The sequence below is a fragment of the Carica papaya genome, chromosome 5, assembly GCF_054855325.1.
Source record: "Carica papaya isolate Zhongbai chromosome 5, ASM5485532v1, whole genome shotgun sequence".
Classification (NCBI taxonomy): domain Eukaryota; kingdom Viridiplantae; phylum Streptophyta; class Magnoliopsida; order Brassicales; family Caricaceae; genus Carica; species Carica papaya.
This window is the reverse complement of record NC_142313.1, coordinates 18,705,662-18,774,252: the sequence shown is the minus strand read 5'-3', so window position 1 is coordinate 18,774,252 and position 68,591 is coordinate 18,705,662. Positions and strand designations below refer to the sequence as shown.

Genomic DNA, 68,591 nt, shown 5'->3' with positions numbered 1-68,591 from the left:
TATGAATTTTAGGTGATTTTGGAAAAGTTTTAAAAGTTTTGGATGAATGCACAAAAGGGCATAAACCTATATTGGCATATACATGTTCATACAGGTGGTGATGCACATCAGTCATAGAGTCTCTCTTTACACAATTTTGAAGACAAAAATCTGCATGGGCAAGTGCATGGTCATGTAGATGGTCATGGGGGAAAGGTAGAATTTTTAGCTTTCCTAAATTGCTTAGGATGTCATATTCTCTTTCCTATTTCACTTAGTATTTGCATTTAAGAACTTCTGTTATTTATCCTATATATAGGATATATTATTAATATTCTAGAGCAGCACTCCTTTAATTCAAATATTGTTTTAAGTTAGGGTTTTTCTTCTTCTTCCTGGAAGACTCAAAACTCTATTGGAGAGGAGATCAAGCTCAAGACAAAGACACAATTCTGAGTTTAATTTTATTTTACTATGTTTTCTTTTAATTTCGATTTTTGTTTTCTCGATTTAATTGTGGAATAGATTTCTTTTGTTAGTGAGAACATAAACCCTAAACTATATTGGGTATTGATTTTGATTAATGATATCTGAGTTAGTTTTATGTAAAATTATTGAGTTTAATGCTTGTATTGATATTTGTTGATTGAATTCCTTAATGATATGTCGAATAACGAAGTTAGGATTTTCAATTGATGGGATTTCAATAAATAATTATTAGAATTTTGCATAACACGTTTAATAACATATTTGTTCTAATATATAATTTGAAATTGACAGGTGGTATACATTCGTGTTCTTAGATAAGGTCAGATAATTGAGTTGATTATATGTAGATTTTTATAAAAGTGCGTGAGTAAGAGTTTTATTTAAATCTAAAAGATTATATCTCTAAATAAGGTTAACTAGACGTTAGAATTAACCCGCTAATTTTATAACTCAGATTTCATTATTAATATTGATATCTAGACAAGTTTAGAAAAATTGTAGACCCTAACGTTGTTTTACTGATTGATTTTTCTTTGATTTACTGTGGTTATTAAATTTTCTACAATTTTAATTAGTTTTATATTTTATTTTAATTCACTTTCATTTAATCATTATTTCTCAAATAATAGTTTTTATCATAATAATTGATTTATAAAATGTGGTATTTGTGAGACGATATTCGAATTTTCATATATATATATATATATATATATATTATTGATAGGACTAGTACACTTACTAGTGTTTTCTAAGATGCATCAGTGCTGGTTTGAGCTTCGAGCTCAAATCTGACTAGTACACTTACTAGTGTTTTCTAAGATGCATCAGTGCTGGTTTGAGCTTCGAGCTCAAATCTGAGGCTGAAGAAAAAAGAAAAAAAAAAGAATGAGGGGAATGAGAGGCTCGCATCCGAGTGGGCTTAAGGACAGACTTATTCGGGTTAGGCCCGACCCGATCAACCCGACCTGATCAACTCAACCCAGTCAACCCGATCCGATCAACTATCAAAAGTCAATAATCAATAGTCAATGTTAACTTTGACCGATTAATGGACAATCATTGACCAAGCAACACAAAAAAAATTAAGGGGTCAATTTTTTATTTTTGAGGATAATTTTGGATATATTTTAAGGATATTTTAGACTTTTTTTTTTCTTTCTTGTAAGGATCATTTTGGTATAACTTTGAATTTTAATATTAGTGTATGTGTATATATTTTGAAGTAAACTGATTTACACAACATATCACTAAAGTGACAACTTTTATGTTAAATTGATTTATTTTAAAATGTAAACAACTGTATGGGAATAATTTATGTGAATATTAATTAGTTCTAAGGAATGTTAATATTTAACATGATTACCTTCCTACTTGTCATAATAAATACATAACAGTTATTCAGTTTCGCATGTGAACTATAAATCGGCTTAAAGTAAGATTTATTATTTAACATGTTCTTACTATTAGTATTTGATTACTACGCCACGATATCACTTACAATTTAATATTTTATCTAAAGATAGAGTATTAATGGAGTACTCAGTATCTTGATAAGAGATTTATCTTTATTTGAATTTATCATTACTGTTTCTTATTTAAAGACTTATGTGAGTTTTGTTTTTTGATTTGTTGTTTATTCTCTAGTCAATTTCCAGTTCTGCTGTAAATATCTCTACGAATGTGAATTTAATTCTTATGCTAAATGGCATAAATTTCAAGGCGTGGCAAGATAATATTTTAATTATTCTAATGGTCATGGATCTAGATCTTATTTTACAGGTCGATGAACTCACTAGACTTACTGATGAGAGTACCTCTGAGGCCAAGATAGAGTTTGACAGGTGGAAATGATCAAACTGTATAAGTCTGATGATTATGAACGTGTCATTCTAGAAACTTTTAAGAGCATTATATCTGAGAAGATCACTATGGCTAAGCATTTCCTTGAGGACATAGAAAAATGATTTGCTAAGAATGAGAAGGCTAAAACTAGTACACTCTTACTAAACCTTATCTCGATGAGGTACAAAGGGAAAGAAAAAATCAAGGAGTATATTATGAAAATATCTCACATTGTTTTAAAATTGAATGCACTCAAGTTAGAATTATTTAAATACTTATTAGTGTATTTGGTTCTGATCCACAGTTCAGTCAATACAATATGAGTTATAACTATTAAAAGAACTATTGGTCCCTTAATGAGCTCATCTCACATTATGTCCAAGAAAATGAAAGGTTGAAACATGAGAAGGCAGAAAGTGCTCACTTAGCCATTATCTCTAAGGACATCAGGAATAAGAAGAGAAAGAAAGATAAGAATGTTACAGTTCTAGCACTATAGAAGAAACAACAGAAGTACAAAATCAAGATGTATGTTTCTTCTACAAAGCTGCAGGTCATTAAAAGAAGCAATGTACCAACTATCACGCGTGATATGTAAAGAAAGTTATGTTTCTAAACTTTATTTGTTCTTAGGTTAATTTAACTTCAGTACCTAAACACACTTAGTAGATAGATTCTAGTGCAATAACTCACATCAGTGTGTCTATACAGAGTTGCCTGAGTTGCCGAAAACCAAGTGATAATGTCATATACAACTATGTTGGTGACGATAAGTCAGTAGAAGTTGAAGCTATTAGAAATTTTAGAATACGAGTAGAACTTTTATATTTGGATTTGAATGAGACTTTTATTGTACTGTTATTTAAATGGAATTTAATTTTTGTTTCTACTTTGGACAAATTTGGATATTGTTGTTCATTTAGAAATGAAAAGTTTAGTCTTTTCATGATTTAAAATTAGTTAGTACTGGTTCTTTATTAGGTTATTATAATCTATATTTGTTTGATATAGTTGCTTCTTTTAATGAATCCTTGTATGTGAGTATAAAGGTGTAAAGTGTAAACTAACTTGTGAGAATTCTGCCTCATTGTGGCACAAAAGGTTAGGTCATATCTCCAAAAGGAGAATTGAGAGATTTGAATTGGATAGAATTCTCAATCTCCTCGATTTTACAAATTTTGATATGTGTGTTAATTGCATAAAAGAAAAACAGACAAATATCAAGAGATTAGGTGTTAACAGAATTATTGACATACTAAAACTTATACATACAGATATTTATCTACTATTCTCTACAGATTCTTAACATGGTCAATATTTTATAATGTCCATCTCAACAAAAATTATAGATAGTTTTTTTTTATATGGCTACCTTTATCTCATTCATAAGAAATAATAGTCACTGGATGTGTTCAAAAATTATAAAGCTAAAATTGAGAACTAACTCAATAAAAGAATTAAAACCGTTAGATCTGACCATAATGGTGAATACTATGACAGATATGATGGGTTAGGTGAATAATGTTCAGAACTGTTTATTAAATTCTTAGAAAAATGTGATATCGTCCCATAGTACATCATACCCAGTTTGTCTTGCATGAATGGTGTTGCTGCAAGGCAAAAAAAATGCTTAAAGATATAGTGAAGAGCATGATTAATCATTCTATATTTCTTGAATCTATCTGGGGAGAAGCATTAAAGACCATAGCATATATACTCAATAGAGTTCCAACTAAAGTGACTGCAAAGACTCTTTATGAGCTTTAGACGACTAAGAAGTCTAGTTTAAGACATTTACACATTTAGGTATGTCCAATTGAGGTAAGGCATTATAGGACGAATAAAAAAAATAGATTCAAGAACTGTCAATTGATATTTTGTTGGATATTTTGAAGATCTAAGGGTTATAAGTTTTATGATTCCACAACTAAATTAATTTTTAAGACGAGAAATGTTTAGTTCTTTGAGGATCCTGAGTTTTTGAGGGGGAAAGAGTTTGGGGCCTTATCGTTAAAAAGGAATACATTAATATTCCTCCAATTTCTATTGACAATGATTAGGATCAAACTCTTATATCTGACATTTTTCGAGAAGTAATTCTAAATTTAGACAATGTGATGTGATCCTAAACAGTCCAAAACTAGTTCCAAAGATGTAATCTTGCACCAATGAGGAACTCCTTGAACAGGAAAGTAATTTTATCTCTAAATGTTTTTCTAAATGGGATTATTCTCAGGAATGGGTCAACTTTGTCCAAATGAAGCTTAAGGCCCAAATAACCTTTCTTGAGTGTTGAGAGTTGAGTATATCTTCACTTTCCCGAGAATGGCAAGTGAAGCTTAAGTGTTGAGAGTTAAGAATTGAAAACAAGTGATTGCGAGGAAGTGTTATTTTTCATTAACCCTTCTTGCTTATTTTATTCACAACGATTGTTCGCGAAGAACTCATCGAATTACAGTGCGATATGCAAAAACTTCAATATTTATTTGATGAATTGAAGGACTTTGTGTGAAAAGCATTAAGGAAATAGATGGCCCAACAATATCATGTTGTGACGGAGAACCTTCGTATTCAGATGAGATTTCAGCTCCCGCAGAGGTCAAGCATCCCATCAAAGAAGATACAAAAAAGAAGAGGAAGTTGGCCACCAAGATGAGCCATGTGTAGTTGCAAAATCTTTTATTCAGTGACAATATTTTGCATGATCCAGGAGGAAGTGTCGTTCCGGTCAAGAGTTACATTAATGATAAAGGCAGCGAGCCAGAAAAATATGGTATAATACCTCGAAAACCTTTGCACTTAATTTGTAATTACGAACTCCTACTTATTCGGGCCTTAAGGCTGCTTAAACCCTTTAAATATTTCATAATTTTAATTTTTGGATAAATATCGTATTTTGTATTTTAAATTTTGTATTTTTATTTAATTTAAATAATTCTTAAAATTTATCATTTTATTTCGTTCTAGAAAATTATATTTTGCTGTTATTTAAAAAAAATAATTTTAGGACAAAGCAGAGAAAATACAGAAATCCTGCGGGAAGGGTCTTGCCTGCGTGTGCGTGTGCACGGCTAGCACGGGACGTGCATACTGTGCACACGTCCCGTCCACGCATGTGCAAAAGAGCGCAATCCACACATGTCTCATCGCGCGAAGACTGGCACGGCCGACTTGGGCAGCGTGCAGCTGCCTCGAGTAGTGTGCATTGCCCCTTAGTCGACGTGTGCTGCTGGCTTTTGCGACATGCTGCTGGCTTTGGCGACGTACTACCGTCACTTGGCCGACGTGTCGCTGTTGATTGGGTGGCGTGCCTCCATGTTTTGCACCGCTGTCACGTCATGTCGTCTGTCCATCAATCACATCTGTCAATCATCACATCACTTCTTTTTCTATTGACTTTCTCTCTCCTCACAAGTTTTTGCCACTTGGTGCAAATCCGACGATCTCTACTTTGTATAAATAGGGAACCCCCCTTCACCATTTCCTCATTACTTCCATTCCAATCTTCTATCCTACATGAGCTTAGAGAGAGAGAGAGGAGAAAAAGAAGAAAATGTGTAGGAAATTTTGAGGTTTCAGTACGGAATTTATTATTTACTTTTAAACATCTTAAGGAGCATTTCTAGAAAAAATTTATGAAATTTCAATTTATGATTTGCATGATTAAATTTTAATTTCTAAATAAGTAAATTTTATGTGATAATGCATATTTTATGATCATATATGAATTTATTAATTTACATGTGATTTAAAATAATTTAATGCTTGAAATTAATACTAATATGTGATGCAATTGATGGTGAAAAAGTGATTATGTGTAAAATGGCGTATAGACATGAGAAACATGTACCAATATTGACATACATAATTCATAAAGTATTTCGTTAGGCTTTTTATCTCTGAGAGATTTTTATTTCTTTCCCATCTGATCTGAAAATATGTGAGAGGACAACTCCCTATAGATGACGACATACCCTCTAACAAGAGTGGTGACGCAAAATTACTTTATGGACCACCTTTGGTGAAGTATGACCATGGTTATAATCTTACTGTAGGACCACGATGGCTCGCATGGTCATGGTCATAGATCATGTCACAGTTTGGCAAGGTGCAAATGTGTTGTTGGTTTGACAAGCCGCAAATTTACTGTCATAACTGAAGTAGTCATTCCATATAGGTAGTTGAAAATCCATACTGCCCTCAGTAGATGAAAATCGGAACGACTTCGTGAAAAATGATACGAAAAACTATGCATGTCCTGATTTATTTGATTTTCTCTATTATCAATATGACCGATTTGATTGATATGACCATATATGATGGATTTGATGTTTTTTTTAATAAATAAATTATTTTTATAATTTGATAAAGGACCTTGACGTGACTCTTGATGGTTTAATGATATAATTAATCACTTTTAAAATCTTATTATATTATTTAAATATTATTTTCGTTACTGAGTATATAGAACTCACCTATTTTCATACCCTCTCCAGATGAGGAGGATAGTGAAGAACCGATCGTTGACCTACCCCTTGAAGTCTTTGAGGATCCCGTGGATCCATAAATCTTTTTGAGTGCATGACTTGTCCCACACTCTAATGAGTTTTTTAACATAATGATAGAAGTGACTTTTTTGTATTTTAATATTTTTTACTTTGTTTCCATTTCTAGCATCAGTTATATATGTAATTGGAACTTATATGTTTTGTAAGGGATTTGTAATAAATTATTCTGCTGCATACAATTAACTATTATACACTCGTAATTTATTTTGTATTTGGCACCCTTATGCGTTAATTAGCCTTTGGGATGTCACATATAGTGAGCTTTCTATTGTTATCACTAATCCGTCTCCTTTTGGTGAAGGTCAAGATTCGAGGACGGATCTCACTTTTTGCATTGATTTCTCACTTGATGTACTTCTAATAGTTGTGATGAGTTTTATTAAATAAGGAAAACCTATTTGTAGATTGTCCCTCATTAAGATTGATTGTCACTTTGATTTTTTTTCTAAATATTTAAATAAAAAAATTATAAGACATGCTTTAGTACTAATTATTGACCCAAAAGTTAAAAGACATGCTTTAGAGGAACATGAATTAGATTTCTTTAAAATTTTAACTATTTGTCATCTCCAACCTAAAAGCTAAGAAAATAGTCTAATGATCAAAGCAACATGACAAGAAGTAAATGCTCAACAAAATCAATGAGGAGATAGTTTAACATTTTCATATTAATTGTACAAAAAATTGATGATGGAAGAAATGAGTATTGAATGCACTTTAATAAATATGGATTCAAGAGTTGTAAATTAAAGAAAAAGGGAAAAGAGAGAACAAATAAGGATTTTAAAGAGGTTCAACCTCAATCTTGTGCCTGTATCTTTTATTCAAGTTAATTATTTGAATATTTCGACTTTTTTTCAATTTTCTCTTACAAGTGCATTTTTTTTATACCAAGCTCTATTATTTAAATTTTTTTTCTTAAATACCATAGTTAAATATAATTTATCACACTTTTTTTGCAAACCAAAGTAATTATATTACAAAACTTTTAAGTAAGCTCTCAATGAAAGTTGATTTATAAGATGAAGCTCAAGGGGATTTGAAATTTTCTCAAGAAAAGATAAAAGGATATCGAAGCAATTTATTTTTTGATTTTGCTCGCAAATCATATCTAAATTTGTTGGGTATGTGAAATATATAATACCACTCGTAAATAGATGTTGAAAAGAGAAAGATTTCAAATCTATATATTAAATGCATTCTCATAAATGCTTTCTACACTTTGCAGTTTTCGTATAATATGAAGAATTCTTCACGTTGTATGAGATGTCTTGATACCAAACAGTCCACTAACTTCCAATAGAGCAAACATAAAGAGAATATATACATAGCAGCGAAATTATATATTTCAATACAAAATACAAAAGTTGTATTGTGAGGCCAGCAGGCTATCTATATTTACTTACAAATACAGAGAAAACCTATATACAAAAATATACTAGCCTCTAAAAGTTCAACAAATTACATAATCTGCTCCCATAACAAATCTTCGTGGAAGGAATCTAGGTAAGACTAATCAACATACTCATCAGAATCTGCATTTTTGGGTGGGTTGGATTTAGGTGAGTTCCATTATTCAGTAAAATAAGCAATATTAAAGTCGCACAAATATGATTTGAAAATATTTCCTTAATGTAAAGTTAAATAAAAATAGTGTTATATCCAATGTCAATAAACCACAATTCCCACACTATATAATTTTCATTATAACTATACAATTGCCAATAGGTGTTCAAAATTATATTTGATGGGTTTACATAACTCACACACATACACTGATTACAATCCTACGCATGCAGCTACTTACACTATTTACAAGGAGAGCACTAGGTCACCATCTAGTTAAGGGTGGGAGCGAAATCAATCAGTAATAGTACAATGACGTAAAAGAATACATACAATCACTCAGTACTCTGCGATTGTCATCTCATAATTTTTACTCCGGTCACCATCATTGATATCCTTAAGCCCCAGGACCATGAATAACAATCAATTCAGAATTCTTAAACCACTGAACTCGGTCCCAAAAATAGAACCCAATACCACATCAAAAGTCTGATGGCTCCACTGTTAACCTCAATATCTCTCCAAAGAAATCAATAAACCATATTTAACTAACTCTTTGTTATTTAAAACTTAAACTATTTAATATTTTTCTTAATTTTTTTATAAATTTTATATTAATTTTCCCCATTTATTTACTGAAAGTTTGAATTCTTATTGATTATTTATTTAGATTTTTAAGTAGATTTTATTATTTACTAATTTTATTTTTTTCATTTTTAATTTTAATGTTTTAATTATTTTGTTGTTTATTTTTTTTTTTTGTCTTTTAGTTTGTTTATTTTAGATCAATTTTACATTTCCAATCCCTTACAATTTCTATATTATACCAATCATTCCAATTTTCATTTCAAGTTATACCTTTTAAATTCTCCAATTATATTAATTTTAAAATTTCTTTCTAAAAGGTCCAATCTATCCAATTTGTACAACCTGAGAGAAAAAATCTCTCTTGCTGGACCATGGCCCAGTGGGCTTCCGGCTATTACACAAGACAACTATCCCAGGGGCATGAGCTGATGTGCAATGGCACACCCACACATGTCCTTGCACGCGAATGCGCACGTAGTGCCAGACACGGGCACAACTCTGTTGACATTCGAGAAATGCTTGACCAAGCCTCTCACCAAACCTGCGCAATAACTGCTCAACAGCATTGTGCTAGGGATATTTCCCAACACTTCTGAATGCCCAGATATCACACCCTTGCATGGAATAGCACGGCAGGGCCATGAATGCATTGCAACAGCGACACATTGATGCCTGGCACACTTGACATAAGCAATCTGGCTTCTGTATCATCTATTTCCCATTTTCTGTTTTTAAAATATCATTTCCATCATCTATTGCATGTAAACATCAACATTCCACATTAAAAACAATTAAAATAGTTCATAGAATCATCAAAAATGCAAATGAGAACTCACTCACCCTTTTCATTTTAAATGCCACTTTGGTTTTAATTTTGAAAGGTTTTACCGAATGCAATGTAAGCTAAAAATATCCATACTTGCATTCATTAGATTATCACCCATCTTACCTGGAAAAAAGTTGCAGATTTAAGCTGGGAAAACACAAGAAAAGGATCAGGTTCTGAAGGTTCTGTAACACGTGAAACTGTTGTTGGAAGGTGGAATAAATTCCAGATTTCTAGAGTCTTTAAATCTTTTTAAGCCAATTTCTAATAAATTCCGAACATCCTGATAGGTCCCAGTCAGAACAGAAAAATTAAAAACAAATTTTCTCTTAAGGTGAGAAAGAAACCACAAGTTTTGATTACTAAAATTTTCCCCCTTTCCTTACTGCATACATGCTTAAATAAAATAGGTAACATAACTGCTCCCTGATAAGCAGGGGCATGATCTAAGAAGTTAGAAATAAAAGATTGTTTTGGAGAAACTGCATGGTGGTCATGGGAGAACTGCTTTTGCAACTATTTGTTGGGAAACTGCTTCTTCAACTGCTTGGTGGTTGACCCAGTCATGGAAGGCGGTTGCTAAAATATCTAGGATTGGGTACCCGCTGTCTCTGTGATATTTGTGGTGTATCACTACTCCCCTCTTTATAGGAACCTTGTCCTCAAGTTTCTAGTCATTGAACTTTTTTTTTCTTTTGTAAAAATATACTTGCACATATATATATATATATATTGTAATTTTTGTTGAGAAGAATTATGACTTGCGTCATGCTCCCTCTTCTCCTCCTCCATGATGCTGATGATGGGACCGCCCCTGACCTAATCGAATTGGAGATATTGATAGTGTTGGGGGGAATCGGATGATACGCATTTAACGCGCCAAACATGCCCTAATGACTATCGCCACCAACTGAGTTATTATGACTCGTTGCAGAGCCAAGTTGCTGTCCAGTCAACAAAGCAATAGGAGTAGGCAAGTTTATGAAATGCACACCACTAGATATAGTGCTACTACTCACAGATAAGAACAACCACACATTATCACTCCCCATCATCATTTGGTTTCTGCTAGGACTCGCCATGATGCAAAACATCGCCAGAATTGGACTATGACTCATTGGAATTGATCCCGTACTTAATTCCATCAAATAAGGGTTACCCATCTGGTTTTCTGATCTCTTTGTTAAAGCATCCTCATAGTTGGGAAGAGATGTGGAGTTGATGAGCTCCATTCCGTCATCTCTGTTTGGCCACGCTTGGCCAGTTTGGCTCGCAGTATGGCTGCTGGAGCCTTTTGGGTTCAACCCCAAGGCTTTCGTTAATCGCTGGAGGGTAGTTTCGATCTGGTGGAGCTTCTCGGCTATACCTGCCTCCATGCGTCTCAAGCCCTCCTGCAGACCGCCTACACTGATCCTGATCTCCAAGTTTTTAAGTTTCTCTTTGTTTGTTATCATGGTAACCTACTTGAAAAAGGGATAATGGCTTCAACTACTTGCTGACTGAGTCTACCACAACTGCTACCCACCCTTTTACTGCTGAGATACTTTGGGTGTGTAACATTACCTTCCTCTATTTTAGGAACTTTGCCCACAAGGTTAAGATAGTCGGATTTTTTTTTTTTTTTTTGTAATTGGAGAAATGAATATAGGAAGAAGACGACGTTTGATGTTGTTCTCTCTTGCTCGTTTTTCTTTCCTCGTCGTCTCCATCATCATCATTCTCCATGTATTCGCTCATATCAATTCTGACCAAGGCTTTTTCTATGTTAAATAGAAAGCCAGCTAAAGTTTTGGCAAGCTCAGTTTTACCAACACCGGTAGTACCCATGAACATAAAACTGGCTATCGGGCGATTTGGATATGACAAACCTGCCCTTGGCCGCCGGATTGCATCCGCCATTGATTTTACGGCCATATCCTGACCTATTATCCTTTTGTGAAGTTCTTGTTCCAAGAAGACCAGTTTCTCTCTCTCTGTCTGTTGAAAGTTTGACAAGGGTATGCAGTCCATTTGCTTACGATTTCTACAATATCAAGATCTGTAACCTCTTCTCGAAGCAAAGAACTTCCAGATTTTCGAAACTCAGCAAGGTTCTTTTCAGCAACTTCTAACTTTCGCTGAAGGGACATTAGAGTTCTATATATAAGCTCAGCTGCCCGATTCAGGTCATATTCACGCTCAGCAGATTCCATTTCCAGATTAACCCTGTCAATCTCTTCTTTAATGGATCGAATTTGTATCATGAGAGCCTTCTCACGCTCCCATTGCGCAGTTAGTTTTTGTTGTTTCTCTTTAAGCAAGCTCAGATCATTTTCTAGCTGGTTTAACCTTTCTTTTGATGCTTCATCGTCATTTTTAAGAGAGAGCTTCTCCATCTCCAACTTCATGACAGCTCTATCTATTTCACCCAATTCAGTTGGTTTAGAAGTGATCTCCATTTTCAGCTTTGCAGCAGCTTCATCAACAAGATCAATGGAGACTTGCGACAAAGAGGATTTGCTGATACTACTGATAGGTCCCCCATCAATTCTTTCGGTGCTGTTATCACGGAATGGCCACGTATGATCAGACCGGTCCGACGTGTTACTGCTGGAGCCTTTGCAGTTTACCAGTAACGTGTCGGTTAACAACTTGAGGGTGTTTTCGATCCGGTGGAACTTGTGGGCGAACCCCATCTCCATCTGACTCAAGCTATCCTGCAACTCTCTCAAGCTAGCTTCCAAGTTCTCAATTATTTTTTTGTTTGTTGTCATAACTTTGATAGGTCCCAGTCAGAACAGGAAAATTAAAACAAATTTTTCTTAAGGTGAGAAAGAAACCACAAGTTTGATTACTAAAATTCCCCCCCTTTCCTTATTGCTTACGTGCTTAAATAAAATAGGTAACATAACTGCTCCCTGATAAGTAGGGGCATGATCTAAGAAGTTAGAAATAAAAGACTGTTTTGGAGAAACTGCATGGTGGTCATGGGAGAAATGCTTTTGCTGGGAAGCATTTGTTGGGAAACTGCTTCCTCAACTACTTGGTGGTTGACCCAGTCATGGGAGGTAGTTGCTAAAATATCGAGGATTGAGTACCCGCTGTCTCTGTGATATTTGTGGTGTATCACATCCTAGCAACTTATTCCAATAACTAACTAACTATCTAACATTATAAAAAGAATAGAGATTAAGAGTGGGATTTAGCAGAAACCCAGAATCTTACCTGCACAGTCGCTATGCCAGGTACTGCAGCAAGAAGACTTTGATTTTGTGAGATTGCTACAAGTTCTAGGTCTAAACAGCTGGAAGAAGGACGTTTGAGTAATAAAGAATCGAAGATAAACAAATTTTAAAGCAATAGGGCTCACCAAGATCAGAAAAGAAGAACAATACCTTCACTGTTCGCACCAGGCTTCCTCCATGGTATCAGCTTGCACTTCACACTCAACTATCACAACTTTTACCTCACCAACACTCTGTCTCTCCCGATTTGCTTTGGTTTTGGTCTCAAATGAAATGAAGGAGAAGACGGCAGAGAGGGGAATATGTTTTTAAGTAAATTCCTTGACAAAATCTGGCCATCCATTACCATGTAGTCACTCATGGTCGTTGAGGCCATGAGTGGTCGACATATAAAAGAAAGGGATAGTTGGAGTTCAACACCTACCTAGCCAGCTAGGTTCCCTCCGCCAGGTGGCCAAAATGCCACTTGAAGGTTGGGTTAGTGGTGCCAATTCACAACCCAACCAAAAATGCGAGCAAGCCACTACTTGCTGGGGTGTGAAGGCAAACATCCCCCACAACCCATGACCCTAATTTGTTTTCAAATAAATTATTTATTTTATTTTATTCTATTTTTATTTTTTTATCTTTTGAAATTTTTGAAAATTTGAAATTAAATTATAGCAACACAAAATCAAAATCAAAATCAAAATCAAATCCATAATTCTTACAAAAAACAAATATAGAAACCTAAATTTTGAAATTCAACCTGAATAACCCTGAGTATAAATCTCTCATAGCATTCTCAATCTGCTAAGTTGCCTTTTGAGAAGAATGGTGTCGTCATTGTACTTTAACCATATGAATCTTCCGAGATCGCAATACCCTTTCCTGTTTGTCGAAAATATGAACTAGATATTCCTCATATGATAAGTCAGGTTGCAGTGCTAAGAGTTCATAAGAGATTACATGAGCTGGATCATGATGATATTTCCGAATCATAGATACATAGAAAACATTATGAATACTGAAAAGCTGAGTGGGAAAGGCTAGGCAATAAACAACCATGTTAACCTGTTCCAAGATCTTAAAAAGTTTGATGAACCTAGGACATAGTTTCCTACATCTCCCAAATCTCATGATTCCCCTGACCGGAAAAACCCTGAAAGATAGTGATCTCTCACTACAAATTCTAAATCCTTCTTCCTGTTGTCAGTATAGCTCTCTTCCCTACACTAGGCAAAAAGAAGATTTCATCTAATGATCAAAATCTTGCCAATAGTTTCCTAGACAAGGTCAGGTTCTGACAGATGTCTTTTCCCAACTTTGTCCCAACAGGAAAGAGAACAGTAAGGTCTATCATACAAAGCCTCATAGGTGTCATTCCTATGCTAGAATAAAAGTTGTTATTATATACAAAGTCTACCAAAGCTAAATGTTTATCCCAACTACCTCCAAAATCCAAGATAAATACCCTCAACATATCCTCAAGTGTCTAGATAGTCATTTCATATTGCTCATCAGTCTGAGGGTGAAAGATAGTATTAAAAGAAATATAAGAACCAATAGCATCCTGGAAACTCAAATAGAATCTAGAAGTAAATCGAGAATCTCGATCAGAAATAATGGATACTGGATACCATGTAGACAAATGATCTCCTGAATAAACAACTCAGCTAATCAACTAAGAGGATGAGTAGTCTTCATAGCCAAGAACTACGCAGACTTGGTCAACCTGTCGACTACAAACCAGACAGCATTATATCCATAACTAGTCTAGGGTAGTCCAAAGATAAAGTCTGTGGTCACATGTTCCTATTTTCACTCAGGAATAGGGTGAGGCTGAAGCAAACCACTAGGTTGTTGGTGCTCAGCTTTGACTTATTGACAGGTTCTTCACTTGGACATAAAGTCCATGATATCCCTCTTCATCCTTGGCTATTAAAAACGGAATTTCAAATCATGATATATGTTAGTGCTACCAGAATGAATAGATAATCAAGAGGAATTGGCCACCATCAATATATCCTGTTTCAACTCTGAATCATCTCGTACTTATAAACAATTTTTTGAATCATACAATATCATCATCAGAAACCCTAACGTCAGTTTTAACTCTAAAAGAGATCTTTTCTTTTTGTTTCAGAATTTGGGGATCTCTATATTGAGACTCCCTAATTCTCTCTATGAAGTAAGGTTAGAAATGCATATGTGCAAGATAAGCACCATCATCAATGGTATCCAAGGACAAGTCCTAGACAACTATGAGTAAATGTAACTCAAAGACCATCAGCTATGCAAGGAAACTATAACTCTTTCTACTGAGGGTGTCAGTGAAAACCTTAAAAGATTTCACCATAAAAATAGTGCTATCAAATTTTAAAGTGAAAACTGTGACATTCTGGTACCAATTAGGGAAACAATGTCCAATAACATAATATATATATATAAGTGTATAAAAGAATTATACAGCGGAAGTAAAATTCATCCTTTACAAACATTTGATGTTCATACACATCTGAGGTTAAGAAGTTAGCTAACAAAATATATACAGACATTATTCTAGCCACTTCTACCATTACAAAATTATTATTTATCAGAACACAAATTTCACATGCATTCAAACATCCACTACTAGTACGCGAAAGAATCCAAACAAACTTCAAGGGGCAAGTATGAGAGTGATTCTTCACTTTCCTCATCGTTAGGGGGAAAATAGATTAGGGTGAGTTCTATAAAACTCAGTAAAAAAAAAGTATTTAAACTACACTACTAAATTTTCAGAAGTTACATTTATTTAAAGAAAAGTGTCGTTACCTCTACTGTTGATAGTACTTACTGTCAGAGACCGCTGCAAATTTCGTTATATCATTAAGTTTATTTAAAATATTGCTTACAACCTTATGTTTTTAATTACTTGAAATACATTTTGAAATATAAGTCTTAAATCATAAGCAATCTAACAGATTAGTAAAAAACATATATAATACAAAAAATTAATCTAAAACAAAGAATGACAAGAAGGAATAGTGAAAAATATAACCAACATAAGGAAGGCTTATCTAGAACATAAAGTAACAAATAATAGTCCTAGCAATACCAAATTAGGTTACTCAATTTAAGTTCTGTGTTTACAGATCTTCATGCGAAATTGTTCTATCCTATATCAATAGAGGGTAGAAGGGATCCTTAACTACCACTGTGTATGAAAAATAGTTCAATTCGATATATAGTAAGACAGTTAGAGACTATGACAACAATAATAATTTACTGCTGTGACCCCTACAATCAATCGTGATCCACTCTCGTCAGATAAAAAATTAGTACCATTCACAGGGAGTGGTTCACCAACGTTCGATTATAATTATATTCAGTCACCCCTCTATGATAACGGTCAAATGGATTTCAGTCTTTTTCATTGTTCTTAACAATCACAATATCATATTCTAAATTACAGTTCACTGAATTTACTTCGATCCATTTAGGTTCATCAAAATGATTCTCAAAATTTATCAGTTTTCTAATTTCATAAACTACGCTGAACCCAATCATTTGGGCTCATTAAGGCCCAAACAATTGAACTGGGACCCAATAGGGCTCCACTGAACAATAGACCCAAAGAGGGCCCACTAAAAAAATCTAGACCCGATAAGGATCCATTGATTGACCTAGCCCAATAAGGGCCCTACGCACTTGACCCAGGCTCGGTGGGGTTTAATAACTTATCTAGCCCAACAAAGGTCTATTGACCCAACGTGGAACCAGTGGAAGTCCATTGAACTGACCCGGACCAAATGGGAGTCCTTTGAACCTAGTCTAGCCTGATAAAGACCCAGAATCAATCTGGCCCAAATGGGGGTTGTACGTTAAACCTAGCATAATAGGGGTCTATAAATTGGATTGGGTCATTGGGTTCCCCTCTCGAATTAAGATTTAATTGGGGTAACCCTCTCGGCCTTTGCATAAAAGGGTGAGGCAGAGGGCCCAGCCTGTATGGCTTGTTTAGGACGCGAGTGTGCCAAGCAAACCGAATAACTCGGAATGTCGCGAGGGCGACCCTTACATGTATATGCACGAGCGCTCAGTAGGGAAAAACAACACAGCATGTTGCACTTGCCTACTCATCACCTTGTGCGTGCAGACCTCTTAGCGTGCAAACACATTAGGCAAGTCGCACGCGTGTCCATGATGACATGGCATACGTGCAAATACAATAGGTCCCCTCAGCGTGCTGACACTGTGACATCCCTAATATTGATTACAGCATAAAGGTATCAGATACCGATACAAAATACGAGTACATTTAAATAGAATATATGCAGTGAAAATTTTTACAATACAAAATTCCTCACAAAATATATGAGTTTCTAATAATATATACAACTGAAGCCAGAAATAACGATAAAATACAAAATAAAAAAGAAAACTATTTCTTTCACTATGTAAATGGACTCATCAGAGTGCATAACAAGACATACCCTCGTCAACGATCATGGATCCAGGGGATCCAAGCAAGCTTCAAGAGGTAATTCGGTGGATAACTCATCACAAACATCCTCATCGACACCATCTGGGAGCATCCAGCATAAAAAGTGTGAGTTCTAAACTCAGTAAGACATACAGTATTAAATTGACATAACTAATAATTTTATAAAACTATAAGCTTTTAAGAAATACTTTTTTTCCACTTACCATTTGCAATGATTCATGGGAGTAGGATTGTTGTAAAAAAAATATTTATTTAGAAATATCGAGACCATCAAGATAATGTAATAATAAAGATAACACAACAATAGAGAAAATCAAACAAATCCACTTAATTACTATTATTAAGTCTTTTAACCATACTTCGCACGAAATCCATTACGATTTTTTATCTACTTGCTAATATAGACTCCCAACTACCACTGTGGTGACACTATTGGCTACTTATTGCTTGCTCAACCACAGCAAATTTGTTGCTCGCTACACCATAGTTGATTTACGGCTCACCACACCATAGTTGATTTGTGGCTTGCCATACCATAACTGATTTATAGCTTATCATACCATAATACGATCTATGACCATGATCGTGCCAACCACTGTGATCTTAAAGACTATTACCACAGTCGTACTTTACCATAGTAGTCCTAGGATCTTCTACACACTTTTGCACTGTCGTCCATATGGAATGGTCATCTCATGTCTTTTCAGACAGGGTGGGGACAGCTTAAGTAAATAAAATAGTCTAACGAATTAATTCATATTTTTCATGTATCCATTCATGTTTTTTATGTCATGTCAATAATTTCAAATAATTTCTTCTCACATCAATTACATTTCAACTTCGTTCATGAAATAACAAACTAAGCATTTACATAATGCATGTACCATTAAAATAACATTATAATTAATAACTCATCGCACCCTCAAAAATCATGCCATAAATCATGCAATCAAATCAATACTCGCTTCTATATTTTTCTAAAAATGCCTCTTAGAATGCGCAAGAAAATATTGAATTCCTTATTTATTACTAATGACTTTTTGTTAGTTAGTCCCCTTTTTCTTCTTTTTTTCCTTCTTCCTTTCTCTAACTTTCTCTCTTTAAAATTTTGGTCTTGAAAGTGATAATGGGTGAGGAAGAATGGGTGGAGAAGGGTCACTATTTATAGAAAATTAGAACCGTCAGATTTGGAACAAATGTCACAAATCCATGAAGAAAGAAAAAATAATGACATCATCACGTCAGCCAGCCAAGGAGGAGGCATGACTTCCGAGCGGGCGGTGTGCGGAGCTCGAGGTGCCTCACGCCATTCAAGTTTGTCACGCGCAGCAGGCTAGGCCTGGTGCATGCGCAGGCTACTCTGCATGCTGGCACACACACAAGGTGAGGTCTAAGCGCGCGTAGGCTATCTTGCGCCTATCACGTTGCACAATCACGTGTAGAGCCATATGCCTAATGCAACAAGTCTGTGCACGAGATTCGCTCACACAAGGCATACGCTGAGCCATGCGCCTAACAGGCATGCATGTGCACAAGATTCATGTGTAGACTAAGCGCAGGATTGGCGACCAGACTAGGTGCGGCATGGGCGTCGGGCTGATGGGAATTGCACTTGTGTATATGCCCAATAGAACTAGCACTTCTGTGCCTATGCCCAACAGAACTAGCACTTCTGCGTGTGGGCACACAAAAGCCCAAGTTGGTTCTTCCCACAACATTTTTCTCTTCCAATTTTTTTTTGAAATTCTTAAGAAAATAAAATAAAATAATAATAAAATTTTCGATAAATTAAGAAAAAATAACAGAAATTCAAAATAAAATTAAATAAAATAATATTATATCACATAAGTTTACTAGCCAAAGACCCGAATAAAATGGAATCTTAATACCACATGAAACGCAAAGGGTGCGGGGTGTTACAGACACACCTAGCGGGACTTGTTCTCCTGTGCGCGACCACTACGCGCTCGCAGAAAGCTAGGGGCCCTGTCTTGGCACATGGGCATATCGAGACACTACCTCGCACGCACAATCATGGCACAACCACGAGCATTTAAAGCATGCATGAGCAAATTTACACTTAGGCATCCAAAAACACTCCAAAGTGTGAAAAGAAATACAAGCATATTACCTTCACTATCTAGTGCTCGGGTTCCAAAAGGAATGATGAAGTTTTAAGGTTTCGAAGAAGAAAGATAGTTGTTGCAATTGTTTGAGGTGTTTGCAGAATGTTTTCTATAAATTTGAAGAAGGAAAAAGACTTATGGGTGAGGTTTTTGGCACCTTAAGAGAAGAAAAAAAATCAAGAACGGGGGATAGAAGACGTACCATGCAGCTAAAGGAAGAAGGCACAATGAAACCTCCAAGCTAAAGAAGAAAAAAGGCTTTGGTGCTCTCGGGTTGGTCATCTCTCTCTCCCTAGATTTTTTCTTTTTCTATTGAGTAAAGAAGAATAAGTAAAACAAAAAAAGAATAGGAAAAAAGGGTTTAAATATGAAGAGAAGGGGTAGTGTCATATGTTAGATCACATGCATGGTTTAAGGTTGTTGATTGGCCTAAGTGGCTAATCGGTTAGTGAGGGAGGTCATACATGCTCGTAAAGTGGCAGCAGCATCAGACGGCCACTGTAGAAGGCAACTTCTGTCCACACTTGTCGTGTTGGCACTATTTTGCTGGCGTGCAGACGTGCAAGCGCACGGGCTTGCGGGCGTGCAAGTTTGTGTGTCTGCGCATGTTCCAACAAGTTATTTTCTATGAGACTTGCATGTAGGATGTCTTTTCCAATTTCCCTTGTTTTCTATTTGTTTTACATTTTTAATTAATCTTTTTAGGTCAAAAATAAAAATTCAAATCATGCACATAAATTTTAATTTTCAAATTATTTTTGAATTTAAAACACAAGCATCTGATGTTAAACAGGTTAGGGGTGTCACATCCTCCCTTCCTTACAAAAAATTGGATCCTCAAAATTTAAAAGTTTAAAATATTTTAGAATGTTTTTTCCATATCTTGTCTTCAAGTTCTGAAGTAGCTCCTTCAGGGGAGTGATACTGCCACATTACCTTGACCATAGGGATCCTTCTGTTCCTCAAGACCTTCTCTTCTCGATCAAGGATCTCAACAGGATACTCCGCATAGGACATGTCTAAGCGAACTAGTAGTCGTCGATACGAGATGATATAAAAACGGTCATGGTGGTATTTTTTGAGCATTGAGATATGGAATATATCGTGTAGACCTATGAATTTCGGTGGCCAAGCAATACGGTAAGTCATTGGGCCAACACACTCCTGTATCTCGAAAATCCCTACAAAACAAGGACTTAATTTTCCTCTCTTCCCATACCGCATACTTCTCTTATACAAAAAGATCTTGAGAAAAAAACAATCACCCATAATAAATTCTAAGTTCTTCCTCTGAATGTCTGCATAGCTCTTTTATCGACTCTAAATAATGATGAGGTTCTTGCAGATAATAGCAACTTTGTCTACTGTCTCCTGAATGAGATATGTCCATGGGAGACATCTATTTCCAACGTCACTTCATCAAGTAGTGGATCAACAAGAGCTACCATAAAAGTGCCTTGTATGAATCGATATCAATACTTCAGTGATAACTGTTGTTGTAAACAAACTCCACCAGAGACAGATAATGGTCTCAGCTACCACCAAAATCCAATATAAAGGCCTTTAACATGTCCTCCAACATCTAAATAGTTCATTCTGAGTGGCTATCAGTTTATGGATGGTACACATTGCTAAAGGAAAGACGAGGATCCCTATCAGACACCAAAGAAATTAGAATGCCATGGAGCCTGACAATCTATAGAACATACAACCTACCCAACTTGCTAATAGAATCAGTAGTCTTGATTATAAGGAAGTGGGTTGATTTGATCAATTTCTCAATAATGACCCAAATAATATTGCGATATGAACTAGTTCTTTGTAATCTCTGATAAAATCTACAGTCACAAACTCTCATTTTCACTCCAGAACAAGGAGACACTGTAGAAGACCATTGGGTCTCATATGTTTTGCCTTAACCTGCTAACAAGTGAGACATCTAGAGACAAAGTCGATTATATCTTTCTTTATACTTGACCGCCAAAAAACGGCGCTTCAAATCCTAATACATGTTCATGCTTTCTAGATGGATAGCCAACTTAGATGCATGAGCTTCCTTTATAACATCCAGTTTAAGTTCGGGGTCACTAGGTGCCCACAATCGGTCTTGAAACCTAAGGGTCCCATCATTGAACATTTTAAAGTCATGTTATTCCCCTAATTCTAACAACTCCTTCTACTTTATTACCTTGGGATTTGTATATCTGGGTTCCCTGTTCTCTGGATGATAATGGGTTGGATCCGAATTTGGGCAAGATAAATGCCCCACCACAATGGGCAATACTTTGCCACTATAACTCGTACAATCAATTGTGATCCACTCTTGTTAGAGAAAAAACCAATACTATTTATAGGGAGTGGTTCACCAACGACCGATTAATGTCATATTCAATCACCCGTTAGTGATAACGGTCAAACGAATTTTAGTTTTTTTTATTGATCTTAACAATCACGGAATTATAGTCTAAATTATAATTCACTGAATTTACTTCAACCCATTGGGTCCATCAAATCGATTCTCAAAATCTATCAGTTTCTTAATTTTCTAAACTACCTTAATTCCAATTATATGGGCCCATATGGGCCAAAAATTGAACTGGGACACAACAGGGTCCACTAAATAAACTTGGACCCAAACAGGGCTACTAATCAAACCTACACTCGATAAGGGTCCATTAACTAACAAGACCAAATAAGGGACCGAAGTATCCAACCCAGACCCAGTGGGGTCCACTAATCGACCTAGCCCAATAAGGACCCATTGATCCGACCCGAACCCAGTGAAGGTCCATTGAACCAACCCAAACCTGAATGGGGTGCTTTTAACTTAGCTCAACCCAATAAGGGCGTATAATCAATCCATCCCAAACAGGGATAACCCTCTCAGCCTTCACCCAAAAGAGCAAGGTAGAGGGCTCAGCCCACACGGCTTCCTTAGCACGCAGGCATGCCAAGCAGACTGCATAGCTCAGCATGTCGTGCAAGTAGTGTGTCCTGGGCAAGTTGCCCCACGTGCTTGGGTATGTCAGGACAAGCCCTTACGCGCAATGCATGCATATGTGCACGCGTTTGACAAGGCAGCACAACGCAACGCGTTGTGCATGCCTTTTCCTCACCTCGTGAGCATAGGACTCTCTGTGTGCGAACACGCTTAGTAGGTCGCACATACACACATGATGACACACACACACATACATACAATAAGTCCCCTTGACGTGCTGGCATATCTAGCAGGACCTGTGCTCCTGCGAGTGGCCACTGTGCGCACGCAGTAGGCTGGGAACCCTGTCCTAATACATGGGCGTGTCGAGACAGTGTCCCTCGCACGCATAGTCGTGGCATAGCCATGAACCTTGATCCTTTAAATTTGTCCCAAATCCATTTTTCACTCTCTCAAACCATACCTTTTAAAAGCATTCAAGTTCATTTAAAGCATGCATGAGCATATTTATACTTAGGCATCCAAAAACACTTCAAAGATTCATCAAATGTTTGATAAAATGCATACATGGAATAAATCAACAAACAAGGACGCATTTTGATTTTTGAAATAGGTTAAAAACTTAAAAAGCTCATCAAAAGTGTGAGAAAAAATATCAAGCCCCTTACCTTCACTGTCTAGTGCTCAAGTTCTAAAAGGAATGATGAAGCTTTGAGGTTTCGAAAGAGAAAGACATCTATTGCAGCTATCCAAGGTGTTTGCATAATGTTTTTTTATAAATTTGAGGAAGGAAGAAGGCTTATGGGTGAGGTTCTTAGCACCTTGAATGAAGAAAAGAATTAAGAATGAGGGATAGAAGACTTACCATGCAGTTAAAAGAATAAAGCACGATGAAACCTCCACAATAGAGAAGAAAGAAAGCTTCGGTGCTCTCCGATTGGCCATCTCACTCTCTCCCTAGCTTATTTGTTTTTTTTATTGAGTGAAGAAAAAGAAGAAAAGAGAAGGAAAATGAAGATGGAAGAGGAAAAGAGGGTTTATATTTGGAGAGAATGGGCCATGTGATCCATTAGATCACATGTATGCATTTTAGGCCATCCATCGGCCTTAGTGGCCGACCGACTGTTGAGGGAGGTTGTGCATGGTTGCCAAATGGTGGTAGGAGCAGACGACCACTATAGTAGGTAGCTTTTGTTCGAGCGAGTGCAGGCACTATTCCACTAGTGTTCAGACAGGCAATCGCACAAGCTCACGAGCGTGCAGGATTGCGTGTTTATGCATGTAACCACATGCTGTTTTTCGTGAGACTTGCCCGTAGGATGCCTTCCCCAATTTCCCTTATTTTTTATTTGATGGCTTTGGTGGTTTCATAGTTTTTTATGATGCTTCTTGCCTAGACTTGAGTTGTGTACTTATAAAAACATGGTAAAGTAGTTGCTCACAAATTTAGACAATTAAAAACACATGAACTCAACTACCCTAAGCATGACCTTGAGCTCGTGGCCATTATTTTTGTGACATCTTTGAACCTGTTTGACATCGGAAGCTTGTGTTTTAAATTTAAATTCTAATTTGACAATTAAAATTTATATGCATGATAAAAGAGTCAGAGATAGAAAGCGTACTCTCAATGACGGCTAATGTAACCTTTGCATCTGGCTCTACCATTTGGAATACATGACCCCTAAAAACTAATTTACGAATTGCTTGGGGACAATCTTTCACATAATGACTAGTCTGACCACAATTATAATAGGCATTGGTGGCCTTATAATAGGGACAATCACCATGCCTATTTCCACACTACTTATAAATAGGCCAGAAAGGGTAACAATACGTGTTGATGGTGGAGTAGTAATAAGAGTAACTCTAGGTCGCTTATCAACTAGACCCTGAGATGGTTGCTTCCTCTTCAGATGATCAAGAAGCCTAGAACCACTAGTTTGTTTGAACAGAGCATAAAGTAACTCTTATATTAATTGAGTACCGTCAAGGACCTCAGCATAAGTGTTTGGCTTAAACATAGCCACACGGTCATAAATATCTGCTCTATGACCCTTTAGGAATCGTCAGGCCCTCTTGATCTCAGTGGAGACCAACTTAGGTGCAAATATGGACAATTGTACAAACTTGGCAGCATAATTACTAATTGACGTGTCGCCTTACTTGAGTTCGTGAAACTCATTTTCTTTCTTCTCACAGACCTAGACCAGAAAAAAGTTCTGATAAAGAGCATTGAGGAACCTCTCCTAAGTGATAAAAGTAGGTAAGGTATCATGTTTGAGGCGCCACCAATATTCAGCCTCACCAACAAGAACAAAACTAGCAAGGGGGACCTTCTATTCATCAGTCAGATCAAGTACAGAGAAAATCTTCTCAATCTGTATAAGCCATCGCTCGGCTAACATGGGATCAAGACGACCATCGAATTCTGATGGATTGAGCTCCCGAAACTCAGAAATACTACTGGCAGTGGTCTCATTTTGTGCAGCTTGATCATTAACTAGGCACTGACAATCAATATTTTGTTGTAGATGCACCTGCTGATCCACAACATGGGCCAAACCTTGAATAACCCTAAGTACCTCAGAAAACTCTGCCCTATTAGGGACATTGTCAGGTCCCTCTGTAGGTGGCCTTCCCCGTGGTGTATTGCCTACAAAAGGGAAAGAGATATTAAAAATAAATAAAATATTCATAATGAGTCTAAGGTTTCAAATAACTTAATAGGATAGTATCTTAATATGAGGAAACCTAACTCTAAGCCTCAATTGTATGAGACGTTTCTAGAATCTGCTTTGATGACACCTGTGATGCCTTGATACAAAACAAGGCACCAACGTTTAATAGAATAGACATAAAGAGAATATATACATAGCAATAGAACTATACATATCAATACAAAATACAAAAACTATATTATGAGACCAACAAGCTATCTATATTTACTTATAAATAAAGAGATAAACTATATATAAAAATATATTAGCTTCTAAAAGTTAAACAAATTACATAGTCTACTCCCATAACCAATCCTCTTAGAGGAATCTAGGCAATGCTTCTGAATATACTTATTAGAACCTGCATCTCTGGGGGGTTGGATTTGGGTGAATTTTAATACTTAATAAGATAAGTAATATTAAAGTCACACAAATATGATTTGAAAATATTTTCTTAAAGCAAAATTAAATAAAAATAGTGTTATATCAATGTCAATAAACCATAATTCCCACATTATACAATTTTTACTATAACCACACAATTGCTAATATGTGCTCAATACCGTATTTAATGGGTTTATATAACTCTCTCTCTCACACACATAGGACTAGACACATCTTCAAGTTTTATTGTCGGTTTTTGAATATAGATTAAGTTTCACTTATTACAATCTTACGTATGCAGCCGCTTACACTATTTCTAAAGAAGGTACCAGGTCACCATTTAAGTAAGGGTGGGAGCAAAATCAATCAATTACAATACAATTACATAAAAAAAAGTACATACAATCATTCAATACTCTCCACTCGTCATCCCATAATTTTCACTCTGATTACCATCATTCATGTTCTTGAGCCCCAAGACCATAAATAGCAATCAATTCAGAATTCTCAAACTACTAAACCTGATCTCAAATTAGAACCCAATACCACACCCAAAGTCTAACGGCTCTCCTCTTAATCTTAATATCCCTCTAAGAAAGTCAATAAACCATATTTAACTAAACTATTTATTATTTAAATTTTAAACTCTTTAATATTTTCTTTAATTTTTTTATAAATTTTATATTAATTTACCCGATTTATTTAGTGAATGTTTGAATTCTTATTGATTATTTATTTAGTTTTTAAGTAGATTTTATTATTTACTTATTTTACTTTTTTTGTTTCTAATTTTAATGTTTTAATTATTTTATTGTTTATTTTATTGTCTTTTAGTTTGTTTATTTTAGATCAATTTTAGATTTCCAATCCCTTATAATTTTCATATTATACCAATCTTCCCAATTTTCATTTCAATTTATACCTTTTAAATTCTCCAATTATATTAATTTTAAAATTTCTTTCCGAAAATTCCAATCTATCCAATTTGTACAACCCGAGAGAAAATCTCTCTTGCTGGGTCATCGCCCAGTGGCTTTCACGAAGGCCCTTCGATATAACTTTTGCCTGTCCGGCCAGCATGGCCCACTGGCCTGTTAGATAAGGCAACTGGCCCGTAGGGCATGGGCTGATATGCAGTGGCACACCCGCACGTCCCTGCACACGAATGTGCACATAGTGCCAGACACGATGTGTCTGTACACTCGCACAGCTCTGTTAGCATTCGGGGAATGCCTGACCGAGCCTCTCACCCAACTTGCACAAGAACTGCTTAACAACATTGTGCTAGGGATGTTTCCCGACATTTCTGAATGCTCAGAAATCACCCCCTTGTGCGGAATAGCATGGTAGGGTTGTGAGTGCACAGCAGCAGCAGCACATTGGTGCCTAACACGTTTGACATAAGCAATTTGGCTTTTGTCATCGTCCTTTTCCCATTTTCTGTTTTCAAAATATCATTCCCATCATTTGTTGCATTTAAACATCAACATTCCACAATAGAAACAATTAAAACAGTTCATATAATCATAAAAAATGCAAATGAGAATTCACTCACCTTTTTCATTTCAAATGCCACTTTGGTTTTAATTTAAAAGGTTTTATCGAATGTAATGTAAGCTAAAAATATCCATATTTGCATTTACTACATTATCATCCATCTTACCTAGAAAGAAATTACAGATTTGAGCTAGGAAAACATAAGAAAACAGTCGAGTTTTGAAGACTGAAAGAAGGTTCTGCAACACACGATATTGTTGCAGGAAGGTGAAATTAATTCCAGATTGTTAGAGTGTTTAAATATGTTTAAGTCGATTTTTAACAAATTCCTAACATCTTAAGAGCTTATTCAATTACTAACTATCTAACATTGTAAAAAGAATAGAGATTAAGAATGGGATTTAGCAGAAACCAGAATCTTACCTGCACAGTCGCGATGGCAAGTACTAGAGTAAGAAGACTTTGGTTTTGTGAGATTACTACAAGTTTTGGGGCTAAGAAGCTAGAAGAATGACGTTTGAGTACTAAGAATCGAAGATAAACAAATTTTAAAGGAAAGGGGCTCCCTAAGATCGGAACAGAAGAAGGATGCCTTCACTGTTCGCACCAGGCTTCCCCCTCGCTACCAGCTCGCACTTCACACTCGGCTATCACAACTTTTATCTCACCAGTACTCTCTATCTCTCCCGATTTGCTATGGGTTTTGTTTTAAATGAAATGAATGAGAAGAAGGTAGAGAGGGGAATAAGTTTTTAAGGAAATTCCTTGGCCAAATCTGGCCATCCATTGCCATGCAATCACTCATGGCCATTGATGCCATGAGTGGTCGACAGCCAAAGGAAAGGGATGGTTGGAGTTCAACACCTGCCTAGCCAGCTAGGTTCCCTCTGTTAGGTGGCCAAAATGCCACTTGAAGGCTGGGTTAGTGGTGTCAATTCACAACCCAACCAGATATGCGAGCAAGCCACCGCTCATAGGAGAAGGCTATCCGTGGGCACAGTCCTTGGGGCTGGGGTATGGGGGCAAAAATCCCCCACAATCTGTGACCTTAATTTGTTTTGAAATAAATTATTATTTTTTTTTATTTTTTATCCTTTAAAATTTTTGAAATTTTAAAATTAAGTTTGAACAACACAAAATAAAAATCAAATACATAATTCTTACAAAACACAAATCTAGAAAATACCTCATTCATTAGATAACTATTTACATACATTTTTCAAGTGGTAGTTATATGGTATCTTCATGTCACTCCTTCATATATATTTAAAAACCGAAAATATAGAAAATGATTTGAAAACGTGATACATGACACACTTTTTTATATTATATCTTTAAATATGTTTATATAACACTGAATCAGTGTAAAAATAATGTATAAAATATTTTTTTACATCTTTTATTAGAAAATTTATATAACAAAAACTATGTGAAGAAAAAATGTAAAATTTTTTATGTTTTAAAAATTTTATGAAGTAAAACTATAAAAAATTAAAGATACGAAATATTTTTTAATAAATTTAGAAAAATTCATGTAGTAATGTGATGCATATATGTAAATATATTTTTCACATAATAGCTTTTCACATTTTAAATGAAAGCTTTAAAAGGATGGTTAAATTCTCATGTGGATAAACTTTTTATATCATACATATGTTATTTCGAAAGTTTTAATTGTATGGCATAGTAACATATAATAATTCTTTGCATCACACTCCATTTTTCCTTAATGTGAAAAATAATTTTTATTTTTTATAAAAAATATTGTCTAATCAAAATCTCAAATTACTTTTTAAAAGTAATCTTGAGCCAAAATTTGAAAAATTTCTTAGTTACATGAAGATTTAAAAATGAAAATTGCATTTAATAGTATCTTTTATTTTTTCTTCAATCCTTCTTTTTTCAATTTTTGTTGCATATATTCATGAAAAAACTTATAATAACATTAAAATAAATTAAGAATTTCGTTAATTCATCAAAATCAGTGTATATTTATCAACAACCTTATTTCATGATAATTATTACACATAAAGTGATGCAGAACCCGAGAATCAAAGATTATATCCAGAATTCCACAAATATATCTAGTATAGATAACTTAGAACCCTAAATAAATCCTCCCTACCAAACTCACAACTAACCTATAATTAAAAATTTGGGTGATTGGGATGAAAGAAGCAATAATGAATAAACGTCACAAGATAACTTAATAAGTTAATTCAATTCTTGATGCAACATGAAGAATAAGAATTCTCACTTGTCAAAGTTCTACTAAATGTAAAGAAATTCATTCAATAATCGAAATAAGTCATATTACATTACAAAATGATATATTTATAGACTAAAACACCTAGATTCTGTCAAAAGATCATAATTAGATGACCTAGGAAACATGTATATAATTTAAATGACCTAGAAGAACATAGTATTAAATGATCTAGGGAAACATTATATTAAATGACATAGAAAAATATAATATTAAATAACTTAAGAAAACATGAACATAATTTAATTATCTAAAAAATGACCAAAATAATCCTGAACATTCATTCTAAATTCTGCCCACACACTTGGACAAAATTAATAATTTTTTTTTACTTATTTGATTTTTTAAATAGTTTACATGTACTAAATTCTTGTTGTATCTATCTTTGTACAAAGTCTTGAAATGTATATTTTAATTTCTTGGCTTGAAATTTTGTGATTGGACCAGCTAGCATAATAATATCTTCTTCATGCTTTTCTTTAATGCCTTTTGAATCCATATCTGTATTATAAAGATTTTATGACATTCTAAGATAAATTATTGGTATTATCTTGCCATGAACATATTGCTAGCATTAGCCATGAACTTCATATACATAAAGAGTTATATTTCAATATTAACACTTGGCAATAAATCTAAATGGTTATACACACATTATAAAATATTCACAAAGTATTAAAAGAAATACAGAACTAGTGAGTTTGTTAAACTTATTTCGACATAAGGCCCATCATATCCATATTCAACGAATACAAAATAGATCAACGTAGTGCAATATAATACACATGTTGTTAAAATCAGATAATATAACAAATAATATCATGCATCATCATAGTTTAGTTAATTTATCTAAAAAGAGCACTTAGAGGTATAAACAGAAATACAAGATCCTTTACCGACACTTGGCGAATAACCAAATTCCTAGAAGTGGATAGAAAGGGTGTTTTACATCTAGAATTCCTATAATGACTCCTAGAAACTTTTTCCTTACTTTCTCTCTCTAAAACTCCATTTTCTCTCTCTAAAATAGATGTAAGAAGAAAGGAAGATGTGAGTGGGTGGAAAATAAGGGGGAGGGGCAAAATTTATAATTTTTGGGAACCATCGAATGCGTGTCACGTGGCAGCAAAGGAGAGGTTGCCACAATGGGACTTGTGCGACAAGGGTGTCATGCCCTGCCGATGTGTAGGGTTGTGTAGTCACTTGTAATTTTTCCTGGGATTTTTCCTATCTTTCACTGTTCTGATTTTTCACTGTTTTTCTCTCTCTTTCCTAAAAATACTAAAAAACTATGTGCACATATTTTAAAATTTTTCTAAAACACGAGTTAGTTTTAAAAGCATTATAAAATATATGCAAAATATTAAATATAAGTAACCTTAAGGCCCAAATGGAGTTTTTAGCATCATGTTTAAGCGTAGAGGCCTCGTGGTGTTACATTCTTCCCACCTCAAATAAATTTGGTCCTCCAAATTTGCAATTTTCTTCGTAACAACTCAGGAAACTTCTCTTGCATGTCTTTCGCAAGTTCCTTCTTGCTTCCTTCAGCGTGTGATGTCGTTATAGTACCTTAACTATCGAGATTCTTTTGTTGCATAGAATTTTCTCCATTCAATCGACAATCTCTGTCAGGTATTCCACATAGGTCATGCTCGAGTTGAAGAAAATCTGTTGATAGGAAATGATGTAGGAAAGGTCAAGATGGTATCCTTTAAGCACGGAGACGTGAAAAATATTGTGAAGGCCATGAAATTCTTTGGGTAGGACGAGATGGTATGCTATAGGGCCTACATGTTCTAGGATCTCGAAAGGTCTAATGTAAAGATGATTAAGCTTTTCTCTGTTCTCGAACCACATATTTTCCTTGTATGGAAAGACCTTAAGAAAGACGTGGTCACCAGCAGCAAACTCCAAAGATCTTTTTCGGATGTCAGCATAGCTCTTCTAGTGACTTTATACAATGACGAGATTCTTCCGAATGACAGCAACCATGTCGACAATTTCTTGAACATATTTCGTCGCAAGGACATTCCTATTCCCAAACTCATTCCAACATATCGGTGATCGACAAGGCCTATCATAAAGAGCTTCAAATGGAGCCATGCTAATACTAGAGTGGTAACTATTGTTATAAGCATACTTGTAAAAGGAAAGGTACATATCCCAATTACCACCAAAGTCCAGTATACACGCGCATAACATGTCCTCCAATGTCTGGATAATACACTCAGATTGCCCATCAGTTTGGGCACCGATAAACAGTACTGAAGTAGAGGCTAAAGCCAAGAGCTTCTTAGAAGCTATCCCAAAAGTGAGAGGTGAAACGAGGATCCATATCTGACACCACAGAAATAGAAAGCCATAAAATCAGACAATCTCCTCGACGTATAACTGAGCCAGCTTATTGGTCGAGTCAGTAGTCTTACTTGCAAGAAAGTGGACGGACTTGGTCAGTCTGTCCACAATGACCCATATGGCATCACGATTGGAGCTGGTTCTTGGCAAACCCGTGATGAAATCCATGGTCATGTGCTCCCATTTCCACTCAGTTATGGGGAGACCTTGTAAAAGACCACTATGTAACACCCCGCCTATCATTGTGCTAAAATTATTTGAAAACTCTATTTATTTGGATCTTTAGTTACCTTAAATTTAAATTAATTTACGATGTTCTCGAGATTCGTAATTTTAATATATTTTTATTTTAATTTTTATTTATTTTATTATTTTTAATTATCATTTCCCATTTCTGTAACCCCTTTATGCTTGCAGCTTCTTCTTCCCTAAATGATAGTAGCTCATATGAGTTTTTCAGACCCGCAAGCCAACGCTGCAACCAATTTTTTCCTCTATGATTGGGAGTTATTTCTTGAACTTAGGAGTGTTTATCAATAAGGTAAGCAAAGAGGTAGTGTTTTTTTTATGTAAATTATTGGTTTTCTAGCTTTTAATCGGTAAATCTTTTAGTAAATCGTGCATGCATGTTGTTTTTGGTTTACTGAAAGGTGAGTGTGTGTTCATACTTTTTTTAATATTTAATCTTTTTTTTTTGAATTATTTGGATGATGAAAAATTTAATGGAGATTCAATTAATTGTAAATTATTCAAATAAATCATACAATAATTAATTAAAACATCATGTAATATTTGATTTAGATAAAAAAAAATATGACAATATTATTATTTGTGAAACATTTAAATTATAATAGAATAGTTTAAGAAAAAATTTTAAGGGCAAAATTGAAAAAACACAATAGAAAAGTTGTGAAGAAATCACTTTAGAGCATAAAGGAACATTTTCCTATGGGAAAATGTTCAACTCTTATGGGTCTGAGGGATGTTAACTGAAGTGTAAAAGGGAAATATGGAAAAGATTACTTGGATCCAAGATAAAGGAAATATCAACTAAGATTTGAACACTTATATCTAATTTGGGATACTTTATGTATATTTACTTATACTAATATGCAATTTTATACCTTGTAAAACAAACTTTGGTGTTACTTTATATTTTGGAAGTTTTTAAATTTTCTTGCATGATCATAAAGGTTTGAACTTATAATAATATTAGAGTTAAGTTGACTCACATAAATATATGATACTTCGTATGTATTATATGTATATGTATATGTATATGTATATAATATGCGGGCCAAATTAATTTGCATGATCTTTTACAATTATTTTTTTATTTTTTTGTGATGATTTTGAAAATTTATTTTTAAGAAAAAATTGAATTTTTAAAACTTCATTTGTTGAATTTTTCATAGAAGGAAACTTGCTTTTTTTTTCTTCATATTTTTAGAGTTTTGTGAGTGAATTTTTATGCAAATTTTTATAGTGATTAATTAAAAGTTTCAATATAATAGTTGATGGAAAATTTATGATCAATTAATAATGAGACAACTCTTGCTCACTAGTAAATTAAGTAACCTCTATAGTAATAACTACTTTAATCAATTAAAAGTCATATATCATAAAAAGTTACTATATCTCATAAATCGAGTTTAAAAATCATATCAGTATTAACTTGATCGCCAAACTAAGTGAGCTTTGCATGACTGTGTTTAATATTTTATTTTAGATATTTGCTTAAGTATTTGGTATTTTGAACTCTTAATGATAATCAATTAATGAAGATTATTTAACACACTTATAATTTATGATTGATTATTAAAATATGATAATCATATATATATATATATATGTCTTTTTAAAGATGGATAATTTCTTAATCTTTTGTTAAAACTTGAAAACAATTGATAATTGTTTAAAATTTTATTTTTTCTCCTATAAAAATCAATTTCAATTTACATTTTGAAATTTTTACCTAATTAAATTTTTAATTTGATTTGTTATGATATTTCGATTTATTAACACACTGATTTTTAAGCAAAATTTTTATTATTCTGTATACTTCAATAATGGGGAGATCTCTTAATTACATAAAATATTTTATGTTCTATTATTGCATTATCATTAGCGATATGTTTGTAAAATATTTTTAAAAACCAAATAAAGTAAAATAAGTAAAGACTGAATTTTACACACACACACACACATATATATATATATATAATAGCTTATAGCTTATTGAAGGAGTGATAAAGTGAAATATAGATTTATTAAATCTACTCCAAGAACTCTTAACTTTCAAGTAATGAACTCTAATTTTATTGTAGATTCCTATTCTAGGTAAGTACTACAAGATCTCATATATTAAAACTCGTGGTTATGGACTCGAATCTATTAGTATGCAATATTTTTTTTCTAAATAAAATTCTTTAGTATGTAAAAAACTAAGAAAATACTTTTATTATTGTGTAATCCTTTTTGGTCCCCATGAACGAAGAAGACTAGGCTAGTCTAAAGATGGTTATTGGTTCAAGCACGCTAGAGGGGTTGAATTAACCGAAACCAATTTTCCAATAGCTAAATACTTCAATTGTTGAAGAATCAGAACTTGAGGATTATTATTTGGTTCAAGCTCTTAGCCCTGAGAACCATCTTGAATGGTTTGCATGTTAGTAGCAGTAACATTTGAATTAAAAAGGCTAACTTTAGTGATAGCGCAACCCTCACTTACTTAAAAGCTTTTGGATTGGTTGGGTTATTATCATGAAAGAAAATCAAAGCATTATTTATACCTTCAGCCATCCAAACATTCACCTCAATAAGTGCATTTTGAACAAGCCATTTTGATTCAGATGATCGGTTCAGTGATAGATGTAGACAGTATTAATAATATTGGTTCTTAGGACATAAGACATTACCGGTGATAGGTCGACACAAAGTTCCTTATTTACCACTTTGCATTTGTAATGAGTATGACTTTGTCCTCTACAATGCGTGCATAAATTAGGTATTCAAAAAGAAATGATTTTTTACTATTGATCCATACATAGTAAATCCAATCTAAACATGATTTTAAAGATTTTTTTAGAAGATCAACTTTTATATAAACTCTAGTTATGTTGTTTGAGAGATTAATTAGATTAAATTTATATATTTGTTAAATTAATTAATTGTCCAAGTTTATTGTACGTAATGAAATATATATATAACACAGAAGGATTTTTCCATACCACCGACATTAAAAAAAACTTTGGTCAACCAGCCATATTAGTATAAAACACTAATAAAATACTTTAAGGTAAAAAAATTTAAAATTATGTAATATAAGGAAACACAATAATTTACTCTGACTTAAATATGTGACTATTTATTTTTAGTTCATTAGACTTATATTAAACTCAATCTAAGTTAAATAATAGTTTATTAATTTTTCTATTTGAAATATAAAATTTTATTTTATTTTTACTTTAAATATATGGTATTAATTTACTTATTTTGATATATTTTGAAAAAAAAATTTCAAAACCCTATTTACTATTTTTATATGCACCTAAACCAACGAACTACTATCATATCTTCAAACTATCATTTAAATCATCATAAAAAATTTTCTCAAGAAAAACCAAAGAAAAAAATCATCAAATATAATATAAAAATTAAATTATAAAAACTCAAACATAATTGAATATTTTTTTTTTTGTAAACATGCTTATATATACAAACTCGTAGTACAACGCCTAGTGAAAACAGTGATCACGTCCTCCAAGAGCCAATCAGATTGCACCTGTCACTCACTTCCATGCTCGACTCGTGAGATAATCATCGTCCCCAGGCCGCATACTCGCATTAAATTCCCAAAATGCCCTTCCGTCATTCGCAAAATTTCAAGTTCTCTCTTATATGCAGTCACCAACCTCATTTCTTCTCTTTTTCATCGTACGAAAGAGAGCAGGAGAGGGAGAGGGAGAGGGAGAGATAGAGGGAGGAGTATAGGTCGGGATTCAGGTCATTGAGCATTTGGAACGGGAAACTAGAGAGGGGAAGAGCTCCGACTTGCAGGTAACGAAGCGACACGGGAAAAGAGCGCTTGAATTGTACTTGCAAAAGTTAGGGTTTTGGGAGGGTAAAAAAAATCGAGTTGTTAGACTTTGGATTGGGGGAACAGCGTCTAAGGGAATTAGTTATTTCGGATTTCCGAAGATTGTGTGTTTTTTATTGGTTATGATTTATTTTTTGGTGATCAATATGTGCGCGCCATGTGAGTGAAACTACTGCTGGGGGCTGTCTAGGGCTTGTGTGTGTGTTTCAATGGGGAGCACGGGTGAGCCAGACCGAAAACGGCGTCACTTTAGCTCCATATCACCAACTGCTGCTGCTGCCGCTGCCGCCAAGAAGCAACCATTCTGGCCCTCCTCCGAGGACAAAAAGGTTGATCTTTGTACTTTATCTTTTATAACCTTTCTTTTTTTGGCTTCTTTTTCTGCTCCAAATAACTGGTTGGTTATGTAGATTGTTGATGCAGGAGTCTGTCATTCTGTTAAGTTGGAGTAAACAAGTTTTGCTGAAAGTTCCTTTTGCTTGTAAATAATTTTGCATTATTAATTTGGATGGCTATCTCTCATTTGTTGTTGGATATTGCGATTTTTTGTATTTGGTGTTGTATAAATGCTTTGGGATACATAATTCTGGTCGATTTTGTTTTGTAGCCACCTTAAACCGAAGTTCTTATGTATTTTCGCATTTATTCTTTTTCTTTCGGTCATGGTTTTAATAGAGGACAGATTCTTTCAAAATTATGCAGGATATTGTGAATCTCTGGTCTCTTTTCTAGGTTTAACGATATCTGAAGCATGTATTTTTTTGAATGATTTGCTTGATTTATTCCTTTTTTGCTTTTGCTTCTAAGATCTTGTCCGTTTTGCTGTGCATTCTGCATGCGTTGCTTTTTTTGTTATTTGTGGCATAGAGAAGATACTGGTTTGATATCATATCTTCGATATGATATTTGCTCAGAACCATTATTGATGCTGTTAGAAATCCTCTTTTCCTGTAACTGTGGGAATCCTGCGAATGTTATAGTCCAGGATTGAATATTATGTCAAAAACTTGAGATTGATGCTGAACTATTAGTTTGCAAATTTAATTTGCTCTTCATTTTCTTCATCTGATTTCAATATATTTGGATATTACAGAAATGGTGATGTTGATCTAGAATTGGAGTTTCTCCAAATTTCCTTGTTAATTGGTGGATAGGCTGGTGTATGAACATTAAGAAACCGTAGATAAGGAAATTTCTTAGTTTGTATCTTGCCATGGGTAACAACTTACGTGTAAATTTTTTGTACATGGATGGTGCCCCCTTGGCACCATTACTTCAATACAAATTTTACACTTTTATTTAAAAAAAAAATCTTGTCATTGGTAACAAATCATTTCCCTCTATTTTGATCAAGTATCTAGAAAATTTTTCACTCTTGACATGTGCCCATGGAGCTAGTTAAAAAACATTGTTTTTACCTGCATGAGGTTGCAGTAACCCAATTGTCTCCCTAATATTATATGAGAGAACTTCTTTGTCGGATACTTCTGATGTACCGTTGGTTCTGAACTTCTAGCATTGCAAGTATGTAGGCTATGTTTGGTTGCATGAAGAGAAGAAATGTATGTTTGAAAAAGCTTTTTTTTAGTTGCTGTGGTTAAGAGTTTGCGTTACAAAAAGCCAGTTTAGTGTTGGGGATTCTGTCTTCCATAAAATGTTACGAAAGATGTTCTACGTAATATCCATGTTTGCTAACAATGTTTTTGAAGATATCATGAGGAGAATAACTTGTTTGCATTGCATTTAAGGAAAAAAATTAGTTGTTTGAATATTAATAAATTTTAATCCCATGCAATCTTTTCAGTGTATTTGGTAATTAGTTAAACTCACAATTTGCTTTCCTTGCATTTCCATGAAATCAAAATTTATTTCTTTGAGATAGCAATTTCATGTTTGATTTCCCAAAAGAGCTTAATGTTTAGTATGTTCAATTTAAAAAATTGAAAAAAAAATAATAAATGTATCACTAAACTCTAATTTGGTAAAAGCAGGATTAAACTTTGGAAAAAAAGCAACTCCAACTATTAAACAAAGCTGTAATATCTTGCGCTTATGCTTGGCTTCTAGCCGTTCATTTGAGCTTTATGTACTTGATTAGAGGATTCTTTCTTAAAAAAAGATTTAATAGTTTAAAGGATATATTACCATGAATAATTCTACCATTAGCTGGATGAATATCACTTTCGTTTTCTTTTCTTTTTTTATTAAATGTTGAGTATTTTACTTTACTCTTTTTTGGAATTCTTATTTTTTTCTATGATACAGCTTGATACTGCAGTTCTTCAATTTCAAAACCAAAAGCTCACTCAAAAATTAGAGGCTCAGAAGGTTGAGTCTCGTGCTCTCGAGAATAAATTTTCTCAATTGAAGGAGAAGCAACAGCCATATGATTCCACATTAAAAGTGGTGAAAGAGTCTTGGGAAGGGGTACTAGCTTTATTTGTCTCTTTCTTTATGGGATATTTGTATTTGACTTCTTATTGTTCCCAGAATAGTGGAGGGAAGGACAGTGGATTATATTTAACTTTTTCTACATGCGATAATGTATGGTACTTGATTGGAATTGATATCATGTTTTTATAATAGGTGTTAACTGAACTGGAATCATGTTCTATTTGTGTGAGGGAGATGGGCAGTGGAGGAAGTTATCGGCACATATTGAACGAGGAAGGTGAGGATTATCTCCTTACTCATTGGTTGCTTTCTTTCTTTCTATCATTCTGTTACTCTTCTTGATGGTGAACAATGTAACTAAGTTTTTTGCTAAATATTTTCCATTTCTTATAGTCATTATGCTCTGATTTCATGATTCTTATTTATTTGTTTTGGTTTTCATTCTCAAATGTGGATGTTTTTCTCTTATACCAATTCCATTATGAACTGGATTGATTTGTGGAAGAATACGTGCTGAAAATGCTATTTGGGATTTCTCCTCAGATGGAGGTTCATCTATGTCAGAGGACGCTTTTCTTAGTCGACTTATAGCAACAGGTGCCACTGAGAATTCTTTCAACAGCTGCCCTAATCAGATGGAAGAAGATAGAGACATGGCTTCAGAAAAGATTAAGAATATTCTATCTAATTTAGTAGCTGCTATTAATGACCTGTGGCATCTAAAGGATGGGTTGTGTGATGCAGTTTTGAAACAGCTTCCAGAAGATGGTACGGTAGTTGGAATTTATTTTGGTGATTTCTATTATAAGCCTGTTTCCTTGATGTTGACCCTTGGTTTCTTGTGGGTACTGCTCTCTTTACTAGGTTTATGCAGGCAGAAGGCATTGAGAGAATTACAATCAGAAGTTAAGAAGTTGAGATCGTCTCTAAGTGATCTTCATTTGAAGCATAGATTACTATCAACTGAATTTTTTAACCAAGCAGTCATCAATGCAAAAAATAAAGCTAAGCTTAAATGTTTAAGAGGTAATTTCTAACATAGGATTTGATTGATCTGACCTCTGAACAAATTCAGTACTCATGTATGTATTGCAAACATTTAAATGATAGGATTTACCCATGCATATGCACGTTTACATCTTTATATATGCAGAAAGATAAGCATGTGTTGTCTTGCTTCATATAAGATAGACCTAGGTGTTCAAAATGCAAGTTGACAATGTGCATGCAATATCAGTACACATTTTATCTACATATTCAACTAGTCATGCATATCTACGAAGATGTGCAGACATGTGGAGTTAGGATTATTATGCAAATAAAATTGAGGTGACCAAGAACAGAAAAATTTGGGTGCCATGGGAAGGGATCACTTAGACTGGACCTTCTAATAGTTTGGGAAATTCTGGGCATTGGAGGGGATTGATGCTGATCAGAAAAGGAAAAGGATCATATCCCTTTATCCCGCTGGTCTTTGGTGATCTAGAGGGAAAGGAAGTAGGGTGCTTTCAATAGTATAATTTCCTCTTTCCAAAGGAGTAGGGACAACTGGCTCCCAACCCTAAGCATTTGGTTCAACTATTGTCTATCTGCCATGAGGTGGTTAATGAGATAGATTGTATCTAACGTGTATTCTTTTTTTGTATATAAGTTTCTCTTACATTTTGTTTGATTCAAAGAATTCCATCTCAATTCAATGCATAAATCCTATTTATTTGATATGTACACAATAATGATAACTTACGGTTTTGATGCATGAAAAAATTAATTGTTCTCTCATCTTCAATTCTGTAAACCATAAATTTGGTATTTTCACTTGTCAAGTAAGGAATCACAAAAGCACCAAATTCGACGTATACATGGAATTAACTTGGAGTTAGACTGAAAATTTCATTCAAATTTCTATCATATTTCAATTTTATTTTCATTTATATTCTATTTTTTTTTTTGGAGATAAAAAGTGCTTTCCACTTCTATTCTATGGAATTGGAATTTGAACTAAACTCAATTCTTTTGGAGATAAAATTTGAACCAAACTCAATATTCTTGTCTTCTGATTAATATTACTTCCTTTTTTGTTAGAAGAACATTTTAGCAATTTTTCTTGAATGATGTTTTTCCTTCACGTTTTTCTATTACATAGTACTTTGACACATCTTCTTTTACATTGTATAGTCTTTTTAAGAATTTACTTTAGCTTTTGGCATATGTTGTTTGGTTAAAAGTATTTGTTTTTTTCTATATCATTTATTATCTGATTGTATGCTTTTTGGACTGTAAGACAAAGTTTGTTTCTTTTGACAATTGAGGGCACTATTTCTTCTTTGCTAGTCTCTCTAATGCAGGCAGGAAGGCCCTAAACTGGAATAATTGCAGGGTTAAGAAATATTTTCAAAATGAGTATGTAAAGATAATGTTTTATATGTTATTAGGAACATATGATGTAAAGAATTATTTAAGAAAATTGTTTAATGTCCACGTACTTTGTGGTTTCTATTCTAGACTAGGTTCTTACGAAGGCTTCCCATTATGCTAGATATTATTCTGTTTTGGATGTACAGGCTGGTGCCTAGTTGTTAATTGTATTTAGAATGATTAAAGTCCACGGTCCTAATGAAGTGGTGGGTGTTTGTACAAACACACCCAAAGTGATTATGCATAATTTTCTATCTCTGTGCGGATATTTTTGGTTTGCTGGGTTGTGTTTGGTCGAGGGGTTTCTTCTTCCATGGTTTAGCATGCAATTTCAGAGCCCAGGGCATTTTCTTTGTATATGGGTAGTCTTGTAATTTTCAGTTTTCTGCTTCCTTTATATAAAGAAAAATCGTACTTGTAAGATCAAGTCCCTAAATAGTTAAGGTGGTCCAGTTGATTCCACAGCGTACATACATTGCTGAACATCATTAAACATTCTCAGTAGTCTCTCTTTCTCTTATATTTAATCTATGTGTGCTACATGGCTGTTTTATCTGTTTAAGGGCAGATTTATTTGATTAAAATTCAAATATTATTGAGAATTCAAAATTATTCTTGAGATCGAAAGATCTCTGATTTTTGTTATTTATTTTTCTAAAGTTCTCATTCGAGCTCTCTTTTTCTGACATTACTCTCTCTAAATTTATGAATGGCTGACTAGGCTCCAAAAGATAATAGATTTTGTGTTGATGGGAGGTCAATAAATGATGACACAAAAATTATTTATTTGATATTTGTAGAGGAGTTCAAGATTGTGATTGCAGAATTAGAAGAAATTCATTGTAAATTATCAAGTCTTAAAGCAGAAAAGGATTCAACGAAAGGAGCATTTTTCCCTGTCTTAAACCTTGGAAATAAGCCTCTTGCTGGCGATAAGGCCAGAGATAAACAAAGAGAAGTGCAAGATATGGAACTGGCCCTGAAGGAGCTAACGGTAATCTGCTTTCCCCATTATATCTTTGGTTTATTTTTTGGGAATTGCTTGTGGAACGGATAATGTTAACATTTTTTTGAGTTTCACAGGATCAAGCTTCAGGTCGATTATGGGAACTTAGAGGTTTTCATGAGGAGAGGATAAAAATATTGGAACAGTTATCTAATTTTCAGGTTAGTTTTTATATCTCGTCGTTCATCTTTTTATAAAGGTCTTGCTTATTTTTCTTCTAGAGAGAACTTAAATGCAGCTCTACTTGTTCTGTAATATAAATCGAATGGGGATATGACAGAACAAGTTGAAGAACATAGAGGGTATTTCTGCTTCTCAAGCATACCTCTTGGTGAAAGATCAGCTAGAAAAGTCTAAATCAGAAGTCCTCCAGTATCAGGCTTTACTTGAGAAACTACAGGTTGTAACTGGTCGGTAGTTTCATTTATGCCTTCGTCTTCACTATTTTTTTGCAAGGATATGGTTCAAGTTCTGACTAGTGCTTCTGGAAATTGTAGGTTGAAAAAGATAACCTTGCTTGGAGGGAAAAGGAGTTGAATATGAAAAGTGATTTACTTGATGTTTCTCGAAGATCTTCTGCAGTTGCTGAATCCCGAATTGCTGATCTAGGATCGCAGATGCAAAAACATATTGATGAAAGAAGTAGGATTGAAGCTAAGCTGGAAGAGGCCTCAAGAGAACCAGGTAATAAAAAAGTTTTTTCCCTTTGGTTTTTGTACAATCCTGGTATCCCTCCTTGATGGGTTCCATGCGGAAAATCTGACTGAAGTATTTTGAATTTTAGGAAGGAAAGAAATTCTTTCAGAATTTAAAGCACTAGTTTCTTCATTTCCTGAGGAAATGAGTGCAATGCAAGGTCAGTTGAGTAAGTACAAAGAAGCTGCTGTAGATATTCATTCACTGCGAGCTGATGTGCAGTCTCTTTTCAGTATTCTTAATAGGAAGGTGGGCTTTGTGTACCATATGAGTTATAGTCAGTCTTGGATTCAGTTGATAATTTGTCTATCTGAACAGGCAAAAGAATGTGAAACTATATCTGCAAAATCTGCTCTCCAAATTTCTCAGATACACAAGTTGCAAGCTGCGGTATGATAAATTGCCTCTACTTTGATTTAATGGTTTGTAAGTAGAGGAATATGATCACAACATAAATATATATTTCAAAAAAACTGATCACTGAATAAATAATTATTATTGGATATTGAAGGTTGATCATACCTAGAGTAATGTTTATAATGGGCTTATTCTAGTAGTTTTCTTGCTTATGCTAGTATTCTTTTATTAACTCTACAGTATTTTGATATATTTATGTAGCCTTTATTTCAAAAAATATGTATTTATGTAGGCTAAAGATTTGAAGGATAGTGATACGGAGTTGAAGTTGATTTTGGATATGTTTAGACGTGAGTCCACTGATTCAAGGTATATCTAAAAACAATGGATCTCTCTCTCTCTCTCTCTCTCTCTCTTGCATTTGTGTTAGCTTAAATATGGTAAGGTGGCTGATTAGCTTTCAACATTTTATGTTGAATATTTCAGAATCTTTTGGTCCTCCTTTTCTTCTTTTCTATGTTTTTTAAGTTAAGGGTAGGACTTAGTTTCTGTGAACTTAAAGTTCACTAAAGCTTAGAGTTTCATGAACTAAAAGCACAAGAGAAAATAAACCAGTCCAGATAGCTCTAAATTTGTTGTAGCATTGCATTGTCTTCTCATGCTGCTGAGTTAAATGGGAACTGTGGGATGTGGAGTCATAGGATGTGGAACACGTACCTGCTTTTTTTTTTCTTTGTTTGGTTGGGGGTGGAGGGTCGGGGGTGTTTTGGGGTTTCCCAGACTACACTGCTTAGAATCTTGCTTTGCAACTGCAGGGTTTTGATGGAGGCTAAGGATCTGGAATACAAGGCTTGGGCCCATGTTCAAAGTTTGAAATGTCCTCTTGATGAGCAAACACTGGAGCTGCGGGTTAAGACTGCAAATGAAGCGGAAGCCATATCCCAACAAAGGCTAGCTGCTGCAGAAGCGGAGATTGCTGACCTGAGACAGAAGTTGGAGTCTTCTAAAAGGTAAATTTTCAGTTGATTTAACTTTTGTAAAACTAGTCTATATTGGTGTTATCTCCAAATCTATATCTGAGTTTTTCCAATGTATATTCCAAATTCAAAAAATGTCTTGTTAACCTGCAGCTTCTGTATGTGAAGATGATTTTATACATTTCTCTCTTCTCTGTTGCATCTCTAGTTACCTATACCATTTGGAAAGTCTTTGTTCCTATGTACGGGATGGAATCGGTTCAAATCCAAAACCTTATTTGGGTGGAGTTTATGAAACAATTCATGTTTTCTTCAGATGACTTACATGACTTTTTTTTTATAAATTTCTAATTTTTAAAATCTTTTATCTTGTATGTAAAAAGGTCCATTGACTGCTTATTTCAGGGACATAAGTAGGTTTTCTGATGTGCTCAAATCGAAAAATGAAGAAAATGAGACCTACTTATCTGAAATAGAGGTTAGTTCTTGTTAGCCAATGCAATACTTTGTTTTTGTAGAAGACTCTTGTGGAACATCATCGATATGTTTTTTTCCTCCAGACAATTGGACAGTCATATGATGACATGCAGACACAAAACCAACAGCTCTTGCAGCAAATTACAGAGAGAGATGATTATAACATCAAGGTAATGAATCTAGCTTGTTTTATTTATGCGAGTTTCTGCCTGTGCGTGGTTTGTGTGGATAATATGTGACTGCCAAATCATCTATGTTGTTGGACTCGGGTACAGGGGTTGAATACAAGTGTTTGGCTTGGCAGTTTTCATAGTTAAAGATTTGAGGACTTGGCAGTGAGACTCCAAAAATTGGATATGGGTACTTGTACTTCTTTGATTAAGAATAAAACAAAGAAACCAACTTGCTACCAACTATGACTCAAACTCATTCTGTTTGCTGTTTCCATGGGTCTGACACCCTGCTTTTTTTTGTATTAAAACATTTCTCCCTTTCTTTGAATTGAAGCTTGTTCAGAAGCTCCAAAGTGGAATGTTTTCTCATCCCGTGCTTCCTCATTATCTCTTGCCTCATCATTCTCTAGTCCAACCAAAACAATTTTTTGCACATCCCTTGGTGCAAATGGTTCGTTACTTTTGAAACAGATGCCATTCTTTCTCGTCTTCCATTTCCTTCCTGCTCCATTTCTTGATTGCTTGTGGCAGGTTGGATGCTCGTTGGTTGCTACTATTCTCTGGTTTCCTTTGCTCGTCCCTCCTCTTATAAACCCTTGCCAAACTCATGGCAGTAGTGATGCCGCATGGTTGTTATAGGTCGACTTCAATAGTGATATATATTCTTGGAGATTGCTGATAAAGATCTTAGTTTCTTGCTCAGAGGTGAGGGCTAATTGCACACACAGAAAGTTCCTCGAAAGCACTAGTGGTACTCAGCAACCATCCCTTCTTGTTTCAATCTAACCAGTTCTCTTAATTTGTTTATGTGTATAACAACATTTTTATTATCACGAGATACATTAGTACCTGCAGATTATTTGATTAGAATGAAATTTGGAACGGGTATACTTGACGATATGAATCATTAATGGGGAGTATTGCCTCATTGTTTCTACTAACTTAACAGCCCTAATTAACGTTCTTTTAAATTAAAAACTTATGTAATCTCCATTACTAATCCTTTGTGTATTTTGGTGTTCCTAATCATCCTCTCATTTTTCCTTCATCCCCTGCTTGGATTACATGTATGGTAACCTTATACAAACAATAGCGAAACTCCATGAGGAGGATCTTTTAAACCCACTTCAAGCCAGGATGACTAATCAACTATTCTTGGGTCTTCAGCGTATGTTTACTTCCACTTAACTCTTATACGTAGGAAATGAGATTTAATTCTTGATTTTTACTACCAATTTTTAAGTTGTTTTCTTTCACTCATATAACTATCTTCTGCGGGCCGTGTCTAAGGTTGCAGTAGGATTTAAATTCTTCCCAAGAGAACTTTGATTAGTGTGCAATGATCATGTCTGTCGGTTTCAGTGAAAAAATTTCTTTAACCGGTTTTAACCGAAAGTAATTGAACATAGCCAACCGAATTTGCACCTATAACTGAAGTTGAACTGACTAAATTATCTGTCAGTTCGGTTATTAACTGAAATAACCAAAATACATGAAATATATGTAATTCCCTCTTCTTTTACTCCTTGTTCAGGTTTAAGTAGCTGGCTATAAGGAACAATTTTTTAAGTATCCAAGTACTTCAATCCTTACGGAAATTAACAAGTATGGATCCATTGTAGCATTATCTATAGTAATTACGGAATACAAGTTCCTCAATTACAAAAATTAACCAGCCACATGAATTGTATCCAGACAAGTTCCACTAATTAAACAATCTCGTGTAAAGACAAAGTTCAAGTACAAAAATTGATAAGAGTTCCTCAAGTATACAACCCTAACTTTTTGGACTCGTTACATCACATCACGGCATCATCCACATGAATTAACAATATTATAACTTTGAGAGTCTGAATTACCTGATTCAAGTGGAGGGTGAGAGTGGAGAGTTGGAGACTGAGGGAAGAGGGAGAGCTTCTATGGTTCTGCTGTCCTGGTCTAGACAGCTCACAGCTGGACCTCCTCTGGTTTGACTCAGAGATACTGGGTCTGGGGAAGTGAGCTCAGTGAGGGCTGAGGCTGATGGCGAGGCCCCGAGGGGTCACTTGAGCCTTGAGGCGTTGCTAAGGGACGAGGACTGGAGGTGGCAAAGGGTTACGATTCACTTGAAGCGCTGTTGAGGGGTGAGAGCTGAGGGTGCGGAAACTATGGGTGAGGTGAGTCGATTTGAGGGATTGAGGGTTGAGCTCAGCTGGGGGGTAAATTATAATTATATGTTATATATTTATCTCATATATAGTTATAATTTAAATATTAAAAATATATATTGATTATTCCTTTTAGATTAACTGAACCAGTTAAATTGACTTAGGACATTGAATCGATGTAACCGAATTGGTTTGCACTAACCAATTAGGTTTGTACCAGTTAGATTGGTTTGGTTCAATTCGTGCTCTCCCCTACCTCTAATTGAGTATGCTCTAACTTAAAGAGTCATAGTGGGCATTGTCTTCAAGGTGAAAAGGGGCTAAGCTCACTTGTCTTCTTAGGTTGTCCTTTGATGTTGAAAGAAATACTTTCACCTGTTAATCGACTCTAGCAATTTGTTGAGCCATCATATCTAGAAAAGTATAACCTTGTGGATTGTGGTACCGCACTTCTCCCTTCTGTATTGTTTTTGGAGTCGGCTAGCTTCTAGTCTTTTCTTTTTGTTGAGCGGATGGTGTCGCCAGTCTCCCTCATAGCTGACAATTTCCAGGATAAGTGAAAACCTGAGTGATGTGTCTGTGCTGCACTCTTCTGAGCTGATCCTCCTAGTATTGCTTCATGAACGTCTCAAGCTGATGTTGGAAACTCTTGAAGCCCTCCATGACTATGCTCTGATAACAATTTGTCAGGGTCCCGGGCTCTAGATCTGGTCACGGAGACTTGCTAGTGTGAAATCCTGAAGCAAGTAGTTTTCCAAGTTTGCCAGTCTATGATGAGGCTCATCTAAGAGAACCTCCAATCTTTTAGAGAATAACTTTTTGGGTTAATAGCTGTTTGATTTTGTTCATGATAATAGGCACATTTACAGGGAAGCTAATTGAATTTGATCCCTTATGCAATTCTAGGAATTATGGTTCTTGTATTGTTCCAAGTCTTAATCTAAATTTAATTATAGTTCTATGAATCATAGTCTTAGTTTTATTCCAATTTCCTAAACTAAATCTACATCTAAGTACTTGATAGAAATCCTTTCATAATTCTAATTCTTGCTTAATAGACATCTTTAAATGATTCTAATTCTCATTAGTTCCTTAAAGAAACCAACTTCCTATCTAATTGTAGATTCAAACTCCTTCCCATTTGCTGGTTTTGTGGGTCTCACATCTTATGTATTAAAACATGTGATAAGTCAGTTTATGCGTGATCATGAGAAAGTACATTTACAGGCAGCTTATAGAATCTTGGGCTATTTGAAAGGAAGTCCTGAAAGAGGGATTCTTTTCAAAAGAAGTAATGAGTTGGTCTTTGAAGCATAATGGAGGAGTCATAAGTAGCATGTTTTATTAGATCAAGTGCAAAAGCAGAATTCAGGTCTTTGGCTCCAGGGACTTGTGAGTTATTATGGTTAAAAATTGTTCTTGATGATTTGGAGATAAGATGGAGTAGTCCAATGAGGTTGTACTGCAATAATACATCGGCAGTAAATATCGCATATAACCTAGTACAGCAGGATCAGATGAAACATATTGAGGTTGATAGATATTTTAGTAAAGAATGGATTGATTTGCATGCCCATGTTCCAACCGGAGGTCAACTTGCAGATATTCTTACAAGAGGACCGAGTACTAAAGTGTTTCAGAGAATTCTTGGCAAGGTAGGAATGATATGTCCTATATGCATCAGTTTGAGTGGAAGTGTGGAAAAAGAATCGGTCAGCTGCACTTTAAACCTAATTAGCATAAAATCTGTATTTCCTAATTTTAGTGAATTGTGAATCTTTCCTAATGAGAGTTAAATCTGTATCTTTTCTGAATGAGTGGGATTCCTATGTTTTCAGTGATGAATTAAGTCACCATTCTCCTTAAATGTATCAGCTGCATAAATATCTTGTATATTTTTCATAATAATGCAAATATGTTCTCCCAATTTTCCTCATACACAAGCCACCTGTCATTATGTCCTTATCAGTAGGAACCATTGACTTGGAAGGAGGTTAGGCACGTAGCGAATCCACTAAGGCTTTCCTCCATTCAAGGTTGGTGTGCAACAATCTTGCTAAAGTTTCTCTGTCCAAGGCTGATCTGAGACAACCACTAACAGGAGCCACCAGCCATTACTTTCTGTTCCTCTGGGAAGCATCTTCTAAGAGCCATTACAGCAGGATCAGATGAAACATATTGAGGTTGATAGATATTTTAGTAAAGAATGGATTGATTTGCATGCCCATGTTCCAACCGGAGGTCAACTTGCAGATATTCTTACAAGAGGACCGAGTACTAAAGTGTTTCAGAGAATTCTTGGCAAGGTAGGAATGATATGTCCTATATGCATCAGTTTGAGTGGAAGTGTGGAAAAAGAATCGGTCAGCTGCACTTTAAACCTAATTAGCATAAAATCTGTATTTCCTAATTTTAGTGAATTGTGAATCTTTCCTAATGAGAGTTAAATCTACCATTGACTTGGAAGGAGGTTAGGCACGAAGCGAATCCACTAAGGCTTTCCTCCATTCAAGGTTGGTGTGCAACAATCTTGCTAAAGTTTCTCTGTCCAAGGCTGATCTGAGACAACCACTAACAGGAGCCACCAGCCATTACTTTCTGTTCCTCTGGGAAGCATCTTCTAAGAGCCTCCGTTGTTTACCACCGTCGAGTCCAAATAACTTCCTCTTCTTTGTCCTCCACACCCACTAAAAGATCTTTTCGGTCCCCTTGAAGCCTCTGCCTCCAAGACCTATAGAAGTTGCACCATGCTTGGAACAATCATCTGATCATAAGGTTGAAAAGGTTGAAGGAGAACCAAAAACGAAATTTCCTAAGAGTCTTTACGATAGTATTAAAATTTATGGTTACCTGACTCAACGTTAATACTTGAAGGCTAGGGGTTGGACACGAGGGCAAGGTTTGACCCCCAACAAAGAAAAGTAGAGAGAGAAAAGAGAAGTTGAATGTTGTATGCTACTTCATTACAGCTTTTACTGATTTCTTATTTTGTCTATAGTGTGTATCTCAGTGGCATAATTGTTATTTTTACTCTTTGCTTCCTCAATTTACTCTGTAAACTTCTGTGGCTAAAACTTTGATCAGATTGGTGGAATTTGCACATAGTAGAGTGTGTTTTTCAGAAGAAAATTGATTGTAACTTCCAATTTTATTAGCTTCCAATGGGTAAATTTTTTCTTCTTCCTTGTAAAAGTTCATGGATTGTGGTGGAATGATTTTTTCTTCTCATGAATGCACTCAGGGAATAGTGGTCTGAACGGTTCAAAACTTGCAGTGCTGAGTAAAGGATTATGTCAATTGATTCTTAGTATCTGGTCTTCTGTTATTTTTGCAGCTTGTTTTAGAGGGTTTAAGGGCAAGGCAGCTGCAGGATGCTCTATTGATGGATAAACGAACTATGGAAAGAGACATTCAGCAAGCCAATGTATTACTTGATTTCTTTGCCATGAGAGCTTCAAGAATGGAAGATCAGGTATACTATCATATTTTTCATGTAGAACTGACAGATTGAGAATTTGAATCCTAACTAATGGATGCTTTCCTTAGTTGAAATTTTGTTCAGAAGAGGTTCAGAAACTTGCAGAAGATAGATGTCAAAACTCAGAAACACTGGAAAATTTGCAAAAGAGATTGTTAGATATGAGAAGGTTATCTGATCAAGCCAAGGAATCACTAGAAGGATCACAATCTAAGGTCAAGAAAAGTCGATTGGCTTATATGGAGCTGCAGATAGAATTAGAGGAAGAGAGGTATATGAATATTTGGACCGGCCTTTCGTTCTCTTTCCAACAAACCTACCCTCTTTGTTTTTCTGTAAATTTTTGTGAACTGTAGTTTATTAAATGTATTTTCTATGTATTAGGTTCAACAAGAAAAGAATTGAAGAGGAATTGGAAATTTTAAGGAGAAAGATTTTACGGCTTCGGGCACAAACAGAAGGGCCCTCAGTTTTAGAAAAGCTTCGACAAGAACTTAAAGAGTACAAGGAAATACTCAAGTGTAATATCTGCGTTGAAAGGCCCAAAGAGGTATTTGTAATTGTAAATTTGATAATTTCACTTCTGGCATTCATTTCTCAATAGGCGGGCACTGAACCGAAGCCTGAAGATAGATATGTAAAAACCACTCTGAAAACTTATGCACTCCTCACAAGAACCTGATTTCACATTCGTTTATGGTTCCAAAAGCAAGTTTCTCCTCCTTGAATCCCCTTTACAAAGAAGAGCACAATTGAGTGGATGGGATCCTTTTTTTTTCTTTCTAATGCCGCCATTCCATAGTACCTCCACTATGCAGATCTAGTTGATAGTCACAACAGAGGTATCACATACAGTCTACAATATTCCAACTAGAGTTTTTGCTCTTCCTTATTGAGTCTTGCATTATAAATTATAATGACTGGCTGCCCTTTTGTCATGATAATTTAGTTTGATTGAAACTTATTTGTATATTTTGCTTGTCCATCACGGTTGTTAAATGCAGTTCTTTTTCACTTGTCTTTTTGCTTTCTGGTATACTGCATATTGATATATATTTTTTTCTGCTATTCAGGTTGTAATCACGAAATGCTACCACTTGTTTTGCAATCAATGCGTGCAAAAGATTGCAGAAAGTCGTAACCGCAAATGTCCAGCTTGTGCTGCGAGTTTTGGTCCTAATGATGTTAAGCCTGTGTACATCTGATGAGAGACCAGGGAAGCTTCTTTTTGTTGGTCATTTATTCATGAGACGGAGCTCTGCTATCTTCATCTGCATGTGACCGTCTGGAAGTGAACCAATTCTTGAACATGAAGCCTACAGGTTCATGTGTATTGTGTATTAGAGAATTGTTGAAGTAGGGGTTTGGAGTTTATTTAAATTTCTATAGGGGTTTGGGTGGAGGGAGGTGTAGCATCAATAGGAATTTCTTGATTTCCAGACTGCTGATCAACCATTGCAAATAATCATATAGATTTGATGGTTTGACGCTAGGTTGTCCTATTATCCAATTGTTTTGAGTCTAGTGTATTTATGCTATTTGTTTGTTGTTATATATATTTTCGGTCTGGGAAAACTGGAAATTTTTCATTTATTATTTGCAGATTTACAATGCTTTTACCAACGGGCATGGAGGTTGGTGATGGTATAATTAATAAATACCTACAAGGGTTAGCTTCAAAAGTGTATCCAGATTCCTGATCTGATGCTTAGAGTTTGCACTGATACTTTATCCAAGGTTTTCCTTCCCATCGAATGTCTGGAGCTTTATAGAAGTTGCTGGAACGGCATTTGGTACATTTGTTTCTGGAGAAATATCAAGGCATAGGTGAATATGACTGTTGCTAATCTTACATGCCTGTGATTGTAGAGTCCATCCAGATGCGTTGCTGGAGACATGTACATGCAATTGGAATAGGGTCGTGAAAGTTCTTTTTTAATTCATTTTCTTATGATGATATTATGCAATTGTAATTTTGGTAGCATTCTTTTCTCAAAAGGCTCGTAGTGATTTGTCTTTTACTTGGCTCTGCAATGTGTCCCCAGAAGGTAGTTTTGTTAAAAGCTGAAAATTGTTTTGGCAGTGTTAGGAGACGGAAATAGTTGTATGAAAGATGGAAACTAGGAATGGGAGAATGTGCAGCCAAAGTCGATTCCAGACTATTTGGAGGCAGATTTTGTTTTTCTTGAAAAAGTTTTCAACAATTTATTTCTGCTGCATATCTCGTATTGCATAACCCAGCACTAATTTAGTACTTTCCCTCCAAAAATAATCATTGAGTTTGGTGGCTGTGAATTTTGTGAATGGGATAGCTATTATTTTATAACAATTGCTGCAGGGAGGAGTTATGCCGATGTGGTTTTAAGTTTTTACTTGTCAGCGCAGGTTTTTGAATGGTGTTCTTGCACGCATGTTTGTGTGGATGCAAGCAGGTATAAACTCTAATGGTTCTTGAGTTGAATAACATTATAGGCACAAATACGTGTATATATATATATATATATATATATATATATATAAATGAGCGGGTGTATAAAATTTAGATCTCTGTCGCGGGTCCGTCCAATTTGGTTGCGTAGTTTTTGGTAAGAGCGTGATGAGTGATCTCAGTCCCAGACTCCCTTACATTTTTTCAGTAAATAAGCTGTCTTGTTAACGTAGCATATTATACTTACCCGAAATTTATCATATGTTTTAAAAGGAAACGTGTAAAGCTTCGTCGTACGTGGATGTTGATATTCATATTGAAGAGAATTCCAAAATTTAGGAATTACTTGCTTTTCAAGTGTTTCAGATTGATTGAAATCAACCTCAAGCAAATTAAATGGATTAAGTAAAGAAATGAAATTGAGATAGTAACATATTATTATGTTTGTATTTTACGAGAATAGCCTTGTTTTTTCAAATTTTGATGTGTTAGCAAATTCCTAGAACCATGAGGACAGAAGGATTCTAACTTCTGAAATAGTGGGACCAAAATCCGTCATCTTTACTTCAGGACCATTATATTTTACTGAGAGTTTCGGTTGTCGGCTCTTCTATCGTCAGGTCATCAACTTCCTCGACCTTGAACTGCTTATGCCCAAGTAAATGCAAAACGTTGAGCAATTTCACAAAAAAATTCTTCACTTGTATTTTCTCCTATACTAAGTTTAGTATTAGAATGGTACGAATAACTGAATTCTAAAAGAAATAGGTCCTTAGACCTACCTCTGGGGACACCTGCTCCAAGTTCTTGACATTAAGAGATAAATAGCTTATTGCATTAAATGCTTCAGAAAAAGTAGAAAAAATATTTTCAAGATATTTTAATTAATAATACCTCATACCTTATTGTGGACAAAGATGAGTTTTTTTTTTTTTCTGCAATAATGATTATTCTTCATATTTTATATTAAATTAATGCTAACTGTAACTATTGTAAGAAATTTTATTGTGTAATATAAACGTATTGTTTCTGATTTTGTAAAAAGCTTTCATCATACTCTAAAATAAGACGAAGGTTTGCTTTGGTCAGTGGTGGTTAACACCTAGTTCAAGAAATGGGTGGGAAAATTTTTGAATAAAATGGGAAAACAGTATATATATATATATATATATTTTTTTTCTTGATATAGAATGACAACAAAGAATAAACAATATTATATATTTCGCAAAATTATTATTTCAAATATGTTGAACTTATTACACAACTTGAATATTTCTAATTGTGTTTATCGTAAATGTTTGGGAAGTTAGTTGTGACTGAACTTGCTCACTTGCTTAACAGATCACTTCATGTCTCTTTTTTTTTTTTTTTTTTTCTCTTCTTTGCACAACCACAAAAAAAAAAAAAAAAATATATATATATATATATATATATATATATATTAGTTTTGATGAAATGACAAGTTATACTAATATTATTTTAAGTATGACTTTTATAAGAATAATTGTAGTAAAGCTAAAACAATAAAATCAGAGAAAATGGAAGATGCTATGCGTGGAGATTACATGAATACCCTTGTAAAAGAAGAAAAATAGAGGATGTAATTTCTCTAAAGTGAGTATTTTCACTTTTTGACTCAAAATTTATGTAAAGAATATTGAAAAATTGAATTTGAAGTTTTTAAATTTATTTTTCTATGTGAAGAATTATTTAAATACTATTTCAAAGCTTTTCCAAGTTGGAAAAATTTTTTAAATGAATTTATTTTGAAATATCTTTAAAATAAAATGATTAGGAATAAAATTAAGCTGGAAGGATTCGCGGAACAAAAATCTTTTGTTTTGTAAAAAGGAATAACAGAATGTTTTCTTTGTAAGAGAATGAAAAATGTGGTCTTATTGGTGCGTATGACAGATTTAAAAATGTAATTTTGGCATTTTTTCTGTGAAATAATTATTAGATTTTGCTTTGGAACTTTAAAAGGATATATCTAATTCATTTACAACAATTTAGAAGACAAAATGCTTTAATCTTTTTTTTTTTTTAATTTTTCATATTGAAATTTTACTCTTTAAGAGGGTAATTTTTTTTTTTTTGAAAACTATTGAACTTTCTTCTAAACTCTGATTTTTTTTGTTAATATCTTTATTTTTCATCTTTTAATATTTTTTTAAGGCTTTTGATTACTTTTTTGAAAAATCACTTTCCTTCTTTTTGTGCTTCAACTTGAATCATTTACACTTTGTAAGTGTACATTTGAGATTTTATTTTGATATATACTTGAAGTTTGAAAAGAAATATCTATTTTAGAGGAATCTTTTTGAGGTAAACTCTTCAAAAATAAATCTCTTGAGCCAAATATTAAAAAATCATTTCAACTACTTTTCGAGTTTCATACTTATAAATCTTACGTTTGTGAGATGAAAGTTTAAACTTTTTATTCTAAAAATCTTAGGGATTTGTAAGAAAAGACATGGACAACTTCTTGGGAGTTTGAGCTAGATACTTCAATAAACATTTGTAAATAATAAAACTAGACATCTTAAAGTAACATTTTTAAAAGATGAAGTTTGGTATCAAGATAAATAAACATTTGTAAGTGCTTAAGTTAGGTACTTACACAAGCATTTGTAAGTAGTAAAATTAGACATCTTAAGTTAAACATTTATAAAATATAAATTAGTTACCTGAAAAATTAAGTATTTAAAAAGATAGTACAAATAATTAAGTGGTTAAATTGAGTAGATGACTTAGCTGTATGCGAACGATTGCAACTCAATGAAAATAAAGGTTGCAATCTCATTATTCTAAGTCATAGATTACAACATTGCGTTTTAATTTATAGGTTGTGACTTATTTTTTTTAATCTTTTATTTAATGTAATTTTATATGTTTACTTTAGTATTTATTTAATACACTTGGTGCTTTAGTTGCTTGTTTACTTCAATTCATAATTACAATATTTATTGATTATTGGATACATCAATTCTTACATGTTGCTTATTGGATATTTGTTAGTTGATTTGGAAATTATTGTACACATTTCAAAGCCACATACCTTTAGTCGTCAATTGTCTTAATTATTTAGTAGTTGTTAAATTACATTAATTAAGTCTCATTTAATTGATTGTTACTCAAAGTTAAAAATAGCCAAAACTTTTAGAACTCCAATTCACAGTGTCATGGATTGTCTTATATATGTTTGGGCTAGGAACTAAAACATTTTTTTTTTTGTTTTTTACTTCATTTATATATTTATTCTTTCAAAAGTTATCAAATTAATTGGTTATGGTTAAAAGTGATATGATACTGTTAAAAATATATTGAGTTTTAATATATCAAATTAAAGTATTAGCCTTCTTTTTATGTTTAGAGACAAGATTTGTAATTCTTAATTTTATAATGGGTCAAATTAGGAATAAAAAAAATTAACAGGTAGGTTTGCCTATAAATATGCAGTTATAGTATCAAATTATATATAAGATTTTCTATTCTGACATCTCATTAATATAAATAGAGAGAGAGTGAGAGAATTCCAAACGACTACATACTAATTTAGAAGATCTACCGCATGAAGTGCAGTTTTCTTTCGCTATGAATTTAAGTATGCTTCTATTTCAAATCTAAATATTTTTTATTTAATATGAGCATAATGACTATTTTAGATTGAGATCTGGATATATTTTTATGAATTCCTTACAGATGGTATCAGAGCCACCTTATATTAAATCATTACGATTTTAATTTTCTTTTAGATTTGATATATGAATTTTGTGGAAAATTTTCTGATTCAATGTATGGATATATATGTTTTTTTATTTATTTTTGGATTGTTTTTTTTTTTTTTTAAATTTAGGAAACAAAATTTTGTGAGGCCAATTTGGACAATGAAGTGCGACCTCATAGTCGCCGCATAAGGAAAAGAAGAAAGGACGTGGAAAAATCTTGTTAAGTGGCAGCCAAAAGACTGCTGCGGTGGGACCGACACGATTCTGTAACTGTGCCAGTAAAGAGACCGCGACCATATGGCCATGGCACCGAAATGCTCAAGAAGGGCTGGTAGCATGGCGACCAATTTGCATGATCCCCCTCCTCGATTGAGTTGCTGCAAAGAAGGAAGAAAATTTTTTTTAGGGTTTCTTCTGTTTGGGCTCAGATTCGAGTTGGAGCCGCATTGGGGTGGGCCCAAAGACAGGAAAGGGAGGCTCGCACTCAAGTAGGCCCAAGGAACGACCCAATCAACCAAACCCTATCAACCTAACCCAATCAACCCCAATTCAATTTAGATGCGACCTGATCAACAGTAAACAATCAATGACAACATTGACAGATAAGAAAAATAAAAATAAAAAAAATTAAAGGGTCATTTATTTTATTTTATTTTTTATATAATTTTTTATATATCTTAAGGATATTTTGGACATTTATTTATTTTTCTTGTAAGGAACAATTTTGTTATAATTTTGAATTTAAATATTGATGTATGTATATATATTTTGAAATGAACCGATTTATATAACATGTCACTAAAATGACCTCTATGTGTGTTAAGTTGATTTATTTCAGAATGTAAACTATTATATGGACGTAATTTATGTGAATATTAATTGGTTCAAAAGAAGAAGATTAATGTTTAACATGATTGCATTATTTCTTATGGTAATAAATATATGATAGTTATTCGATTTTACATGTGAACTATAAATTGGCAAAAAAAAAATATTTATTATTTGATGTGTTTTTACTGTCAGTACTTGGTACTATGTCAAGATATCACTTACAAGTTAATATTATATCCAAAAATAAAGTTTTAATGGAGTGCTCGGTATCTTGAGATGAGATTTACCTTTATTTAAATTCATTATTATTATTTCTGGTTTAAAGATTTGTGTGAGTAATGGTTGTTTTGTTTGTTATTTGTTTTCTATGCAGTTTTTGGTTCTACTAAAAATATTTATGTGAATGTGAATTTAGTACCTATGCTGAATGTCATAAATTTAAGGCATGGTAAAAGAATGTTTCAATTATTCTTGAAGTTATAGATCTAGACCTTGTTTTATGGGTGGATGAACCTACTAGACTTACTGATTCTGTACCTGAGGCCAAGAAGGAGTTTTATAGGTGGAAATAATCGAACCATATAAGTATGATGATTATGAAATGTGTCATTCCAGAAACGGGGCACTATATATGATAAGATCACTACAACTAAGGATTTCCTTGAGGATCTATAAAAATAATTTGTTAATAACAAGAAGATTGAAACTAGTACACTCTTGGTAAACTTTATCTTGATGAGGTGCAAATGGAAAGGAAATATCAGGGAATACATTATGAAAATATCTCACATTGCTTCAAAATTTAAAACACTTAAGTTGGAATTATCTGAAGACTTGTTAGTGCATTTGGTTCTGATATCTCTTCTACCATAGTTTAGTCAATTCAAGGTGAGCTACAACTGTCAAAAAGACTCTTGGTCCCTTAATGAGTTCATCTCTCACTGTGTAGAAGAAGAGGAAATGTTGAAACATGAGAAGACAGAAAGTGCTCACTTAGCTACTATCTCAGAGGACAACAAGAAGAAGAAGGGAAAGAAAGATAAGAATGTTGCGGTTCTAGCACCATAGAAGAAACAATAGAAGGTACAAAATAAAGATATCTGTTTCTTCTATAAAGCTCCAGGTCATCAAAAAAGGCACTGCACCAATTATCACGCATGACGTGCAAAGAAATATATGATTATTAACTTTGCCTGTTCTGAGGTTAGTTTAACTTCAGTACTTAGACACACGTTGTGAATAGATTTTGATACAACAACTCACATTAGTGTGTCTATGTAGGATTGTCTGAGTTGTTGAAAACTAAGTGATGGCGATAATACTTTTATGTTGGTGTCGAAAAGTTAATAGAAGTTGAAGCGATTTGAATGTTTAGATTATTGTTAAGAATTAGTGTATATTTAAATTTGATTGCGATTTTTGTTGTATCGTCATTTAAATGAAATTTGATTTCTGTTTTTGCTTTGGACAAATTGGAATATTGTTCTTTATTTAGAAATGGAAAGTTAGTCTTTTTTATGATTCAAAATTAATTAGTACTATTTTTTTTTATCAAGATACAAGAATCTATATTTATTTGATACAGTTGTTTCTTTTAATGAATCCTTTCATGTGAGTACATAAGGTATAAAACATAAATTAATCAGTGAGAATTCTACTTCATTATGGCAGAAACGATTGGGTCATATCTCCAAAAGGAGAATTGAGAGACTTGTGTCAGATGAAATTCTCGATCCCTTTGATTTTGTAGATTTTGATATGCGTGTTAATTGTATAAAGGGAAAATAAATAAACATAAGGAGATTGAGTGCCTGCCAATAAGACTATTGGCATATTAAAATTTATACATACAAATATTTATAAATCATTCCCTACGATTTTTTAGAATGATCAACAATATTTTATAACATTCATATATGATTTTTTTTTATATAACTACCTTTATCTCATTCATGAGAAATCGCAGTCACTAGATATGTTTAAAAATTATAAAGCTAAAGTTGAAAATCAACTCAATAAAAGAATTAAAGTTGATAGATCTAACCGTGGTGGTGAATAATACTATGGCAGATATGACAGATTAGATGAACAATGTTTAGGACCATTTACTAAATTCTTAGAGGAATACGGTATCGTTCTACAGTATGCCATGATGGGTTCGTCTTGCATGAATGATGTTGCTGAAATGATAAATAAAACGTTTAAAGATATGGTGATGAACATGATTAATCATTCTACCTTACTTAAATCTCTTTGGAGAGAAGCATTAAAGATTATAATACATATACTCAACAGAGTTCCAACTAAAATAACTGCAAAGACTCCTTATGACCTTTGGATAGGCAAGAGCCTAGTTTAAAGTATTTACACATTTAGGGATGTCCAGTTAAGCTAACACCTTGTAGCTTGAATGAAAAGAAACTAAACTCAAGAACTATTAGTTATTATTTTGTTGGATATTCTGAAAGATCTAAGGATTACAAGTTTTATGATCTCACGATTAAGACAATTTTTGAGATAAAAAATGTCTAGTTGTTTGAGAATGTTGAGTTTGTGGGCGGAAAGAGAGTTCGAGACCTTGTCCTTGAAAATGAATAAGTTGATATTCGCTCGACTGCTATTGACAATGATTAGAATCAGACACTTATAGCTAACATTGTTTAAGAAGCAATTCTAGATTTAGACAATGACATTGTATCTCCCATTCATGCTCAAGAAGTTGTTCTAGAAGAACAAACTCCATAACCTCAAGAATCAATGCTATTAAGAAAATCTACTAAAGAGATGAGAAGTTCGATTCTACATTATTATATTGTATTTTTTTAAGAACATGAGATTAACATTGGAATGGTGGAAGACGATCCAATCAACTTCCATCAAGTCATGAAAAATTCTAATTTTCAAAGTGGATTGATGCAATGAATGAAGATATCAAGTCCATAAAGAACAATGACGTATGAGATCTTGTCCAATTACTTAAAGGTGCTCAAGAAGTTGTTCTTGAAGAACAAACTCCACAACCTCAAGAACTAATGCCATTAAAAAAATCTACTAAAGAGAGGAGAAGCTCAATTCTTCATTATTATATTGTATTTCTCCAAGAACATGAGGTTAACATTGGAATAGTGGAAGACAATCCAATCAACTTCCATCAAACCATGAAAAGTTCTAACTTTCAAAAGTGAATTGATGCAATGAATGAAGAGATCAAGTCCATAAAGAACAATGACGTGTGAGATCTTGTCCAATTACTTGAAGGTGCTCAATAAGTTGTTCTTGAAGAACAAACTCCACAATCTCAAGAACCAATGCCATTAAGAAAATCTACTAAAGAGAGGAGAATAAGATGATTATTTTTATTTTTTCAAGAACATGAGGTTAACATTAGAATGATGGAAGATAATCCAATCAACTTCCATCAAGTCATAAAAAGTTCTAACTCTTAAAAGTATATTAATGCAATGAATGAAGAGATCAACTCCATAAAGAACAATGCCGTATGAGATCTTATCCAATTACTTGAAGGAGCCCAAGAAGTTGTTCTAGAAGAACAAATTCCATAACTTCAAGAACCAATGTCATTAATAAAATCTACTAAAGAGATGAGAAGTTCAATTCTACATGATTATGTTGTATTTCTCCAAGAACATGAGATTAACATTGGAATGGTGGAAGATGATCCAATCAACTTCCATAAAGTTATGAAAAGTTCTAACTTCTAAAAGTAGATTGATACAATGAATGAAGACATCAAGTTTATGAAGAACAATTATGTATGGGATCTTATCCAATTAGTTGAAGGTGTAAGACTCATTATTGTAAATGGATATTTAAGACCAATAGAGACTCGAAACACGATGTGGATAGATACAAGACACATTTTATCGTTAAGGGCTTCACAAAAAAAAAGGACATTGATTATAAAGAGACTTTCTTTTTGGTTTCATCGAAAGACTCTTTTAAGACTATAAGGCTTTAGTGATATATTTTGACCTTTAGTTGTGTCAAATGAATGTTAAGACTGTGTTTCTCAATGATGACATTGATGAAACAATAATTAATAGTATAACCAGAAAACTTTATATTGGGCGATGCGAAATAAATAATTTGTAAATTAAAAAAAATCTATCTATGAACTTAAGTAGGCTTCTCGTTAATAGTATCACAAATTCCATCAACGTTTTATATTGTTTGGTTTTGAGACAAAACTAAGAGATTTCTGACAAAAAAATTTAAAATAAAAGATCTTAGGAATGTCTCTTTTATCTTAGGGATCCAGACATACCAGGATCATTCTCGGAGAATTATTGAATTATAATAAAAAAGGTATATTAAAAAGGTTTTTAAGAGATTTACAATGCAAGATTGTAAACTAAATGACATATTTGTATTTAAGAGAGATAAGTTTACTCCAAGTCAATGCCCTAAAAATGACTATGAGACTAAAAAAATGCAAGAGATTCTTTATACTTCAGTTGTAGGGAGTTTTATGTTTGCTCAGATTTGTATACGTTTGGATATTGCGTACATTATTGGAATATTAGGGATATATTTGAGTAATTCAAGAATGGATCATAAGAAAGCAGCCAAACGTGTCATGCACTATTTATAGAGAATGAAAGATTAAATGCTCACAGAATCTGACATCAAAAGCTCATCATTCCTCACTAACTAACCATGGTTGCCATTTTACAAATTTGATATAACAAACTTTGTTATCATTTGTTTTCTTTCTCATAACCCCCATCCCTTTTTCATTTTACAAATGCAGTCTTATTCATAAAAAAAGTTGTAAATTTCTTGTATAAATAGAATTGATTTCTCTCAGTAAAATATAGTTGAGAGTTGTCCAGTCATATTCGTCTAATATTTCTTCTTGGTATCAAAGCCATCCATTACTATAGATGATGTGAGCTCCTTCATTTTAGGTGGAAAGAAACAAGAAATAAACACCTCAAATATCAACATAGGGATAAAAATGTTAAACCTATAAGGAAATTTTGTTGCATCTTATTGCACGGTTAAGCTAAATCATGACAACTTTCTTTTATGGAATAATATGATTCATCCAATCATCATAGGAAATAAGATTGAGGGCTATATTGCATAATTCTTAAATTTCTTAAAAATAGTCAAGGTGGCGAACTTTTTTTACAAAATAGACCCAACTCATTCTATTGTAATTATCAACAAACACAACAAAATATAAGTCATTGTTTAGTTAAAGAATTCTCATAAAACCGAATAAATCAACATAAACTAGCTTAATCGGACATGATGTTCTTCTTTTCAATCCTTTTAGAAATGCATCTTGATGTTCTTTTCTAAATATACAGCTTTCAAACATGTCATTCACATGCTGAATTATAGGCAAACCATCCACCAAAGCTTAATTAGATAAAGATTTCAAGCTATTAAAGTTTAAATGCTTATATATATGATGTCGTAACCAGTCATTATCATCTAAAAAGACTACAAGTGTTTAATCTTTGCACTCCAAAATGAGAGAAAACATGTTGTTATCGGCCTTAGGCATCTAGAACAACATGTGCTTCTTAGTTTAATCATAAAAAATAGCACATGATATATCTTAAAAAAATAAGTGCATACCTTTCTCTTAAAAATTGTCCCACATTTAACAAACTTGAATCAAAGTCAGGTACCTAAAGAACATCTTTAATGTAGTTGAAACGACTAGAATTTACCTTGACAATTCCTTTTCCACATACTTCATGAACTATCCCTTTTCCATGTACCCTATATCTGACAAACATCAATTTCCAGTAACACAATCCAAAAACAAGCTTCCAGTCTTATCTTTTTTTTTTCTCTTTGGTAAATTTTACATGTTTAGCTTTAAGTCAACAAAACTTTGCAATGTGACCAAGTTTCTTATAATAAAAACACTGTGGCTTCTAATTTTAAGCCTCACCATTGTTCTCGGTATCTTTGTTGCGATTGTAGCTTCCACGTCCACTACCTCGACCGCTTTAGCTCGTCTTTGTCCATGACCGACATAGCCTCCTCGCCCTTGCTTGTTACTTAACTCATTAAGATTTGTTTTAGAACATGCATCTTTATCTGAAATGTATTTTTAGTAACACATTCTTCCTGCTTGTTCAGCGTATCTTCATGAGATTGTAATGAGGTAAGCAATTCATAAGTTTTTAGTTGACTCAAGTTTTTGGATTCTTTTTGACAGCCACTATGTGAACATATTTGTTTAGAAGACTTCACAACACTTTGTCACTAACCCTTTACTCTGATAGTTGATCACCATATTTACGTATCTGGTTAACAACCTCAAGTATTTTGCAAAAATAGACCTTCATATTCTCACCATCCTTCATCTTCAAATTGTCTTATAAGTGTTTGCATTTGACAGATTAAACTTTAGTAGTCTCCATATAGGCCATTTGTAGTGCATTCCATATACCTTGTGACTTTATTACAACTGCAATTCGTGAAAAGATATTGTCATCAACAACTTGTTGAATTAAAAAGAGAGCTTTATCATCTTTCTTCTTACATTCTTTAAGGACTTCAACTGAAATGTCTGCTTCATCATAACCATTCTCAATTAGCTCCTATAAATCCTAAGAAATGAAGAGGGTTTTCATTTTTATGCTCCATATTTTATAGTTATTTCCTTTGAATAATCATAGTTAGGGAAGAGTTGAACTCACCCATGGAGTTGTTTGTCACCTCCTATATAACCTTACTTTGATACCAAATATAAACTTTAAATTAGTTCTAAACTAAAAAGAAACTTCTTAATTTGATTGCAAAATCAAAAGAGGCAGAACAACATGCCAAAACCTTAGGCCATAACCAAAAGAAAAAATTTAAATTTCTAACTCAAACAATCCATTCAAGAACACACTATCCCATCTACCAAAAGTTCTAATACACTCATAACCCTAAATTACTTGCATTTTTTTTCCCTAAACTATATAAACTAATTAATTTGGATATGCTTTTGCATATTATTCCTATCACGTTAGTTAACATACAGTGATCGTTTTAGATTTTTTTTTATTTTTTATTTTGCAATTTATAGCCTACGAAAAATAATATATATGTTTTTATTATTGTATTCTCTGGCACATGTTAAATATTTATGTATAGAGATTATTTTGGTCTATTTTTTGCAATTTAATTATTCCTGTAGCTATCTAAACTAATTATTTTTCTAGTATATTAGTTAGTTGAGCTATGTTTGTAACGTCCCACCTGACCGTGCGTCTGATTCTGCTGACACAGTTGGCACGCAGTGCCATCCCGGTTGGTTGGCTATTGAATTAGCCTAATTTTGTAAAATTACAGAATGACTCTAAATCTTATAATTTTATTCATTTGAACCCTTGTTTAATTACATAATGACCCAGATTTCTAAATTTATTTTTAAATTTTATGTTTCTTTTTTCTATTTTTATATTTTTGGCTCCCTTTTAAATTCCGAAATCCACCGTAATGCGTACTTAAAAATCTTTGAAACGTAAATTCATTTATGAATTTAATAATTATAAATTCTCTCGAAAATTATAAAATTCATCCCAGCATTCTTCTCTCTCTCTAAATTTCTCCAAAATATCCTGAAAACTAAATATCCCATAATGCTGGATGTTATAGTTTTGAACTAAATTTTTTGTAGTTTATCCCTCTAATACACTTTAATCTAACATGCATAATTTAAAAGAAAGACTAAAAATTTGAGAGGTGGAAGACAAGTAACTCATAAAACATTGTCTGACTATGGGTTATAGTAGTTTGGGAAGAATGAAGACAAGACACTGGAAAAGCAAATGTAACAAAATTACTTTTAAGTACATGAGTATCTTACAGATCTACATAAGACGAGAAGGCAAGGTTAAGTTTACATTCATTGTGATTGTGATGGTGATGCCTAAACTGCTATTCATCATACTCTTAATTCTTTCTCTTCTACTTATGTATATAAACTACATTTACATACACACATAATATATGTATGTATACACTTTATGTTATCCCAGAAAAAGGGAATATTGCACTGTTGGAAACTGACATTACAAAGAATCCAGCTGATCAAATAGACAAACCCCATGAACATAATCCCCCACCATGTTGAACAAGTAGTACAAGAATCACCTGCACCTCACATATATCAATCATATTTGTTAGTTTTTGTATGATAATCAAAAAATTTGAATAAAGAACTTTATATATATAAAAAAAAAAAAAGTTTATAAGTTCAGAAAATTTATGTTTCAGTAAAGCATTGAGTCGGAAGCTTTGAAATAAATATATACAATTATTTTAATAAAAGCTAAAATTTTAATTGAATAGACACAATTATACCGAGCTTAGTGTAGTATAAAGCCAATATATTGTTTATGTTAAATAATTTTACTATTTAGTATTCTTATTGCATTTTTCTGCGTAAATAACTTCATATAAATACAATAAGAATATTAAATAGTTATAGTAGTTGAATTATTCAACATAAACAATAATATATTAATTTTATACTAAATTAACTTCATATAAATAAATATAAAATACTTATAATTTCGAGATACGTATCACTTAGAAGGATTGTTTGAGCTGAAAAAGTTGTTGAATAAACAGTGACTGAGATTAAAATATATATATTAACTAGATGACTCTAGACTATTGTTATATGTTTCTCTCTTGCCCAGACTATGGCCTACATAAACTCAAATCTCACAAAATTATGATATAATAAATGTTTTAGAGAAAAAAAAAATACATATGATATGATGGTTGGAAGAAATTGTAAAATAAATTATATAATATAATCATACTGCAGAAACCTTTTGTTTTGTTTTTACGAAGTGAAAAAAAAGAAGAAGAAAAGTGGTGGGCATTATTAGTTGTAAGATTCCAAACTTGCTATGATTTGTCTTATTTTTTGTCACCTTGTTTACACACAATGTAATGTAGAAGTGTGAATAATTGGAAAAAGCCCATATATATATATAATAAATGTATAATCACTTCCAAAGAAAAAGAATAATCAGAGAACAAATGATTAGGGTGGGTAGACTGGTGGTAATTAATTAATTACCCATATATATACATAACAATATATATATATATATAATTATTTTGTTTGTTTATCAAACATTGAGCCAATGGGTAAATGGAACACTGGTGGCAGCTGGCTTGAAATGATGAATAAATAGAACAAAAAGGATATTAAAATTAATGTGTGTATATGCATATATATATATATATATAACGATGGTGATGAGGTCATTTAGCATAATTAACAGTTCTGAGTTGTTGGACAAATTTTAATGGAGAACATGACTCTTTTACTACACACTTCTTTTTAAATTTCAATACCTTGCATTGTATATAACACGTATATATATATATATATTTAGATCATGTTGTCACCTTATTTGGATACCCTACAGGTTTGGGAATCCAATTTAAGCTTTCTTTTGGCCTTTATTATCATATTGTTAATATTTAAATACAGTATTGGCAAAACAACCACAATATATATAATATATATGTGTTCCTTACATATGCAGGCTTCTCTTTTCTTTTTCTTCACTGTCATAGCTATACATATTATTAATAATTATAAAGAGAAAAAGCTTAATTATGAAGATGTCAACAGGATACATGTAAATATATGTATATGTGTAACATATGCTACATTAAGTTTGAGTTAAATATGTATATGTGGGTATCTGAATTTATCAAGTATTACTACTTTTACAGTTCTATCCATTCAACCCCATAATTGAAAGCTCAAAGGTAAATTATTCTTAATAGCCAACGTTTTCCGCTATACTACTTTTTTTTTTTTAAATCAACTATAAATTAAATTTAATACTATTTTCATGTTTAAAATTCAAAATATAATTTTTTTAAGAACTACGTGCGACAAAATAAAATTGAATTAAGATTGCTGGAAAATATAAGATTTAGGATTTTTAATTTTAGACCAAACAAAGGCAAACTTGTAAGGTGGTACATTTTTTAAATTATTAAAACTATGTCTAAAATAAATCTAAAGTTTGGGCAAAATTTATTTGTAAATTAAAAGTTGAGTTCATGTAGAGTTAGATGTGGAATTTCAAATGTCAAAGTAGAATTTAAAATCTTAAATCACTAGGGACTCTAGAATATATATTATTGTAATAGAAATCATTTTCTCTACCTTCATCAAACATAATAATTTTTTTTCTCTAATCATTCCTCTTAAATCTTTCATTAATAAGCTGAAAATTTTAATCATCGTTTAACTTGCAATTTTGATACATCTTATTAATCCATTAATCAATTATGTTTTGAATAAACTCCTTTTCTTTTTATAAAAGAAAAAAAAAATATATATATATATATATATATGAAAATCCTAAATGAAGCAAAGGAATCAAAAATCAGAACCCATTTAATGGCCTACAAAATAAAAAAGAAAAGAGAAGAACAAGAAAGAAAGAAAGAAAGAAAGAAAGAAAGAAAAATTTTATTCTTTGGAGGAAAACAATGATGTTTTCTTTGATAAGTTATGCTCAATCTATCAATGCAGAATTAGATTTTAAGCACACGACTATGGTGATTAACTATACGTCCTATATATTTGCGATGGTGATTAATTATATTTCTTTATTATACATACATACATATATATATATATATATATATATATATATAAAATACAGTAGAGAACGAAGATCAGAACTATGCATCCCACATCGGAGGATCACGCGAATCATCTATTGGTGTTGACGAAATTCAGTAAAGAATGGAGTTTGAAAAAATTTGAGGTAGCAGTTAGATATCACCCATCGATACGCAAACTCTTTAAGTTCAGAAGTTGTCCCAGACGAACTCCGGTAGTTCGTCAGGCGGCCATGAAGAAGAACAGTAGCAAAACGCAGCGTTTGAATCCACAAGATCAGGGAGATCAAACAGCGTATCTTCATCGTGGGCGTCGTCGTCGCCAGTCGAGCTGTGTTTGGCTTGAAATGAGGTAGACGCGGCGGCTTTGGCGGCGGCGGCTTGAATGTCTTTAGGCGAGGTGGTGAGAGGACGTGGGAGCTGATGAGCGAACTGAGGAAAATTGAGATGAGCCGAGGAACCTTTAATGGCGAGAGCGGCTACATCGTGAGCTCGAGCCGCCATTTCTGGAGTGGGGTAAGTACCGAGCCAGATGCGTGATTTTTTTCTGGGTTCTCTGATTTCAGAAACCCATTTTCCCCAACTTCTCATTCGGACTCCTCTGTATTTTTCTTCATCGCTTCTGCGTTGCCTTTTTTTAGGGTTAGGGTTAGGGTTAGTGGTGGAAGGAAGAAGGTTGAGGTGATGAGTTTCCATGGTGAGCCAAGAATTGTTTCATGATAAGCCTTTTTATTATTCTTGTTTTACACCACCTCCTTCTCAATTAATTTTAATAATTATTAATAAACAAACATAGAAGAATAACACAACCATATATATGTATTTATACACACACACACACACATATAAATACAAATATATGTATGTATGTATGTATGTAAACACACACAAAAGAAAGAGGG

General features: G+C 33.6%; 1 protein-coding gene and 2 pseudogenes across 10 annotated transcripts; 1 reads left to right on the top strand and 2 right to left on the bottom strand.

Moving 5' to 3' along the window:
- Positions 1 to 8,178: 8,178 nt before the first annotated feature.
- Positions 8,179 to 28,236, bottom strand: LOC110810761 (chaperone protein ClpB4, mitochondrial pseudogene; annotated as a pseudogene). Of its 8 annotated transcripts, none has more exons than XR_015819499.1 (4): positions 27,642 to 28,236; positions 13,233 to 25,273; positions 13,063 to 13,141; positions 8,179 to 8,413 (listed from the first exon to the last, which is right to left on the bottom strand). The product of XR_015819499.1 is annotated as a chaperone protein ClpB4, mitochondrial pseudogene, transcript variant X2 (transcript). The 8 variants fall into 8 exon arrangements; XR_015819504.1 differs by lacking the exon at positions 13,063 to 13,141 and having other exon boundaries at positions 17,540 to 17,631; positions 23,286 to 25,273; XR_002539015.2 differs by lacking the exon at positions 13,063 to 13,141 and having other exon boundaries at positions 17,540 to 17,631; positions 24,243 to 25,273.
- Positions 28,237 to 35,768: 7,532 nt separating this feature from the next.
- HUB1 (histone mono-ubiquitination 1) lies at positions 35,769 to 52,079 on the top strand. Of its 2 annotated transcripts, XR_015818973.1 has the most exons (20): positions 35,769 to 36,267; positions 38,204 to 38,365; positions 38,525 to 38,609; positions 38,876 to 39,100; positions 39,197 to 39,358; positions 41,548 to 41,741; positions 41,831 to 41,914; positions 42,034 to 42,153; positions 42,251 to 42,437; positions 42,538 to 42,698; positions 42,768 to 42,839; positions 43,099 to 43,175; positions 43,622 to 43,816; positions 44,189 to 44,261; positions 44,344 to 44,430; positions 49,915 to 50,052; positions 50,127 to 50,329; positions 50,443 to 50,608; positions 51,132 to 51,380; positions 51,662 to 52,079. XR_015818973.1 is itself a non-coding variant. In XM_088219470.1 (19 exons), the coding sequence occupies exons 1-19, from the start codon at positions 36,148 to 36,150 to the stop codon at positions 51,261 to 51,263; spliced, it is 2,643 nt and encodes an 880-aa protein (XP_088075596.1). In that variant the 5' UTR covers positions 35,769 to 36,147; the 3' UTR covers positions 51,264 to 52,079. The 2 variants fall into 2 exon arrangements, 1 of the variants encoding a protein (XP_088075596.1); XM_088219470.1 differs by having other exon boundaries at positions 51,132 to 52,079.
- A 15,799-nt stretch (positions 52,080 to 67,878) lies between these two features.
- On the bottom strand, positions 67,879 to 68,193 carry LOC110810773 (ethylene-responsive transcription factor ERF039 pseudogene; annotated as a pseudogene).
- Positions 68,194 to 68,591: the final 398 nt, after the last annotated feature.

Coding starts and splice junctions, on each gene's coding strand:
- HUB1 (XM_088219470.1), top strand. CDS start 36,148: ATGGGGAGCACGGGTGAGCCAGACCGAAAACGGCGTCACTTTAGCTCC. Junction 39,101..39,196: donor GAAACAGCTTCCAGAAGATG/GTACGGTAGTTG, acceptor TCTCTTTACTAG/GTTTATGCAGGCAGAAGGCA. Junction 44,262..44,343: donor CCTACTTATCTGAAATAGAG/GTTAGTTCTTGT, acceptor TTTTTCCTCCAG/ACAATTGGACAGTCATATGA.